The sequence below is a fragment of the Cuculus canorus genome, chromosome 1 (genome assembly GCF_017976375.1).
Source record: "Cuculus canorus isolate bCucCan1 chromosome 1, bCucCan1.pri, whole genome shotgun sequence".
Classification (NCBI taxonomy): domain Eukaryota; kingdom Metazoa; phylum Chordata; class Aves; order Cuculiformes; family Cuculidae; genus Cuculus; species Cuculus canorus.
In genome coordinates, this window is record NC_071401.1 from 25946530 (window position 1) to 26004533 (window position 58004).

Below are 58004 nucleotides of genomic sequence, written 5' to 3' on the forward strand. Positions count from 1 at the left end.
ATCACCAACACAAATTAAAGAGACAGCAGAAAATTACAAAATCTATTTAAACAACAAGCTGTCAGCCTATGGACAAATGAACTTATTAGATTTCAATAACCACATTTGGCATCTCCTCTTAATTGCACCTGGGAAGGCAAAACATGATGCAGCTGCCCCTGGCTGGATGGCAATGACGTACAAACTAGATTGCCAGAAATGCAGCCCAAGGAAGCTAATACTTTGCTTGATTTCTTTTCCATCACAATGTTGGGGTTTTTTTTTGGAGCAAAACAGGCAGAAAAAAACAGCATCAATGTCAGCTTTTTAAAAAGGGCTTCATTTGTTAGCTGCCACTAATTTAATTCCTATTTATGTTTCTATGCCCTCAAGCAAGCAGATTATAAGGATCTGGGGTGAAAAGAATTGGATAATACTTTACATTGCAGTCCGGCAATAAGCTCATTAAATACCAAATCAATTTGCTAATTAATGAATCCCCTCAATATCTTTGTAAGGTTATTGTTCTGGGGGGGGTTATTGTTCTTTTTTTCATCAGATGAGGAAAATGAAAAATAATGATCTGAAGTATGCATCCAGGCGTGCTCTACGATGAGATCCTCATCTGTTACCAGGATTTCTGAGATAGAATCCAACTGATACAAAAAGAGAGAGGGTTTTCAGCAGAATATTTGGTTGGAAACCTTCATTCCGTAAATATTTTTCTCTTTCATTCTCCATCTGCTTCAATCCACTGGTCTGACTGGCCTGTGCCAAACCTAGCTGTCTCAGTGGGGCTTCAGAGAAGTGTTGGGGAAGGACACAAGCAACTCTTCTTCCTAGGATTTATAGGCTATCAGCTTCCCAGTTGTTATTTGCTTTCTAATTAGTTACAGAGTGGATATGTGCAAGGCATGTGGCTGAAGAAAAATGCTATTGTTTTTGATTCATTATTACTTTTGATTTTATTTTAATTAATGTCAGGGACACTTAGAATTTTAAGCAGGCATTCTTTCAATATGCATTTAAAGACAAAGAAATAAACTAAAATTATTTAAATTGAACTACAGTGCCGAAAAAGTCCATCCATTTACTGACAACCTCAGCCTCACAGAGCTCACATCTAAAAATGTAAGAGGCAGCAGAACAACAAAGCTGTATGTAATTCTCACACGTTTCACTACTGGCAGAGATGCAAGGTTGAGTCCTAACAAAAGGGTCTTGTAAGTCATCCCAGCATGGCTGTAGCAGAGATGAAAAGGCACTGAGGCAGCTGTGAGGAGCAGTCTTTACTGTCAACAAAGAAATACCCTGCAGTTCCAGCTTAAGCAGCAGAGCTGGGAGTAATCTCACCAATCTTAAGAGTGACTGGAGGGTCAAAGACAATAAGGACAGAGTTATTCAGTTCACTGTGATTTGACTGGGACTATACCACATCATTAGCTCTTTTGACAAGTGAGGAAGAACTATATTATGGGATGGTCAAGGGTGAAACGGAATGGCTACAAGCATAAGCAGCAGAATCATTTACCTTAATGACCGGAAAAAGGAACTCTGGTAATTGTCAGAGAACAAATAGGGTCAGCACCATTTCTTTAATATAGGATGAAGATGCAATGAGAAAGGCAAGACGACGCAGAGAGCACGGAGGTGAGAAAAATGGAGGGCAAAAAGAGGTGGTCAAGGAGATGGAAGTCTGTGGGACTTCTTTGCAGGAGTGAGGAAAATTCAATGCCTGCAGGAAGTAGAAGGACAACTGAAGGTGGGTCTGATGGTTGCATTTATTCTTCGAATAAAATGTTAAGACCTTTGCAAAAAAAAAAAAAAAAGGATTGGATTGAGTAGTAAAATCTGGCTGAGATTATGGATGCAGCATTTATTTACATTGCAGAGTAAAGACGTATACTTAAGAATAATCTATTCTTAATGGTAAAAATTGGGTGAAGATGATCTTAGTTGCTCAGGTGAACCTTTGAATGGGAAAAAAGTGTCCAGAGAGGTGTGTAGGAGTGAACCAAGGATAGAATGATAGGCAAACAAAGGAAATAAAGGGCAAGGAGCAACAAGTGGGAAGCTACAAGGGTAATGGAGAGATGAAGGTCATAAAAAGGAGAAGTGGGAGAAGAAGCCAAACCGCTCCCTGCTATCCCCACTCTCCAGCTGGCAATGCCTGGAGAATGAGGGCACAAGTAGAGCCCAGGGGCAGCACCCACAGACATCAGTGTCCGGACAGTTTGGGTCTGCACAGCCATCACAAGACCAGAGCAGGCCATGGGGCTAAGCAAGCTGATAGGGCCACACTGCACTGGTGGCTGTGACATGACCACATGGAGGTTCTTTTTACTTGGGAAGACAGGAGGGCTTTATGACAGTGCAGCCAGTGTGGCCTCAAGGCAAAGTCCCAGAGGCCTCCTCAGAGGGCTGGGCTCCCCTCTTAGGAGCGTGGTAAATGGAGCTAAATCTAGCTAGAAGCCAGTCACAAGTGGCATCCCCAGGGCTGTGCTCGGTCCAGTCCTGTTTGGTATCTTTATCAATGACATGGATTAAGGCATTGAATGTACCCTTGGCAGGTTCACAGATGACACTAAGCTAGGAGGAAGTGTCAATCTGCTTGAGGGTAGGGAGACAAAAAATCCCTGCAAAGGGATCTGGACAGGCTGGATCGATGGGCTGAGGCCAGCAGGATGAGGTTTAACAAGGCCAGGTGCAGAGTCCTGCACTTGGGACACAACAATCCCTTGCAGTGCTACAGGCTTGGGGAAGAGTGTCTAGAAGCTGCCTGGAGGAGAAGGACCTGGAGGTGTTGGTTGACAGTGGCTAAAGATGAGCCAGCAGTGTGCCCAAGTGGCCAAGAAGGCCAATCACATCTTGGCTTATATCAGAAACCGCATAGCCAGCAGGACCAGGGCAGTGATTCTGCCCCTATACTTGGCACTGGTGAGACCACACCTTGAATACTGTCTTCAGTTTTGGGCCCTTCACTACAAGAAAGACATTGAGGCTCTGGAGCATGTCCAGAGAAGAACAATGAACCTGGTGAAGGGGCTGGAGAACAAGTGTTACAAGGAACAGCTGAGGGAACTGGGGTTGTTTAGCCTGGAGGAGGCTGAGGAGACCTTATTGCTCTCTACAACTATCTAAAAGGAGGTTGTAGAGAGGAGGGCGTTGGCCTCTTCTCCCAAGTGATAGGTGATAGGACAAGAGGAAATGGCCTCAAACTGTGCCAGTGGAGGTTTAGATTCACCATTAGGAAAAAAATTCTTCACAAAAAGGGTCATGTGGCACAAGCACAGGCTGCCCAGGGAGGTGGTTGAGTCACCATCCGTGGAGGTATTTAAAAGAGGGGTAGATGAGGTGCTCAGGGACATGGTTTAGTAGCAGAGACGATTTCTTGGACTCCACCACCTCACCAGTCTTCTCCAGCCTGATGACCCCACCATTCTATGCCTGTCGCCCCGCCCACTACCGCCAGTCACGTGATCCCGCCTCTCACCCCTCCCGGCCGGCCCCGCCCACCCCCGCCCTACTCCCGACGAGACGGCGCGCGAGCTGCCAAGGCGCGTGCGCGGCGGCGCCGTCGGGCGGGCGCGGCCTGGGGCGCCGCGGGAGGCGGGCACGGCGAGCTCGGTGAGCGGCGCTCTGCGGGCCAGCCCCGCTGCCGCGCCTTCCTCCTCCGCCTCGTCGTCCTCCTCCTCGCCGCCGCAGCTGGCGCTGCTCGTGATGCAGCCGTGCGGCGGCGAGGAGGCGGCGGCGGCTGGCGCGGCGGGGGGCGCGCTGCCGGGCACCGACCCGCCGCTGCCGCCCCCCGGTACTGGCGGCCTCATGGTGTTCTACGAGCTGGGTGGGGGCGGCGACGGCGAGGCCGAGGCAGGGGAGGAGACCGAGGCGGCTGGCGGCGAGAGCACGGCCAGCCCGGAGGAGCTGGAGGAGGAGGAGGCGGTGGCTTCGAGCGGGGAAACGGCGGCGGGCGGCGGCTGCAAGAGCTGCACCTACCAGGGCTGCAACGAGACCACCACGCAGGTGGTGAAGCAGCGCAAGCCCTGGATGTGCAAACGCCACCGCAACAAGATCTACAAGGACAAGTACAAGCGCAAGAAGAGCGACCAGGCCCTGGGAGGCGGTGGGGCGGCGGCCGCCGGGGGCGGCCCGCGAGCCGAGGTGAGGCACGGGGTGGCGGGGGGTCGTAGAGGCATAGAATAGTTTGGGTTGGAAGGGACCTTAAAGATGTGCCAGCCTCCCTGCCATGGACAGGGACACCTCCCACTAGATCAGGCTGCCCAAGGCCCCATCCAGCCTGGCCTTGAACAGCTCCAGGCCTGGGGCATCTAAAACATCCCCGGGCAACCTGTGCCAGTGCCTCACCACTCTCGTCGTGAAGAAATTCTCACTTATGTCTAGTCTAAATCTATTCCTAAAACTGTCTAAATCTGTCCTCTGCAGCCGAGACTTCCCTGGAAAACGCGGTGCTGTCAGCCCTGGAGTCCCCTGCAGCCGGGTCTTCCTGGGAATCGTAGGATCATAGAATAGTTAGGGTTGGAAGGGAGCTTAAAAGATCATCTAATTCCATCCCCCCCCTTCCATGGGCAGGGACACCTCCCACCAAATCAGGCTGCCCAAGGCCCCATCCAACCTGCCCTTGAACACCTTCAGGGATGGGGCAGCCACAACTTCCCTGGGCAACCTGTTCCAGTGTCTCACCACTCTCATAGTGAAGAAATTCTTCCTTATGTCTAGTCTAAATCTACCCCTCAAACTTGTCTAAATCTGTCCCTGGCAACTGGGGCTTTTCGGGAAAACGGGATACTGTCAGGCGGAATGGGACCTTTCTGCCCGGAGGAAGGGGAGGAAGTTTCAGGTACCGGCAGCAAAGGACAGGCCTGGCCTTGGCTCTTCTGGTGCGTTTCTTTTTTCTGCTCCAATATAAACTGTAGCAATCTACAGCTGTAGCAGAAAATTACTGGCAAGAAGAGACTTGCTAAAAGGTGCATCACTGTGCAGCGTGTGTGCATTTCACTGAAGAGAAAATGAAATTATGACTCTTAAGAGAGTTGTCAGCCGTCTTGCCTAGCTGGGGCAAAAATGTGACGTTTTAAAGTAACAAAGGCTGTCATCTGTCAGGTAATATTGTGTATCAGAATCGGTTACGTACTTACCGTGATGATTTTTACATTAGATGGCAGTTAAATATTTAGACTAGTTATAGTTCTTATATACTTTCATAAACGTGTATTGTGTAGATGGGGAGATACTGTCAGTGATAGAACTGATGCTGATGTTCAACTTCTTAGATTAGTTTTTTTTCTGCAGTTTGTGACTCAGCCAAGATAACACTGCTTCTGAGGGTTGTTTCTACTGAGTTAGCATTTAAGACCTTGATTTAGATGAGATAGAAAGAGGGAAATGGTTTTACTTCTGAAGGTGCTGGATAGTTTGTGCTTGAAGGGACAAATACAAAATAGTGGTTGTTGGAAGAAGAAAAATCTTACCTGGCAGACTGACATTCCTCCTAAAAGCAATGCTTTGTCGTCAAAAAAAGCTGGCTCAGGAGTTGTGCAGCTGGGAACTGATCTAATTGAAAACTAACTGCCAAAAAAACTTCCCTTTTCCTATTTTTCTCCCTAGAAATATAGTAGTAACCATACTGTGTTTCGCACCAAGGAATCTGTTTTTGTCTAGCTGTAAGAGCTACCAGGAAGCAGCTACATAAAAAAAGTCTGCTGCTAGGGACTCTTCTCCCAGCTTCTTTCCCTTTCAGCTCAAAGGATTTTCTCACACAAGTGGGGGTTTTCTGGTGTATTTTGTAGCTCTAAGTGGTGTCTGTTCCATGCACTTTTCTGGATTTTTGTTGAACCCCTGTGAACTCGCATCATCCATTACCTTCTGATAGTTTCTTCAGGTATGATGCCAGGTTTGAATGATCTTGGTTTTTAACCTGGTTGCTGTTAACTTAAATCTTCCAGTTAGTGTTTATATTAGAACGTACAGTGCAGGACTAATTTCTGTTCAGTGTATGACACTTGGTAGGCTTGCATCCGAATTGTTTCCTTCCCACAGTGAAAAAGTGTAGCATGCTTGTTTCCAAGTAAAAAGTTATAATCATACAATTCCGAAGTTGGAAAAGACCATTGAGATGGTCAAGTCCAACTGTACCTGTCTGCTACTAAATCATGTCCCTAAGCACTTCATCTGCCTGTCTTTTAAATACCTCCAGGGATGGTGACTCAGTTGTGACCCTGGGCAGCCTGTTCCTGTGCCTGATAACCATTTCAGTGAAGCTTTTCCTAATGTCCAATCTGAACCTCCCCTGGTGCAGCTTTAGACCATTACCTCTTGTCCTATCACCTGGGAGATGAGTGATAGGGCCAGGTGATAGGACACCCATTTACGACAGTCAGTCTAATTCATATCACTATCAATTGAGCATAGAATAAACTTACAAAGAAAAATCCATTCAGATTTTACTCTCCTGCTTTTTTACTGTCTTTAGTTTTGACAAGTTCATAATAGTGTTGTGAAGTATGTCTAGTTTGCTCTTACAAGTATCGAAGTATTATTGTCACTCCTACCCGATCACAAATGTTAAATGTCATTCAGTTCGACAGGCAGGAGATTGAGCTTTTGTAAATAGCTTAACTTTTAAGAAATGCAATCAAATAAATTCAAGACATTAACCAGCCGTAGTTATTTGGTTAGTTTTGCAGTTTATAAGACTAACTCAGCTGCCTTTCTTCACTGTGACTGATGAAATAGTGAAAATAAGGTGGAGAGGAGGGGCCAATTCATGAACAGATATGTTTCTATTCTGGTGCTGCTGTTTTCCTCTGCAGATAAGGAGGCAAATATTCTTTCCTCTTGGGACTTTGCTGTAGTGCCAAGTAAATGTATCATTATGTCAGGGTTTATAGTGTCACTTATCTATTTTTTTTTCTTTAATGTACAGGATAGTGTTGAAGGATCAATTTCTGTCACAAAACAGAGAACAGGATCCATTGGAGATCGCCCAGCAAGACCTACTCTTTTAGAACAAGTATTGAATAAAAAGAGGCTGGTAAGTTTTGTTTTCTTAGAGATTTTGAACTCAAATAAAGGCAGTGTAGCAATGTTCAACTGTCACCCTTGTGAAAGATGAAAATAATTGTGTTGATCATATAGTACATATGCATATCTTCAAATTTAAATGAGCTGCAGAGCAGGTTGTGTCTCAGGCTCACGAATACTAAGATCGCTAAATTAAAGGATTGCTGCCATGTTAATTGAAGTTGAGTATTTTGGTAGGTCTAAATAGACATGGTTATTATAATATAACTATAATCACTCTGGTTTCTATTCAATGTATGTGAGTTCTTCAAAGTAAAGTCCACTTTATCTTTCTTACAGTCCCTCCTCAGAAGTCCAGAAGTAGTGCAATTTCTCCAGAAACAGCAGCAACTCTTAAATCAGCGGGCTTTGGAACAAAGGCAGCAACAGTTTCAAGGAACACCTGGGTAATCTGAGCAGATCAATGACCGGCTGATGAGTCTGGTGCTACAGGATGTGTATTTTATATAAATGCAAAGAATCTCTGTTTCAAGGAAAACTACTTTGCTGCTGTTAAACATGTAACTTGTTTCTTGTTTGCACTTTTGAGGTTTTGAGCTGCTGGGTGTCTGCAAATTTGTGAGTGTATCTGGAGACGTCTATTTTTTGATTCTTTTTAGAACTCATTTTCATGTTTAGTTTTTTAATAAAAATTTGTTTATATTAATGTTTAGCTGTACACCCTTTTCCTACCAAAGTCTTCCACTAAATTAACATTTTTCTATATAAGGATTTACTGTTAAACAAGTCGCTCTTTGATGACAATCATTGAAGGAAGTCAGTTACTTTCTGTGGAAGTTGTGAATTAAAGTTCTGAATTTGAAACAGTCCAGCAGCATAACCTTAACCCATTCCCAGTTGCTCAGGGATGTGACAAACATAGATCCGGTAGAATCTTGCACTAAAGGCAAAGAAAGCATGCCATCAAGAAGTTGATCCAGTGGTTTGGAAAAGTGCAAATCAGGTCATCCTCCTGCTATGTATTTGTTATCTGCAAGTTGAGGAGGTTTGAAATGATTCATTGTCAGTGGAAAGCATAAAAGCTTGTGTTTGAAAGTTCCAAAAGAGATAAATAGCAAAATGCTTTGGAGGAGAATCAGGTGGAACGTATGCAACTGAGAGTTGGACCTTGTTTTATGGAGTTATTTGTAAGGACCAACCTCTTATACATGAAATATAACTTAATTACAGATGAGACTAAATTAATTCTTAAAGCTTTTAACTCATAATAGCAAATGCATTCAAAAACTAAAATGTAATTGTATATTTTTTCCTTTACTTAGTCTTTCTAAAAAAAAAAATATATAGTTAAAAGTCATCTATTAAGACAATTGATATCTATCAGTTCTAGTGCTGGACTTCTCAGGTTTTCAGCCAATTCAGATGAACTTACAATGGATTTGGTTAAGAAGCCAAACATGATATTATGTAAGTTTTGAATCCCACGTTTTGTTTTTAAAACAAAGTTTTGTATTGACCTCTATTTGGACATGTGGTTTATCTAAATGGTGTAGGTGCTTGTTAAAGTTCTACTTTGATATTGCAGTAGTTTGATCTGCTATTGAGTAATATCTCATCAGGAGTATTTATTAGTCATTAATTTTTACAAGCTGTGCTTTGTGTAGATATAGAACTTGTTCAGTAGGGATTTATTGTGTTTAGCATTGTGCAAGTTGTTCTTTAAAAAAAGAAATTAAAACTGTGTATCAACAGTTCTGGACCAACAAGTGTTTGAGTAAAATCTTTGTTTTTCTTTAAGAAACAAGACCAGAGCCTGTTTTTTTTATTCTGTTAAGTTTGTATGCTCTTTTTCTATACCAAAGTGGCTAGCTCCGCCTAGGTGTGTTTTGTGTTCCAAGGTTCTTATTATGGAAAGTGCTGGTAAAAGGGCTGTCCTGTTTGGGCAGAGTGGCAGGTGGGATTCCCAAGCCATGTGTGAACCCAACATTGCCAGCGTGGCTGCAAGACCACTATGTCTTCTACTCCCATGCTTCTGATATTGGAGAACAAGATCTGAGTTTTTGGAAGATTAAAACCTGACTTTTGTAACAGTGCATTTTTACTACCTGTTTTCTCTTGAGCAGTTGGAGACCAGCACAGCTGCAAGTGTGTCTTCTCACTGATGTGAGTCTGGTCCACAAGTAGGGCTTTTGTCATAGGGTGGCATCACAGCTCATGAAGTGCCTGTTGGATCAGGGCTGCCTCCTTCAGAAGTAAGCTGAACTATCCTCTTGAATCTTCTAATCTGCCAGAGGACTGTGAGGGATGCATATACTTTATAAGATGCAGATTTTATGCAGTATTAATTTTCAATCTATTTTATAGTGTCTAGCATCCCATTCTGCTGAAAGTGTTGCTTCTTCCTGTTGCCCAGTGAAATCAGGATTCCTCTTGCCCAAGACTGACCTGGGCAATAAGGAATAAAGGCTTTCTAAATACCATGGTTTCCAAAGTCACCGATGATCAGACTGGAACCTACAGCTTTTCAAGGCCAATCTCTTTCAAAGAGAAGAAAGGCAACACAACAAGGGAAAGAACTCTTAAATGAGAAATATCTTTATTAACAGTAAAACACAAGACGTGAATAATCCCTTTTACAATAGAATAATTCCATCCAAAGTAAATGGAGTGCGTTAAAAAGTGTATTGTTCAAATATCAGACTAAATATGTTGACTTTAGAATGTCTCAAATCAAATGCAGCAGGAGGAATGCTTGTGAAAATGTCCACTTGATTAGCACTTGATGTAACAGGGCATGGGATAGAGTACTTGGGCTGATCGGAGGACTCTGAGCTGCCCTGATGTCCCAGCTTCCTGAAACTAAGCATGTCAGATTTTTTTTTTCATTCTCAAGAGGCAAGAGTCCAAATAGAGTTCTTTATACAGTGATCTACACTGTTGTACAGAATATCACTAACTGAAGAATAACTTCTGGATGGTGCAGACATTTTGCCTTGATTCTCATGGAAAACAGAGGGCAGAATTCTTCATAGACAGAAGTGACACAAATCTATGTATGATTTATGGTTCTTTTATGCATCACTCTGTGACAGCTCATACTTAAGAATCCCACACCTTGCTCAAATCCACCGTTTTGGCCTCTTGAATGCGCAGAACTTAAAAACCTTCTGGCTTCGTTGAACCACACTAAAAGGCCTGTTTCTTTACTTTCTTGTCTTGCTTCTCAGCCCGATTTATATCACAGAGGTGATATTGAAATGAGGGATTAAATTGCTAACACTGAATTATCTGCAGAAAGTATGCCGTGGTATGTTTAACTTGTACTTAGAAAGTAGTATAAATAATTACAAACACCAATTGCGTGAGTAAGCAAAGAAAATTTATCTGAATGCGCTATCTCTTGCTCATCGATGTGTTTGTTCCCTTGCTCTGTTGTTTGTAAAGCATCTCGTAGACATAATTGTGAATTCATAAGATATAATGTATTTTAGCATTAAAAATTGCTTTGAAACATGATGAATGCACTGCTGTGAAAGTGCAAGGAGTCAGACTTTACCAAGTCTTTTCTAGCTTTTCTTTGCTGATGAGGTCTGTATTTAAAATTATGAACTGGTTGATCTATTCCTTCTATGCTTTTCATACGCAATATTATTTGAATACTAACATGAAATATAAAATAGCAGCATCCATGGATAATAAAAACACTATAACTGAAGATTTAAAAAACTGTTCATAAATAGCTGCAAATGTTCTCATTTGCTATAATGGAAGAGTAGCTGACTCTGGAGGATGCAGTGGTTATGTCTACTGTGCATGAGAGACATGGCCTGCAAATTAGATTCATTATCTTTACGGGCACCAAGTTTGCAAGCATGGCCCAGGTGCAAGTGGAGGTGTTGTCTTGATAGGACTCTCACAGGCCTCATCTCCCTGGCAGAAAAGTGCAGCATCAGCATAGCAAGAATGTAAGGCACACCCAGGCAAGCTGCTGGGAAAGCCTAGGGCTGAACAGGTAACAGGATCCCGGCCATTCTGGAGCTTCCTATGAGCAGGCAGTCAGTATGGACCAAAGGCTGTGCTTTGTGCTGGTGCACAACATGCAGTTGTCTATGCTAGAGACAGAAAGTGATTTCTCTCTGCTGTATAGACTCAGTGCCCATCCAGGCATTCTGTAGCTTGCAGAAAGCTACTCCCAAAGGTGCCATTAGGAAGAAGCTCTGTTTCAGTGACTGCAATGAAGCCTCCAGGTTGAGTAGCTTTTTATTCACAGATCTAAAGTCTCTCATAATCTCTCACCCCACTGCAAGATGAGGCCAACTCTATCAGGCTCCTTTTCATGGTGACCTGACCTCTTTGTCACTTTCAGGGAAAGACACTTGTTCATTCCTAGTTCCTGTTATAAATGTGATTTCATAGTCAGGAGTCCCTCTGAAGGTTCCTGCCAATTCCATCTTCTGCACGCTGCAATTTCTTACCTATGCATGAAGTGAGTTGCTTTGTTGTGATCTCCTCACCCACTCTCTGTCTCTCTCTCTCTTTCTCTCTATATATAATCTTTCAGTTGTGCAGTTTCTGTTTAGGCTGCAGTTTTCTTTGAGGAGCACACACTGGATGTGCTTATAGTGTCTTCGAATGGTTGTCCCAAAGCTGAACTCATCAGTCCTGCAGTAAGGCAGAGGGTAGTTTTGCAAGTGCAGTTCCCAAATTCATCTACAGCCTACTCCCTCCATCACAATGGACACCATTAGCCCTAACATATCTAATGGCACACTCAGCCAGGCTGTGTGTGTAGAAAGCACCAGATCAAGCATTGCGGCGCTCCAAGCTGCTCCTAAAACAGGTCTTGATGATTAGTTGATATGTGAGTGTAAAAAGTTCTAGTGAACACCATGGCTGCACAAGCGTGTACTCCCTTCACACCTCCAGTGATGACCATGGAGCACACCTGGTCATACACTCCCTCTTTCCCAGTCCCTTATCTTCTTAGTGCATTCCTGGCTACTGAAGCCAACCATGAACTCTTAAGTCTGCTATAAAAATGTCAGTCCTTTCAGTGGAGTTTCCACTCACACGGAAGGGATTGAGTTAGGATGTTCAAGTAACAGCCTGCTCTCCAGGCTTCTCCAGAGCAAGGAGCCTTTGGATTGGAAAGCGTGTGGGACATGTCATGTTTGATACATTTCTGAGGATATTAAATTTGTATTCTGGGCAGCACTTTCCAACTTTGAAAAACAATATTTAGTTACCCTATGACTCATTAATCTTTCTTTATTGTGTTTGGTTTTACTAAGTTAGGTTATGGGAAGCCAAGGAGAGAGGTGAATAGTACAGTGGATATAATGCTTCTTTCCACTGCTGAGCATCACGTAGTGCTCAAGTATTCTCGAAAGCTATAGCTGCACCAAAGAAGTCTCTAATGAGCCAAGAAAATTGGCCATATACTTGAGACCCCTTCAAAGTTACCCAATTTGATCAAGCTTCTTTATAATTCATTTCCATATAGACTTGTCCCAAGCTGCCTCTGTAAATTCAGCTGTTTGTGCAACTCTTTGGTTGCCTGTGAAACTTTGATTCTTAGATATTATACATGAGGGTGAGTGTTGTAAACCAGGAAGAACAGAGGCAGATTATCTAAAGTTATAGTCACAAATGCCTGATTTTCTCCATTTTAAGAGTTGTGTGGCAGAGATAATGTGTACAGTAAGAGGAGTTTGTAGTGTTGGTTTTATGCTGAGGGAACATTAATACTTCATAGCTTTGTCCTGCACTGAACTCATGCAGAAATAGCTGAGGATAAACATGCTTCATCCTGAAACTATCCCTGCTAACAGAGAGCTCCTGCCTGTGGTGACCGGTCGTCACCAAAATCTCCACACAAACCCACAGAATAATGTAAATTGGAAAGGATGTCTGCAGGGGATCAAGTCTGACATCCTGCTCAAAGCAGGGACCACTCCAAGAAGGCTGCTCAGGGTGGTGAAAGTCTTGAGAAGATACCTGCTGGCCACATGGGAGGAATTTGCGCAAGTCCATTTGATGTGACTTGGGGCCGCAGTTCCCCTTTTTGTTGCTGATACATTATCCTTCAAATTGAGCACGGCAGAACAGGAAATAGGTGGAGTAAAAATGCTCTTGGCATAGCCTCTGATAGGGAGCCAAAGGATGTGCTGCACTTGGGAATGCTACAGCCATTGCTATACAGTACCTGATCAGCTGTTACAGTGCAAGGTTATGTCAGAGCAGCAGTGCCACTGAACGGCTCCTGCAGTCTGTGTGCCAGATTTGCTTCTGTCACCTTTGGATGCAAGTGGCACATTAATACTGGTGCTACTGAAGAACTGGCAGCAATTAAGCAGTCGTCTTCTCTTGGCTACTTAATAGGAAAACAAGTGGTCTACGTACCATGATGAGTGTGCTTTATGACACTGCCTGATCAAACTCCCACCACAGCCTGCTGATGTGTGGTATTTCTCCACAAAGGCTTTCAAGAGGGTTTGAATTGTTGATGGCCAAAAAAACCATTTGAAAAAATTTGCTTTCATCAAAGTAGTCTCACTGTAAGTGGTTTTAAATCTCTCAGGAAGCCCACCTCCAAAGCTTGAGCATTAATGAGTGCATTTAAAAGCTTTAAAGTGAGTACAGGTTGATAGGGTCACAAAGACCTTTCAGCAGAAAACATCTCCTTCCAAAATGGGGAGACATCAGAGTAAGATACAAAGTTACACTGCTGTAAATTATGAGAAACCTGAATTTTTAACTGATCTCAAATCATAGTAGAGAAGCCTGGTAGAAAAACTTTGTTTAAAGAGAAATGGAAATCAATGGTTTTATTTACTTTACTTTTTATCACCGCACATGGACAGGGATCATCTTCCTGTTTACCTATTTGCCTCATCTGTTTCCACTTCTCCCATGTGACATGAGCTCTTCTGCTTCTCTTGGGAAGGAGCAGTCAGCCGCTGTGTGTTTCCGCAGAAACTCATACAGTGGACTAAGCCCCTAGAGGCCATCAAAAAAGGAAATATTAATAGTTCACAGATTAATAATAGCCTTCCCAAAGGCTAACAACTCTGTGATGGCTGTTGACTTTCATTGCCCAGAATTAGGTGCTTCGATCAAACTTTCAGCAAGTAGTTAAATTTTCTGAAATTCATCTCATCCTAATGCAGACATTTTAAACAGGTCAGAAGAATCATGCTCCAGAAATGCCTCTTTACTTACTAGTAAGGGAACGTTAAGGTGAATACCTTTAATGAGATTCATGTGTGAACTGCACTGAAGCCAAATCCTATTTGTATGAGGATTACTATAAAAGTAGACATATAGGAAAGGAAAAACTGTTCTGAATTAAACAACTTCCATTCAAACAACTTAGACACTTACTGAGCAAGGACCGTTACTAGGCTGGGAAAGCCACCACACTTACTTTGGGATCCAATGTAACAGTCTACATTTCAGCTAGTGAACCTTTGTTCCCCTTACTCTCCACGGGAAGATGCAAGTATGCTCAGAGTGCAATGTATTTCACCTACTTGAAATACCAGGCTTATGATGAAAAGAATGATGCCCCAGAAGAACCTGCTTCTCTTCACTGGCCATCCAATTTTCCTCTGCAGCGTTGGGAGGAAACAGGGCTTCGGGGTGGCCCAGGAGCAGATGCATCTCTGAAAATACCCCTTTGCTTTCTGCAAGGAAGATGACAATGCTGGGAATGTCTAAAAGCAACCTCTAGACTTCTCTCTATATTAGGATGTAAGGAGGTTTCAGCCTGAAAGACAAGGAAGAATCTAGGATAAAGGACAGAGCTAGATTCTGGGTAGGAAGGTGATTGTCTCTGTCCTTAGCTGCCACAAAAGCAAAGGGATGAGCAACAACTACTGGGCAATAAACATGCTAAAAGCTGTGTTACCAGTACCTCAATATGGTGACACTGATGACAGAGGAAGCTGAGAAACATGTCCTCTTCCTCAGGCTGATGTCTCTCTGATCTGCTAAACAGTAAGTGGCACACCTGGAATTTCTGTGTAACATTATTACTGGATTTCATTGGTGCAAGAGACAGTAAAGCTTTTCCTGCGCCGCAATGACACTGATGACATCAAATGGTGACAGAATAGGGTTCTTCATATATACAAATTTCCTATACAGCTTGCTATTACTGCTCAGATTTAATGACCATTTATGTCCTTCTGTGCCCTACAAATACAGCTGAAGGTGCACTCAAAGGAAGTAACCCTGCTAGTTTACCAATTCCTCTGCTCGTAATTACCCCCTCATAACAGGTATTACATAGCATCTAAAACACACAGGCCAGTGATCGTTATTTGATTTGCGTATGCAATGTAGCTGAAAATCTCAGACATCCTCTTCTAATTATGCAGTAAAATGTGTGGCAGCAGATATTGTGTGAGAAGAAAAAAACCCCACATTCTGTTAAATGTATTTTTGTTTATCCTCAGGATACTTCTGGTGTGTTCTAAGGAGGAATGAGATTGGAGAAGTTATCACTCTGTCTGACCCTTAAAGCAAAACAATTTTCCATGGACTGTTATGCCTGGAAAGAAATAATCTCTACCTCTTCAGCAAGGTAATGGGACCATCAAAATGTAATGAGAGTTTCACCTGTCTCCTCAGAGAAGGTCATCAAGTGAACAGCACTTTGTAAGGCTGGCTGCATGGATAAGAAAAGAGCAATAGGTTTTCCTGCTTACAGAAGGACCACAGACAAGGAGCTTTTAAAAAGTCTCTGCACATAGATTCACTCTTCACTTATTCATGGCTTATACTGCCTCACCATCCTTTGCACGCAAGGCAAAAGAACTGCAAATTATGAAGCTTGTATCTATGATGAGAAACCATCCATGGGGATGTACAAATTGACTGGCAGGAAAGCCTTCACTGTCAAACATGAGCGTTACAGTCAGATCCTGAGGACTGGCTCAGCACAGTGGATGGGTGGATGGACGTCTCTGACTCCCACCACCTTCTCGTTGCATCCTGTGAGTGTGGGGCTTCCTGTTCCCATTACAGAGACTATAGTAAGATGAATGATAAAGCAATGATTCGGTTCTTCAATGCACACTTCATTTCCCTTTTCTGAATCACAGTTCAAGTCCCTTTTAGACGTACCCTTGATAATAGCACAGTAGTCTAACTACAGACAGTCCTAACTTTAAAACAAACTACATCAATACTGTATAATGGTTAGGATTCAGTTTACATGCCAGGTATATATGCAATTATGTAAGTACTTTGCAAAAAAGCACTGGAAGTTAATCAGTTTCTAAACTTACAGGCATACATTTAAAATTTTCTTTCTTGTTTTCCTTTTTCTGAGGAGCTTGTTGCTTTTCAGTGCAGCAGTACCATTCACTACTGTTTTAACAGTATCAGACTACTCAGACGTGTCCAGAATGCTCTGATAAGGCTTCAGTGCTGAATGCGTGCTGAGGGTTCTCTCCTCCTGCCAAATCCTAGGGGAGACAGGGGTACCTCAGCTTCTCAAAGGATCTGTTGTCCCATCGTGCTTTGCAGCAGGGAGACAGACTGGAATTGCAATTTAGTCCTTCAGTTCACTGGCTAAAAGTCATCTCTATGCACAGTCCTCTGTACCACCTAAGGTCGTATTTTAGACCCGAAAATAGGATGCAAAATGGGTATAAACAGTGCAGAGATCTGACTCTGGTTGCCTGCAGAGGGGTGAATTTCACCTACTAGGAACAGCTACAGCCAGGCTTCTGAATCCACATGAAAGTGCTGAGAATTCGCATGGTTTACTGGCTTGGCTGGGGAATGAAGACGTTCACAGGAAATGTTTGACACTTTTGCAGGAATTTGGCTTGTTTTGTACTAGAGAACAGATACGCTATACCTGAATTTCTAAACTTATTGTACTGGCATCAGAGTAACTAGAAACCACAAAATGTAGCATGAAAAAGAAAAGTAGAGTACACTATAGATATATTTACAACTACATACATCTACATATAGAAGCTTCTGTTCACTAGAAATCTTATAAGCCACTGCCTGCAATAGCATCCACCCTAAGGGAATTCTAGAGATGATTCTTAAGAGACGGAGGAGATGGGGTTATGAGGTGAGCCCATCTGTGTCAGCACCTTATCCAGCCATTGCAATGGTCCATGCAGGTGGATCTCAATCCAGCAGGGCGTGCTTGTAACATCTTGGCGATGATACTCTGCTCCCCAGCCCTATAAAAGCATCAAAGGACCAAAAGGTGAGCTTTTCTAAAAAAACAACCATTAAATGACAGCTTCAGTGCTACAGGTAGTCCATCCCCCAAGTTCCCAAGATTTAAGGCTTTGTCCTAGCGATAATTTTCTCTGGAAACTTAGCTCCTTTTTAAGGTCATTGTTATCATAGTTATCAGGGACTCCATATTGTTAAAGTAAAAATTCTCAGTCATACTTCCAGGTGCTGAGACTATGAGGAGGCCTGTTTCCAAGCTTGGCTGCCTGCACACAACCCATGGGGTATGGTCCCTGCTGTTCGCACCCCTGAGATATGACCAGGAAGGTCTGCTAGACTGCTGTCTGGCTCAGAAGACAAGGCCCTGTCAAAACACTTTAACAGAAACTAGGAATGATCCCGGGCACTTTTTCATTTATTGGTAGAGATATATCCCACAAATCTGAGACTCTAGAATTTCTAGGCATTTATCTGAGCCTCTAGAAACTTCCAGCAAGGTTCCTCATGTCCTCTTTACCTTAAACTTAACCTACGTATAAATAATTTCCATAGTTTTTCTGTTCTTGAACATGTCCTCTTTTTCCATGGGAGTTCCCAACTATCTGCTGTGGGAAGTCCTGCAGTAATTTTTCCACCTCTTTCAGGGAGGTAAGGGATATGGAGCATATGATGGAAGATGAGGAATGCAGTGCTGGCAGGGAGAAAAAAGAACAAGTCCCCACTCTTCAAGCAGGCACAGTGTCTGCTTGTTAAGCAAGCAGCTCGATTTCACAGCACCTCAAGACATCCAAGCCACAGCCTAAAGTCTCAGAGCTCACCAGCTGTCTGCCAGAACTGAACTCAGATTTCCAAAGGGCAACATGCAAAACGTTGTGCCATTGCAGGATGAGGCTCTTCATTTGTAGGCCACTGATCAGAGAAGCTAAGCCTTACCTATCATTATTCTCATCTATCCTGCCAAAGGTACATCGGTTGTAAAGTGCTGAACAACTCAGACAACTGAGGCTGTGGCAACTCACTTCTCTAGATGATCAGCTGCAAAACTAGGAGATATATATATAACTAGATGCCACAATAACTGGCCTGAATATAATCCATTTCTACTTCAAGAAGAAAAGAGAGAAGAAAGCAGAAGAATAAGATATGGACCCATCGAGTCCAAAGAGTACTTTTAATCAGGCAGCATTTTTCTGCCCTGTGGAGCATTTATCAGAAAGGTAGATAGAAAGGGGCTGCATTCACAGGCACCTCAGATTTATGTTCTGGAAATGTTTGTATAAAATACCACTCTTTAAAACAGTGCAGACAGGCTCCTGAGTTTGTGTCTTAAGTACACAGCTGCAGTGAAGATACATGGCCAGAAGGGCAAGCGCCAGAGGAGTTGGTGCACCCTATCTGATCTGGAGGAACAGGAATCACAGGTTGCAAGCGCAATCTGCCTGATAAGGAGGAGTCTGGCAGTGCACACAGGTGGCTGTCCACCCCCCTCTGCCAGCAATACCCAAATGCTCGCTGTGCCCAGGTGCCCACGCTGCTGTCTCCGGCTGCCAGCTGGAACTCTCCACAGGGGAAATGTCAAGAAGACAGCATCCCTTGCCTCTCATAGATCACTCTTGGGGTGCAGACAACCTCCTTCATGGCTAGGGCTGGAATGAACTTGGATGTGGAGATCTCTTGACAAGTGAACACAAGGAGAAGAACTTGCAAAGCAGTGGTGGTGTCTTGTGCAGATTATGGGAAGGGGATACCAATACCACCACAGGGAAACCAGAAATGTGCCTTTTGGCACAGCAGAGCTGAGCCAAGGGGTCCTGCTGCTCTTGTCAGCTCTTCCACCTCCTGTGGTCAACAGCTCTCTCCAGCCCAGGCTCCAGCCATCTCCCAGACTGCTGAGCTGCCTCATGCTGGGAAGTACAGCTAAGTCTGCTGGGTCATTCCCTTAGTCCCAAGTTTCTCCACTTTGTGCTTCAGTTGGCTCACCTATGGATAGGGGACAACAGCCATCTTGCTTTAGTTATGAGCAGCACTCAGAGGATGGAAGTGCTGCTCATAACTGATGATATACTCATATTTGCCTGAGGGTTGAGCTCCTCTCAGCTGCTCTGTGGGCACGTGAAGGATACCAGAGGGGACAGGACCTTCACCACCCTCTGTTCCATGTCCTGCCTCAAGAAAATGATACAGTCCCAGCAACTTTCTCATGTTTTGGTTGCTGCCCACCCTGCCTCCTAGCTGGCAGCTCAGGCATTGGTGGGGTAGTAGGCTGAGTTTCCAGCCCTTTGGCTCTGCTTGACCTGTGGGCTGAAGGTGACCAAGAGCACCTGGTCACAAATCTGGAAGAAGCCACACAACTGCCCCACACCTGGGTGCTCTTGGTGTGTGGCTCTGCCAAACAACAGGCTTCTTTGTGCACACGCAACACTTAGGGTCATTCCTGTCCTCAGACTGAACACACCAGTGCTCATACCTTGGGAGAGAAATAATTTGTCAAGACTGAGTACAGGAAGGAGTTTTTAAAGGCCAGGAAGGAAGAACCTGGATGAGATTTGCACAGTTATTTTCTAAAGGTCATGAGAAAGGGTTCAGAATAACTCCTTGCACTGGTCTTCTGATGCGTGAGGCACTGTAGTGGCTGCTGTTGTATCAACAAAGCAAGGTGATAATATGGCAGCAACATTATTTAGTGCATCAGCCCTACCATTTCTACTGCTAAGCTGGGCATGGAGGCAGATAACACATCAAACAGACTGCCTCCGAGTGGCTGAGATAATGAAAGTATTGCATAACTAGCTACACCGCCTTTACAAACAACATGCCCATTCATGTCTTTTATTAAAGAAAATGATGTTTGTTGTGTTTTTTGCTTTCTTTCACTGCCTGCATGTGAACAAGATGTCAGTTCCTTCCCAAGAACAAAGCAACAGCGTGGTCATGGGCAGGAAGATTTTGGCTTGGACTCTTGGGAAAAGTTACAAGGCACTCTTAGTGTTCTCAGAGTTAAGGAGATGGGTCCCCAAGGATGGCTGGAAAGAGTCAGACCAGAAAGCTGTGTGGGATTCAACTCATCTGCTTTGCAGAACACAAGGGAAATGGGCTAGAGCCTCAAGCAGTTTTGTAGAGTCTTAAATATGAATTCAATCAGCTTGATTTAATCATTCATATAGAACAAAATTTGCAAGACAAAGCAACATTTTCAAGCTACTTCTTATGGTAGCTAGCAGGACCAAATTGCTTCTAACGGAGCAACTTCTCTAGTTTGCAGGCTGAACATTGATGCCCGCTCTCCCCAGCAGCACTACTGGTAGTCAGTCTAGCATATCTGTAAATAGTCTTGAAATACTCAGCATTCTCTGGGGTTTAGATGCTACAATAGGCACCTGGGTAAATCCTAAGTGTTAAAAGGAATCTAGAGATCTCATTCTCGTGAGAAGGCCATGCAGAAGACTTAAGAAGCTCCTACAAAGACTGTTACATCACACAAAGAGCAGTCAGACTGCAAAGTTCAGATATAAAAGACATGGAATCAGTAATGGATTTGGTGGCCTTCTGTCAGGGGGAAGGTCAGATATTCTTTTGGGTTTTGCTTTCTGCTTGCAGGAAGCCCTCCTGGTCGTGTGGCTAGCCAGAGTGAATGTCATCAGAAATTAAGATAATCTCTTGCCAAGGATCAGATAGGTGGCAAACAACAATTCCCAGCAAGGTCAGTGGGGGCTGAAGCAGGACCCAGTGTTTCTTGACTGAGATCAGACATACAAGTCTACAGAAATGGTGAGACCATAAATTAGTCTAGAGTCATAAGGACATTCTTCTCATACCTATGGCTCTGCCAAGCTCTACTGCAAACCAGTAAGGATAGGACAGATCATAACTGCCTAAGACATGCTACAAAATTTAAATGTCACTAAGCCCCTGTAAACTAAGCATTTCAGGCAATCAGTTGGGGAACATGACCATTCAAGCTGCGCTTGTTTTCCACAAAAAAAAGCCTACTAAATACCTACTCTTAAACACCTAATCTTTGGAATCCAATAACTATCTGGTTGACCACAAAAGCTACTGATTTTAAGTACCTAGAAGTTTAAGGCAATACTGGAAAACAAGCAGTTTGAATTGCTATTTACAAGCTGAGTGTCTTAAATCACCACTTGGGAAGGATTTGATATGGTCTTGTTTTGCACCAAAGCGAGAAAGTGATAGGATTTGCCTTTCCAGAATTGCAAAAGAAAACAAAGAATCCTTACTTTAACAAAGCTCATTCTTATAGTACACATCTTGGTCAGCTCATACACCACTTCAAAACCATGATTGACTGACTGGGCAAGCAGCTGGGCGAAGAGCTGGTTGTTGAAGATCTTCAGGCTGCAGCCACTGGGGATCTTGCAGACAGTGGCTGGGTGGAAACCATGCTGATAGTTACAGTTGCGGCTTTGCACAAATATACTGCTGTCACTGACACATTCAGCATAAACTTCCCCACCAACATAGTAAAGATGAACACCTTGAAAAAGGAAAAAAGCCCATGTATTATTTCTCTGTTGTTCACAACACACTTTAAACACGTCATTCTTTTAACTTTTTCACTGGTTTTGGGCATACAAGCCCACAGGGTCCTATTTCATGCATTTCAAACACAGCATGGTGTGAATTTAAAGCAGCTTTTCTATATTTTGCTTTATCTACCACATCAAAACCATATATTTGCATTTACATGAAGCGACTTACTCACCAAATCCTGTTCAAAGCGATTTTTAGCAAGAACATGACTGTTTTCCTTCTGGAATTTTCAATGCCCTGGTGACTTACCAACATCAACTCTCAGATTTTTACTGTGCCTTGGGGAAATGAACATGGAAGCATTTCTATCCATTCAAAGACTTCGGTTCCCCCAGGATGTCTGCTTGCATGAAAATATACCTAAATTGGTGGGAGAATTTATCTTAGCCCAATTCAGCAAGCATAAAGTTAAAGACCTTGTGTAAGCTAATTGTGTATATGCCTTCTCTAGTTGATGGTGAGAGGCACTGTGAGCAGATGATTCACTCCATCTGCTACAGAGTGTAGGCTCACAGCCAGATTAAACTGATAGAAGTCTGTGCAGGTGCTGAAAAGGTGCTCTCGTTCCCTACCCCTGCTGCTTCTTCCCACACCTGCTTTCACGCTGGCAGCAATGAATGGCGACTAGGCAGCCATCCACATTGGGGAACTGAACCAGCTAATAAAACCAAACAGAACAAAAAAAAAGATTTACTTGCAGTGACATCTTCATTAGTGGAAGGGTGGCAATGGGGACCCAGACTGCTTAAACATAACCATGAAACCACACTCTGAAGGAGGCCAAGTCATCCTGTGAAGATGCTTAGACATTCACCCTTCCCATGGCTAGAATAGCTGAGATGAACACTTCCCATGGCCAAAAGAGCTGGAAGAACTCAGTTCTTTGTTCTTATAAAAAACACCACTAAATGAAAATAAAATCCTCTTCTCTATTCCCAGGTATGGTATCCAAGCCTTTACATCAAAATGTACATGTTCACAGAGTCTCGGCGGACTACCTGCAAAGCTAGTGATAACTATGCTTTAATAATTCAGTTGTAATTAGTTTTACTTGTTGTCTTTCATTGCCTTTCATACAAAAGAGGCTGTTCACATATTCCAAGTCTGTTCATCAGTCTGTGGTCATGACAGCAAGGGGCAGCAGCACATCCTTAGGACAAAACCAGCCTCTAAACAGAAGTGAGAAAGGCTCAGGGAAAATTGGTTTAGTGGGAAAGGAATCTGGGAAAAACACGCTTTCCCATAGACTTCCAGAGTGACTCAGACAGGAACCTCGAAGTCTGTCTTCAAGTCATCACTTGACTTTTACTTCTATGCACCGACAAACTTGCAAATGAGATGTGAATGACAGGAGGGTGTGGCCCAGAGTACATGCTCGTATTCCACTGGGAACATCGGTGAGATGACAGCTCCATTAGACCAGTTGTCAGCTCCAGTCCAACTGCACCAGACACTACGGGGTGCTGCACATTGTACTGCTCTTACTTGACCTATTCTTCCTTTCCCTTTTGTGTAAGGTGGATAAAAGGGAAGGACTGAAAACACAAAGGTTCTACCTGAACTTGATGAAGTCCACATAATTTTCTGAAATAAATAGAGTGAGAAGACAGGATAGGGAGAGAAGAACACAGACATAAATATTCACCACATTTCTTATCTCCAGGTGTGGCAACTGATTTAGGGTGACCACATTTCTAGCTGTTAAGCTGCAAATTTTGAAGGCTGGATTTTCAGAGTATATTGAGTAACCTGACTTCTGAAAAAAATTAATGCTTTCCAAGGCATTGCCTAAAATATGTACTTACAATAATAAAAAAACCCAAACAAACACCAAAGTCACTTCTGAAAGCAAAGGTTACAGTTGCTTTTTCCTTGTAGACTTTTTAAAAGCAATAAATACAGCAGCAATAGAACGTCAGTGTGTGTTTCCATTCTTCTGGTATTCATTTGCCAATGACAAGCACCCTCAACAGCACAAAGCAGCTGAGTACATATCTGTAGAAGACCAAATAAACGGCCCATATGTTTTATCAGGATTTCACTGCTCTCTGCAGAAACTGGAAATTCAGCAGCCTCCAAGCATGCACATCTTTTTGACACTCTGACCAGAAGTCCCCTTTTTGTCCTTGAAGTCCAACTGCTGAAACAGGTCCAATCCCTAGTAGATGCTGCATTGTGTTCTGGATTGTTTTAAGCTTTGATGTGGTATTTCCAGGAAACCATTTCATGCTGATACACTAGATGACAATTCAATCACATATCCTTATCCTACTGAGCTAATCTTGTTTACTCACTCTTTTTTCTCCCCGTTAACATGTGACAATTGTATCCATTCCAGTAGCTTTCATCTGTGTAGCATGCCTTTGAACTACAGCCTTTTGGAGCCTTCTGTACTCTACTGCAGGTCTGTACTGGTGCCACTTCTACTTCACCTGAATATGTTTTTTTAAGATTTGCATGAGCAGGAAAGAGAAGCAAAATTAAGGATCCCTAAGTTCCGCTCTGGGCAACCTGCTCCCTTCCCTTGGGCAGATTCCTAGTGTAAGACTTTAAAAGACTTTTAATCAATGAAGATAGATCTTCAGATTTGAATGGATGAACACCATTAGCATTTACCTCATTTTCTTTCTGTTGTGTCTCTTCTTTTTGAGCAGAAAGTCACAGGATGTTAACATCCTCAAATGATAGCTTTGACTGGGATCTTTTGTCATTCTTTTAGAGTCAGGCTTAGTTTTGATCTACACCATTCTGACAGCTTATGCTAATAAAGCAGCTTTGCTTTATCTTCTGAGTAAGTTAGAACTAGATGTAAAACTTATTTCCGCCTCTCACAACAAACTATTGTGATGGACACTTGTAGCATCACACTGGCTTCACACAGTGCCTCTGTGACACAAGTTCTTTCCCTTGCGGAGAAAAGTGCAAAAGCTAAGTACAATATCTTCTGCACTAGCCTTCAGTTTTGATGTTTGTAAAAACTATGTCACATTTGTCTCAGAGCTTCCTTGTATTCAGTCATTCAACACTAGACTATCAAGAGCCAATTAAAATACTGCTTTAGGCCTTGGAAATGAGGTGAGGTTGACAAGATAATAGGAGTGGAACAATTAGAGTTAATTAGCCCAGTGGGAAATCCATTCCCAGGCAGCTAATGGTGAGAGGCCAGGCTGGCAAAACAATGAGTCTAGACTGGATGTACCAGAACAGGCAAAGCTTCGTATGTACAGAGAAGTGGTGGTAAAGGACTTAACTGACTTGCTGCCACAAACAACAGTAAGTTCTGGGAGAATATCAGGCCCTACACAGCCCTAGTGAGCTGGGATGGAATGTGTGCAGCTATACATGCCCAGGTCCAACGTCCTTGTAATTGTCACCAGCAGCATATGATCCTGTGTACACAGGGTATTTATACGATGCAAGTGGAGCATACAAGGAGAACTGGTGGGAGAATCCAAGAGTTAGTTTTACTGTGGAGAAGTGGACAAGGCAGGGAATCAGACTGGTAAGAGGGAAAAAGCTACAAATGCAACTCTGGTAGAGTTCTTCAGCTAAATAACTTAACTGCTAAGTGTTTCATCCATCTCTCTTTGTTATTTGCTGGTAGGAGAACCAGCCCTGAGGCACCAGCAATTATCCTTTTAGTGGCATTTCAACGGCAATGTTCCCAGTTGCCAGAAGCTCTAATAAATAAAATGAAAATACATACTGCTAAATTAGAACACACAACTATAAACAACATTTTTCTCTTCTCCAGCCAAGTAAATAGCTTTTGTAAGGAGCTACTCTGCTGATTGTTATCCAGTCAGAAAAGAATCAGCTGCTTTTCTTTATTTCAGAAGTAATCTCAGAGCTCTGGTTTTAAATCAAGCACATCTAACAAATCAGCTAGGTTTGTTAATGAAATGCCCAGAGCCTTCAAGCTCTGAATATTCCCAAGGAGAAGGGATTTCCTCTTACCTTTTCCTATGTGTCTCCTGGTATTTTCTATAGTGGAGTTGCGGTTCACATTTGAAAGCAGTCCTAGGCAGAACCTGTTTTTGTTATTTGAGGGATCTGTAAATCCATCTATCAGGATACTTCGAGAAGAAGCCTGAAAAGTCTCCCCTACTCGGTTGTTGAGTTCATAGTAGGCAACTGAGCACCAGTGTTGGGGTTCTTCATAGCAAACAGGCCGAAAGTCTGTAGGAAATAAAATTAAACAGCTGTTCAGCTCTCAGTAGTATTTTTTAAACAATCATTCTGTCTCCTTTCCTCCCTCCCACTCTCACCCACTAAGCAGTCATGCAGGTCAGGCTTTATCTCAACAGCAGATTCTGTTTCTTCTTAATTTTATGACTGAAGCCCCAAACTTGCAAAGGGCTGGTACTCCAGCCTAACTCTAAGCCTCTGAGCAGTCCTCTTCTTCTTAAAAGTAATAACTCTACTGCATTAAATTAAGCACATGGTGACATTCCTTGCTGAACTGAGGCCCAATCTCTACACTGAAAATAGTAAGGGATACATCTGTTCTACACACCAGCAGCAGCTAGGGATGACAGATGGGCTCAAAGTAAGTCAAAACCGAGCCAAACCTTCAGCCTAATACCAAACTCTGAAGTTCAGAAATAATCAATCACTCCCCCCAGTTTTTTGCATGCTCTGGGGCTTTCCACTTCCATGTGGGACTGCAAACAGAAATGTCAGCAAGGTCATTTATTTTGGATCCACCTCTGTCCAAGTTTTCTAACTCACAGACAGAGAAAAACTCAAAAAATGTAACAGTATCTCTGAGCCTCATGCCCCACAGGAATTAGTGGAAAATCACAGACATTTGAGACCATGTGGCCCCAGAGCACCTTTGTGCGTAACTTCTATGAACTTCAAACTAATATTCATTAGAGTAATGATCTGGAAAGGCAAATTATGGTAAAGGGATTAAAGTATCTTGACAATTTATCTAAAAGTATTGCTGCATGATAACTAGTTATTATCTCGCCATCCTGTGTACCCATCTGTAATTAGCACTATCACCCTCATTTTCCTTTGCTGCTCCAGTTCCGTCATACATACATGTTCCTCACTGTTTCAGAAGGCTGACATTTTTTTTTAATGTGAATGTATGTGCACAGTGTTTAGTCCTCATGCCATAAAAGACATTTTATTAGGACTACAGTTTACTGGACTAAAAGAACAATGGTGATTTTTCCTTTGCAGTAGCAGAAAGCCAAAGGAAAATCTAGCAGAGGAACTCCATTTCCCCTTGCTGCTCTGCAGCAATGGGCTTTGAATGGTGGAGGCAATACCTGCCACTACTAGTCGGGAGGTAGCAGAGACCATGCTGGAGAGGTCATTAAGTTGCTTTCAGGGAAGTGAGGAAGATCCCAGACCCTTTTCCAATCACCCATGCCTTCTCCCATTCTTCTATGAAGACAAGGAGTTTGGCCTTCTGTAAAAATCTCTTTGTACTTCACTAGAACATATCCTTTTCTTTCTAGCCAGCCAGTAACATTAATAGAAAGATGGCAGGTCTCAAACAGAAGAATATAAAGTACCTGAAACCCAGAAGTGAACGTGATAAAGAAATCAGTTCTGATATCAATAGTGCTTTGTGTTATATTGCCTTACTATCTTTGATCTGATATCTTCATATTTACAATGCAGATAACAGTGTTTTCATTAACAGCTTTCTAACTGTAATAGTCCATGGATGCAAATAAGATCTAAACTGTAACCTCGCACATAATTCACTGAGTCCTTAAATCAACCTGTTCTGCTAGCTCACGGATGGGTCTAGTACACAGCCTTACTGCAAAAACCTCAGAAACCTACAATTACAGATCACCAAACCTTCTTGTTCAAATAACAGGTTTATTGTTTAACTGGTTTTTTTGAAGAATAATACAAACGGTTATTTACTTTCAGCTTCTCCATCAGCAGATTTACTTCCGTTGGGCAAAGACAGCACCAGTTGACTTTCAGCTATTGCATCCATTGACCGCCCATTGTGGATTCCTGGAGGTTCTCTTGCATGGTAAGGCGGGGGTGGAGTTTCCACTGGAAGGAAGGAAGGAAGGAAGGAAGGAAGGAAGGAAGGAAGGAAGGAAGGAAGGAAGGAAGGAAGGAAGGAAGGAGAAAAAGAAAGAAAAGACACCTAAATCAATATGTTGGTAAATGCCCTCTGGTGTTTCCTGGTGAATACTGAACACTTCTTCAGCATTGTTTAGATAGAGAAGGGCTGTAAACAGAACACAAATCTGAACCCAGCCCTCTTTCAGTCTTCAGATCAAGACAGTTACATGTCCAGGGAGGATAGGGAGGCAGGACTGTCACGCTGGACATGCTGCATGTGAAGGAGAGAGGGACAGTCAAAACAGTGCCTCAGGCCTAGGACTGCTGTTCAGTCAAGCTCTCTGTTAACATAAGTTGTTACCCTAAGAAACTAACACAGTTTGATTCTTCAGTTCCTGACCTCTCTCACAAATCGAAAACTTGAAGAGAATTATTTAAAAGCACAAGCTAAGTTTATTGATCCTCTGGGACAAATCTCTTTCTTCACAGACTATAAAAAAGCCTGTGGAAAGCCTTTACACTCTAAATTCAGACCTGGCAAAACTCTCTCTGGATTTGTCCTTTTTACCTCTGTCCTGTAAGTGAAGGCTCTCTCTCTTCTGTTTTGTTCGGTCTCCCATCAAAGAGCAATGGATGTGAAGAAAAAGCATGGACAAGAAGTATCAACCCACAACCTGCCCGACTCCAGATTTGGTTTTATGGTACTGTAAGCTAGAAAACGTAAAGTAATTCTGTAGTGGGGATTCTCAAGACAGGAGGCTTTAGAAAGCCAAAAAAAAGGGACTTAATTTTCGTGTTAGAAAATGCTGATATTCACTGCATTGGTACTAAATGCATGCAGTTTTATTCACTTGAATGGAAACTCAGTGGGCTTACTAGTAAATTATAGCCACATACAAGCTTACAGCACTAATAGTCTCTTTAAGAAGAATAAGGTTTAACTTCATTTCAGGCTGAAATTTCCTCTCGTATTTGGGGTCTGTTGACTGGCCCTCAAAACAAAGCAACTCCATTCAGAGTGGATAAACACGGACTATATCACAGGACAGCTACTGAACCTTCCAAGTAAGTGCTGCACAGGAATGTTATTCTACTTAAGATTGTTCAAGATTTAGGAATTTCATACATTATATGATATTTTCATCACATAGAAAACCCTCCCATAGAAAATGCAACAAGCTGGAATAGTAAAACAAAATCAAGAAAGAGTGGAAGAGAATACAAGTCACAAAAAGGAATATAATTGTTTATACAGGTATTTTTGACGTCTACACCTAAGACAGTCACTATAAGCTCTCTTTATACCCACCAAAGAAAAACAGCTGCAGACACAGTGCATCTCAGCTACTTTAGACATACACCTTAAGATGCAATGAATCTTGTTTTAGGAGTGCCTGTTTTTCTCCATTGATTGCAGAATACAGACATGAGATGTCAAGTTGAGCCATTTCCATTTTTAAGCAGCTCTGCAAAGTCCCAAGTTCAGTTAAATGCACGAGTCAGAGTCTTTAGATAGTTGGAATAGGCCTAATTTACTTGTCAGGACCAGCTCTACTGAATCCAGTACGTTATGCAGAAGCAAAAGAAAAAGATCAGAAGACAAACAAGTCCTACTACTTGCTGAAATGTTTTGATGTTGCTAAATCTGATTTTATCTGAAGTGTAGATCTAGAGAAGTGAATGAAGGTCCATTCAATGAATGACGAAGGAAGAAAGAACATGGCACTGTGCTGAAAGCGTCCAGCTTGAAAGGAAGTTCAAATACTATAAATACCTTGTAAAAATAAACAACTTTCTTGCACTGAAAATCAAAATAGGTATATCATTAAAGACATACATTTAAATGCTTTGTAGTTGAAACATTAAAGCATTAAGCTTCAAGATTCTGACCTGAATTCATCTTTGTGAAAATGTTGAGGTCATTGAAACTATTCGAGAGATACTACAAAGTGTAGAAGTGAATCTGAATCATGTTTTGATATTAAATCTAGCTCTCAGTTGTGTTGCACAGCATCCTCTCGGTATATTTAACAGTAAAATTGTGGTTAAATTCTCAGATATTTAGAACAGTACTAAGTATGGGGTTCACAATACAAACAATCTCAGTGACATGACCCTGTCGACCTCAGAAGCGTGGAGCTCACAAAAGACATTCCCAAATCAGGAATTTGCCAGGTGGTTTCACCAGACTGTTAACCACCTTAATTTCCTGAATTTTATACGGACAATGAGTTCACCATATATTAAAAAATATATAGTGGGTTGCATACCAATTTCCCCATTTTATCCTGTCTCTCTTGATGGAGTTTCTAAAGGTCCCTACTCTTAACGTCCCTATTAGAATTGCCTAACTTAGGTCTTGCAAGTGTTTTTTACTGTGGACTGTACCAGAAGCTTGAACTGGCATCTTTAGGCAGGAGGTGGCCTGGGACACCTGCTCACCTCCTCAACTTTCCCCTTACAACAATCACAAAATCTCATGCAGGCACTTCTAGGAGTGGGATGACTTCTTCTTAGCCCCTTGAGCATCCAGCAAAAGGACTGGGAGACAATACTAAGAGATAGGCACAAGAAATCACATTGCAAATCCATCCTGTCCAATGTTTCAGTCTGTAGGGACAGCCTGGCAAGAGCACACAGAATTGACACCTGATCCCAGGTCTTGGCAAGAACCTCACCTGCCTCAGTCAGGATGTCTGAAAGCTCATTCTTACCCGTGATCTGATAGGGACTTCCTGGTCCAGAAGAGCTTCCTGGCGAGTTGGGGTAGCTGATGCTGTTAGGCGACTGGGAGAACATGTGGCTGGGTGATGATGGAAAAGGGGTGCACTGAGGATGCTGGAAAGAGTCAGGGTACGTGGCATTGTGCGGCATCAGTGGTTCGCTGTGCAGAGAAGTGTTTCGAAACTTGGCGAGGAGGCTGAGGTGAGGGTTAAACTCGCTGTGTCTTGGAACGAGTACAGGAGGTAGGACTGATAATAGAAACAAGAACAGAAAAAAATCTGGTTAAAACTGCACTCTTGGAAGTATCTCTCTTTATAAGTTGAAAAGAGGCATATTCCATGCTTCTCAAATATTGCTGTCTATATACAAGTCATTGAAGGATAACAAATCTGTCAAAAACCAAGAATCAAACACCAATTCTTGGACCTCTGTTCTTCCAGCCTTTCAGCCAGCTGCAGCAGTTCCATGTGCAAAATATGAATTCATTCCTGATTTGAGCAAGGTACCATAAAATTCACATGTATGGCATGTGCACATGGCCTTCTAAAAGAAACGCAAGTGACACATTTCTCCCTCTCAAAATTACCCATTCCTTCCTTTGAAAGACTGAACATGTTAGGAGATTGCTAAATATTATCACCAGGATTTGCCAAAGACAGAACCAAGTTTTATGAAAATGAATAATGCTCAGCAATACACTGCATTATTTCACTACCCGCATTTTACAGATAGGCAAAAGGACACACAGACCAGAAGCGAGAGATCAGATTTAAAAGGTTTTCAGGTACCTGAAAATGCTGCCAGCGAGACAGTGGGATCTTTAAAAGGAAATGTAAATGGCAATTCAAATATTGCAGCAATATTAATTTAGTTCTTGCAATGCAGTTAGAAAATATCTAGCATGAGGAAGCAAATGTCAATGGTTGGTAGTTAAGACATGAAAAACACATGTCAGAAAACTGAAATCCAAATTAATCCATGTAAAAATTGGTGTAATAGAAGACATTGCCTCTCCTCACAAAGTCTCTTCCTTTCAGCTCGTACTGTCAGTGCAGTAAGAGCACTGATGCATTGAGAAACCTAACATTGACCCAAATGATTTTGGACTCTGACATATCAGAAGTGAGAGCAGAACTGGAGTCAAAACACTTTAGAAAACCCAACTAAGTGAGTTACCTGTAAAGACACAGCCTCTGCGCTGGAATACAAAGAGGCTTGCTAAGTAGTACTGCATATGTGAGTTCAACTTTAGGCTTGGGAAGAAAACAGCACCTACAATGGGAGATTCAGGTACCCCAAGACTTCCTATTAGTTACTAGCTTACATAGTATTTAACTGTCTTAGTTAAAGCCTTAAACACAGGCAAGGAGAATGAATCCTCAGTTGCTAGTTGCAGATCTAAAAGCTACCAGAGAAGATAAGGAGGCGATTTGAATTACTGCAACAAGGATTAATTGTCCCAGCACCGGGAAAAATTCAGTAGGCTTGTATTGATTGACTTAGGGTCCAGAGTTCCTTTGGTCTAAAACCCATCAGGCACGTAATCTTTCAGTCTGTCCTTACTAGCTTATGGAAACAAATAGCAGTGTGTGCTGTTGGTTATATACACTGACAGAAATCTACGGTTTGAATGCATTTCAACATACTTGGGCCCAAAAGCTCTGCCTAGGTAAGGCCAATTCTATTTAGGTAGGTTAGCTAACACCTTTTAATTACAGTGAACTCTCATTTATCCAGCATAATGAAAGACTGGAATAATTGCTATAAAGCAAATAATACGTAGATAATGCAAAAACACAGGCCTGAGAAGAGGCTGTAGGAACACCCTCCTTGGAGTGCACCTTCACCACACATCGATTGCTCAGAAAGCTGGAGCAGTTTAAGTAGGAAGAGGAGAACCATTGCCTGGTATGACAGATTTACAGCTTCTTGCCTGATGCAGCACTATGCTGCAGCTGGGGCAGGGTTAAACCAGGCTCCTGCCCATCCACTGGCATCTACCACTTGGGAATTTGCCAGTCACCCATAAACTAAAGAACTGCGCCTTAAAAACATACAAAAGATTGGACTGAGGACTAGGGGTTCACTGCAGAAGTTATCTTCTTACCTGCCTGAAAACACAGGCACCAGGATACCTGCTAAGAGACTACATGTAGACCCTTCTCTGGCCCAGTGCATTTCTAATTAAACTTCTGGTCAGCACACAGACGGTGCTCTGGAGACTTTCTTTCCTTCTGCCTCTGATATGCCTTTACCTGTGGAATGAATATTTTGTGACACCCTCTTAAGTCCTTTGGTAGAGAAATGTGTATCTGCTTCTTTAGCACTTCTTTAGCTTTTGGGATTTCCTAGAGTCCTAGATTCATAGAGACAACACAAGTATTCAGATCTGAGATGCATTGCCCAGCCTCCCATGGATCCCTCCATTGCCAGCGGAGTGAAACAGGCTCTTCTGGTGCTCAGTTCATTTGCTCTGTATCGGGACAAAACCGGTACCACCACCGCACAGGTGTGGGTTTGGTGAGCTGGATTCCCACTGTCCCATGCTCCTATGTACAGCTCCAGGCTGTGAGCTGCTGCTTCTGCAGTTTTCCTTTGCTGCTCCATGAAACTGGTATGATGCTAGGCAGCCTGAGGACACGGCAGAGGCAATTAAACCCCTGCATCTCAGACCAGAACTCAAAGCTGCTCTCTAATACTAGAGGTCTAGGGATCTGCCAGGCCATTAAAGAAAGGGTGAGGCCCTCCCATTTTTGACACAACTCCTTTATAGAAGTTAATGGATCTGCTCACAGAGTGGTTGACTCAGCAAGACTGCAGTGATGGAAAGTGAGCCCCAAAAGGACAGACATTTTAATGAAGATAATACTGGCTTGTGGGTTATAAAGAAATACACTGCTGACTAATTTAATGGGTGGATTCTTTAGAAGAATAAGACTCAGAGGATCTCACATAACCCTAAGTTCGCCAACAACCAAGACACAAAAGTTTTTCTGTAGTTAAAAGAGCAATGTTGTTTAAACAGACTGGCACCTAGATCAATCACTCCCAGCCTTTTCCGTGATGATCTCACTGCTACCACTTTCTCCTCAAGCTCATTTCTTCTCTTGCCTCCTCGCAGCACTGCTTTCTAGTTGCCTCTGGCCTGGACCTACACTGCTGCCATTTGCAGTGGTGCAAGTTACCACTCCTGCCACTGCTCCAGCACAACCAAGTAGGTTGTATTCCTTGCTGCACCACATCTTTAGCAAGGAGGTTACTTATGAGCGTCAGGTTCTAAGCTGGCCCCGTAAGAAGAGCGGTAATGGTGCATACAACAGCCCAAGAACAATTCTCACGTCCTGTGGAGAACTGCCACAGCACAGCTTGCATCCTTGTGTCTCCGCTCTTTTTCACCTCCAAAACAAAGTGTTCACATCCAAAATGCCCAAAGTCCCTCTTGCAGGTTAACCCTTGCACCACGAGAACTGCTAATCTATGCGAGTCCATGTGGGTCAGAGCTGTGCCTGGAACCACGCTACCAATTCCGTAATGCTCAGACCTGCACCTCGGCCCTGTCTCATTTCCTAGTAGAGATGTAGCCAGTCTGCCACAGAGATGATCAACAGAGACATGTTCACAGATGAAATCCTCTGAGTTTCAGGGTTGGAACAACAAGCTCTGGCAGCCATTTAGCAGCTGCTGGATTATTCCAGAACCAGCCTTTGTTAGCTGACACTGAACAGATTAGAAGACATGGGTAAAAAACAGCCCTGTGCAGTGCTGTCAGCTACTGCACTGTGCAGACACCATTAACTAGACTGTTCCACCAGAAGAAACGAAAAGACACTAAAGACTGCAGCCTTCAAAGGGAAAGATACACAAAACAAGATGTTTTATGAGCAACTTTTCTTAGATTCTTGAACAGTTTATTTTAGCAAGGCAGGAGATCCGCTCTTTCCACTGAAAACTGTTGACAACAAACACCACTCACTGCAGCTGTAAAATTTTAGTTGTGGCAATGTTTACAGCAGTTCAGAGACAACTTCAAAATGACAGCTCTTCTACAGTGGAAGGACTATCAGAAAGGGGAGCGGCCTCTGTCTTTCCCTTATTTCATCTGTGTGAAAAGAAACATCCCACAGTTCACTTATCTGATCCTAATGTCACCTCAGAGCAAAGTTCATGCCAGACAAAGAGTAATCGCAGAATAATAGGTATACACTTACCAACCGTATCCATTACTAAATTAAATTACTGTGATTTTTGGCAGCAAGGGAGAGTTAGTTTAGACATTAGAAATCATTTTGAACTGTAAGGATAGTAAAGCAATAGATTCATTTGCCTGGGGAGAGTTATGAAGCCTCCATCACATGGGATTTTTAGAGGTCATTAGAAAATCATCTACCAGAAATGTACCTGGTAATTTGGTTTGGTTTGGGAATAGGAGCAGAGGAGGACAGGATGACTGCTCAAGATCTCTGTCAGCCCTGCTTTCTAAGATCCCTATAGAAGTCAACATTGGACATTGTCATTTTGCAACAGCTGTTTCACTGACACGAGGCCCAGTTAAATGACCCTTCAGTGAGATCATAAGTTTTCAGTGCTGACCAAGTCCAGACTAAAGAGGATCATCGGTAGAAAAAATTAAAGTTTTATGGGAACTTGGAGGATTTAGTTCACATGAATTACCCTTCAGGTAAGTAAATCCCATTGAAGGCAGGCCACGACGCACTTTAGAAAAAATCAACTGAGCTTGTTTCATATCTACACCAAAATAAGCCATTTTAATATGCAATTCTAATCTTTAAAGAAAGACTTAGTGACAATTTTTTCCTGTGAACTAATGAGCTGATTGTCGGTTTTCAGACAATGAGACATAAATCTAGCCAGAGTGGTAGTCTAGGATGGTGCCCAGACTTCATTCAGATGGACTCCAGTTGGCAGAAGGAGGGTTCAGAGGGCAGCCAGCACCCACTGCCACAGAGAGGAAGCTCACTTCCAGCACCCTGCACAAGATCCGAGTGCCCCCAGAGGTCGGATGAGATGTAGACCCCCTCGGGCAAGGTGCTTCTTACTCCCTCCTTACTCCAGGCTGCCAGAGCTGGGATGCCATCAGACAGGGAATGGGTCCTTCCGTCAAACGGAGCCTGCCTTTTCAGATTTCAGAGCACAACTCACCAGGATGCACCAAGACTAGACTTGCCAGTGCACAAACTAATAGAGAGATCTGAATTATTTGCAGATGTATAATTACCTGGGGTTTCCACCCGCCGGTAATGGTAGGGGTTAATGCACACTTCTTTCTGTTTTGAACCAAATGGGAACTCACAGCATTCCAGTGGTTTCAACTCATGGTGAGATTGTAAATCAGGCCAGCGCCACACTCTGCAGTAAATGACGTGGGGAAGCCCCTTGCGGTGAGACACCTGCAACCGCCCATCCAAGGAACGTGGGATGGTGACACATTTACTGGGCTGACCTGGGCAGCTCAGAGCCCTTTCCAATTCTTCCATGGCGCCTTTTTTCTTCTTTAACTTCTTCACCAAGGAATCAACAGCTTTTTCTGCCCACTTTTCCTCTTCATCTCCTTGTTTCCAGCCCAGCAGCCTTTTTACTGCAGGGCTGGTGAAGGAGAACAAGGAACTGATAGGGGTGCTGGAGTGCATAAGAAGCAGAGATTACACACGAGTGTCAGCTGAAGCACAAATCACTCTCCTGCCTTGCAAGGCTTGCACGGGATTTCCACAATATTGAGATGGATGCTTCCTTCAAGGAAAAACTCTTCCACACAGACCTCTTTGTAGTCTTAGGCGCTGGTTACAAGTAGTCCAACAGGGTGGGTCTCAGAACTTTCCCAAACATCAAGAAACTGCTGATGAAGCCTGGAATAACAACACAATACATTGTTAGGCTTCACACACTCCGTTCATTGTTCCTTCAACAAAATATTTTGAAAGAGAAATTATCCAGAATGTGCTTTTAATTTTCAATGGTTTTCTGTTTGTTTTTTTGCTGTTTATTTTGGGTTCAAGCCTCTCCTCTCCACTATCCTCCACACTTATTTTAGAGTTGGACGCTGGAAAGCATCAAGTGTCCAATCACTACATTTTGAAACTTTAGTGCAGTAGGCTAATTGTTGCAGGGTTGGGGTTATATTTAATACAAAAGAAACTGTACCCTTTTTTTATGCTGGTAGCTGTAGGTTCATCTCAAGCATCTCCTACGAAACTAAATCTATAATATCAAATTTTATGGAACTCATAAGTAGAACATTTTTCTGATTTCAACATCCGCTCTTCTCCTCCAGTCTCACTGATCTGTCAAGAGCTGTAAAATATTAACTGCAAAATTAATTTAAAATTCAACTACTCACAGATTTCATGTAGTGCCTATGAAAGTTCTATCACTATTCTCTAAGATTATTTACATTGTCTCATATGCAAGAGGAAACCTTGTTTGCCTAGCCAGTCTGTTTCGCTCTCTCCAACAATTCAAAGTTTTTTGGATGCAAATCGTAGACTTTTGGACACAGTTTGTGCTGGATGTATCCCGAGTTATTTCTGTTAGGAGCTGCTACATGTGACAAAGTCCAACAGAAAGCATTTAGTTCTTGTAGGATTTTTTCTTTTTTTTTTTTTTCTCTCTTAAACATAGCTGGAGCCAGTCTAATTTTAGCAGAAAATTACACATTTCCACTGACTGGAACTCTGAGGAAAAACGTCCTTGCATGTCAAGCTACTTACTGCTTTAAATAGGCTTCATGGACCCCCTGTGCATTCCAAGTCCAAAGGCCTGAAGTATACTGAGGACACTTAAAGCAGGAGGTGAAAGCAGCTTCTAAATAGGTTCATCCAGAGAAGCAGCTCCATGACTGCCCTACTTCACCCTCATGGGAGGACTTGGGGCCTTCTTGTACCCAACTAGCAAGTCTGGACATAGTCCTCAGCACTGGTTACATGCAGCCACTGAAGTTATTGCTCAGGGTTGGGAGAAGCAGCTCTTCACAAACTATATTATTCTCCCTTTTCCTTAAATGCACAGCTCTTGTAAGAGTTCAAAGGGCACTTGGGGACATCGAGCGCAGGCACAGGTGCAACGTATTGAAACAGGAGGCCAATCCCAAAGACTGGTTCCTCAGAATAGTCTGATATGCTCAGCACTACACAGCTCTGGAGTGTGCTACAGGGTAAGCACATGCGGACACGGGCATCAGAGCCTCTTAGAGCACCGATGTTTGCTGAGGACCAGTGATCACCTACAACTGGTTTCCCTTTTGTTTTGTTCTCAGCCCATTCCTCTGCCCCATCCTGTTACCCTTTAAGATGCTCAGCACCCTGAGAAATGCAGATACACGTAAACATAAGGAGCATTTTCCCTTATTCTACAAAAGCAGTAACGATGAGGGGAGGGGCTCAAATTCCCCAGAGCCTTCCACAGTACTACGGAGACGGAAGCACTAGACCCCACAGAAGAGAAAGCATAAAAGTGATGCTTCAGAATGTCACAAGCCCCAGCAGCAGCTGCTGTTGTGCCAGGAGATTCATATTTTGAGCACCAGCAGACAGGAGGCTGCACGAAAATATGAACAGAGGGACTACAAAACTGGAAAGAAGAGCAGGCACACCTTGCTTCAGGCACCCAGCACAGCACTGAGCTCCAGCTTATGCCATTTCTACATTATGAATCCATGGATAGGTCCAGTTGTCCTCTACTGTCAAGACAGGCTCTTGACAGGAGTGCCATTCAGCAATCACTGACCGATTCCATGGAACTGCCCAAACTTGTCCTACCACGCAAAGAGAAACTTCGGATTCTAGATGTTTTCCCCTCTCTGTATTAGTAAAAATCCAACGACCTGGAGCACTTAACTGGATAGTTACTAAAGCCTCTTAGTCAATACTGAAGTCTATTCCAAACACTTAGAGGGTACATGTAAAAATTAAATAAGTTCAGAATGATTTATCACAGGAAAAAAACCCTCAAGCTGCTTGTAAAACATAACGTGGATAAAATTTAGGCAGGCTGTCTCCAGCCTTCGGGGGAGAAGGCTCAGCCTGCAGAGCCCAGTGCCAGCTTCATCTAGGCATCGCATGTAGTGGATGTGTCTGTCTCTTGCTGCCTCGATGAGAACCTCAGGAGGATCCACCACTGCGCCGCTGTCATTGAGTGGTGGCACCAACCCCATCCTCGCATGAGAAAATGAAACAGTGCCTCAAGCTCTGCGGATCAGCCCTGAAAGTAGCAACAGGAAGTGAGGAGAGCTTGGGATGAAAGCCCAGAGGACCAGGAGTGGTGTAGAAGTCTCTGCTTCAGGCTGAGAGAGAAAATAGCTCACACTTCTTATCTGAGGGGGTCTCCCAAGCGTTAGTGTGTGTAAACAACTGCCCCTGATACGTTAATGCAACATTACAATCACCAGATATGAAAATACACATGTTCACATAAAAGTATTGTCCCAAGATTTTCTTTTCCATTTTGACCAAGGTTTTAAATAAACATATTAATCTCTTTCAGTCAAATTAAATAACTCAACAATGACATCAGTATGAGTCTGAGCACTATTGTTGCTAGTGGGAGAGTCGCCAAGGCTATGTGTATAAAAGCAAGAGCCGTGCTTTGCAGACCATGTGATGTAGTCTCAGATAAGTACATTGCACAATTTCCTACCACGCTCCTCCCAGTTTCTTCTAAAATATTTTTTCCCCGAATTCAACTGACATACATAATATAAATGGCATTAAATAAAATACACAGCTTTCAAATAATATTATTGTCAGAACATCCTAGTTTAATATTATTACATTATGTAATACTGCGTACTATTCAGCTGCCTAAGCCATGTGTTGCCAGTCTTAGATACACCATTATGAAATACCTAGGCAGCCGCTCTGCTCCAGGGCTGTAATGACAGAGATGTCAATTTACAATTTAATTTTTCAGGACAGCAGTTGCTTAAGCTGTATATCTTTTGTAACAGGCAATTTGCCTACCCAACTGGAAACTTCCAGCATTCAAATGTTTCAAAACCATGCCTGATGTTTTTTCTCTGCTGATGATCCATTGTGTTTCTCGATGCTCATCACTTGAGAATGGCAAGGGGGTGGGAAGTTTTGATCCATATTCCCACCACACATGTCAAGACCTCTGTCTCCCACAGTGACAGTACAATGTGCGTATGAGTATGTGAGTATGAGTGAGTATGAGTCAGGCATCATTCGAGGTACATCCCTAACATGATTCCCTCCTCTGGGACTACAAGGATGGCTTTGTCTATCTGTCAGGTAAGTGAATAGTCAACACCAACCACGGTCAATCCTCCATGCTGTAAATCTTTATTCCATCACCAAGTTTAGCCTAAGGTCTGAAGCTTGATTTAGGGAAGAGGCAGAAGACATATGCCATGTAAGCACAGACACACCCTTTTGCTTCTGTGGTCTGCAGAAAAAGATGAGACTGGAAATGCTTCAGCCCAGTTCTCTTGCTCTATTCTCCCTAAATACAGCATGCCTGCCTCAGCTAAGGCTACAGTAGTGCTGGGGAACATTTCTGGGCACGGGAATTTGAATACCTATAGCATAAATTGCTACCACAGTATCTGGAATGGCTTTGGTCTGTGTCAGCAGCACTTTCCCAAATAACCCCTGAGCACAGTTCAGGAGTTAGCAGGTACCAAATTTTCCTAATGTAAAATCTGTACAGAACCACCCTGTTTTGGAGGGTGAGATGGCCACTGCATGGAAGCAAGTTTCTCCATCCCAGCTGGCCTCGAGGCCAAGAACAGTACCAAGCATGTTTAATTTATTAGCATCAAAACAGTCTTTTGATAGAATTTACTCGGTCACATAAAAATGTCCAGACTGTTGACGCTCCTATCTGACCTAGTCACTGTCGAGTCCCTAAATATGTACTTGATAAAACTGTACATGTACATGGCATGAACCATTTCACCTAAAAGTAAATGCTTAGAAAAAGATCAACAAAACCAGGCACAGCATACAGCAAATGCTGAGTGAGATGAGTCTCACCTCAAGTCTGAATGATTGCCAGGCTAAGACCCAGCAACATGGACACGGAGTCAAGGGGACTAAGATACTTTCTCCTACTCCTAGGCCAAGTGTTTACCTTCCAGTGTAGAATCCGCCTGTAGGTCCTCATGTCAGGAGAAATGTGTTACTTCAGGAACTCCACTACATTAACTTCCACTGTTCTACTAAAGAGCCTGACACACCAAGAACAGAGAAAACAGATGAAACACCATCATCATAGGTTTGCTGGTTCCTGACCTGAGCCAGGTCCCGCTGAAGTCAATAAGAGGGGTTCCAGAGCTCATGGAAATTAAACATGCGGTCCTCTGTCTCATGAGGCAGCATGCTGGTTTCTCCACTATGGAAAGATTTTGGGAAATGCAGATTTGTCTTGATGTAAAAAGGATCCACTGCACTAGGGAAGACTCACAACCACCCCTCAGCAGAATGTCTGTGCGAGCCAACGTGCTGATGGAGTTCCCCTCTAATTCAGTTCCCATGGGTGTAGCAGGGGAATTGTACCGGTTCTCATTATATTTCACTCTAAGATTTATGCAGATGTCAAAAAGGAAAACTGCATGGACACTAAGGAGAACAAGCTTAAAGCACAACTGTGTAAAAGCAGTGTCCAGCCTCAGTCAGAAGTATACCTGTGCAATGGTGTGTAAGTGCAGGTGTGTGCAGATTTGTGCATGCATCTGGTCTTGGAATAAAGCTCCAAGACTCTGCCTCCCCTCAGAGCGACTGCTTCAGCTAAGTGAGCCGTGAGAGGCACGGCTATCAGTCTTGAAAATGGCTGACATCATCAGTCTCGGTGTCATTGCGAGAGCTAAGTAAGGCCACAGAGGGAGATTTCTCAGAGGGTCGTCTAGACATAAGCTGTGCACTTCTTGGAGATGCACATGGCTGGAAAATGGAGTAGTGAGACAATTATAGCTGGAAGTCTGCTGCTTGGTGACTAAATCACAACAGAATTGGAAGGGAGGAAATTATTTCAGTCAAACAACGTAAAGAGGAATGTTGTGACTAGGCGCTTGGTTAGGTTTTTTTACCTAGCACTGATTCAGTTACTTCTACCTACTATGAAAGAGAGAAGCATGCAAGATTTCTCCGTGTAATCAAACCTTGATTTGGTTTCCAACATGCCCCGCTGGCAGCAGCCAGCGTGCACCAAGGGCTGGCAAAGAATTTCTGAGGTCACATCATCACAGCCTTTCGCTATGAGGATCTTTCACACTTCAGCAGGGGAAAGGGTTTTAAAATAAACACGCAAACCAAAGTATATTTACAAACAATTAAGACTCAAATGAGGAAGGAACCTCACCAACCTTGCCTCGGGTCTGCTCCCATACCTGAGCCTGAAGCAGCAATCCTGGCACCAGAGTTTTGCAGGCACAGAAGATCAGTGCTGGACAGGAGCAGTTTTCACCAGTGCATTCACTCCTGAAGAGCAGCATGGAAGTGCACACCTGTGTTGCACAGCCACCAGTGTTGCTGCTCCAGTAACCACGCTCACAGTTTGGGAACAGTGGCCACATGGTACTCCTGATGTATGTAAATCACTTGAAAAGACACATATTCCACTTGTGGCACCTACAACACTGTTTGGGATCCCCCGAGGCTTCTTGTTGTGATGGTGACTCACCAGACAAGGAGTTGTTATTAACCTATCTGAAACCGCTGTCTTTGCACCCAACAAAATACAGTGAATGAATTATTCATTACAATGTAACCGAGTTCTTCCACAGCCATAGAACCCGACACCCAGGGTTTTAATTAAATGGGACATAAAGATGGTTGTTCTTTTTTTTTTTTTAATTAAGAAACTAAATTTCTTCCTGGCTTGACCCTGGACTGCTGCAATTGAAAACAGCTGCAATGATATGAGGTAAAATACTTGAGACTCAAATTTATCCATGTTTCACACAGCCCTGGCAACATCTCATTGTTTATTCCTATGAACTTATTAAATGAATAACACAAACTTCTGAAACTAATTTTCTCTTTTTTTTCTTCAAGTTTTTTCTGAAGGCCCTTCTATATTGAACATTATGTGAAGCTATCAAAAAGCAAATAGCAAATCTCACAGCGTTTCATGCCTCTCCAGCCATTCATTCACTCTGTGGAGTCTTCACCGAACTCAACTGCCTCTCAGATAAAATAAGAACAAAATTTGATGCCAGTGCCTAAACAGCTGTGACTTCCAAAGGATTACACCATGCTTGCGGAATCAATCAAGTGTTATCTCATCTACTCAGCATCATCCAGCTTCTCTTGATAGGAGTAACACATTCTCATTTGATACAAAGGACAAGTTTGAATATATAAGCTGCAGACTTTAGGACAGGTACACAAATCTCCATAGGTCAAACATCTGTGGATGCACTTAAAAAGCATAAATTCAGTCACAAATGAAAATTAAGTACCCAGCTCACTTTTAGTGTGTCCATGATACCTGACTAGGAAGGGACTTAGCAATTCTTGCACTGAGACTGCTCTGGGTGGGGAAAACAGAGGGGCGTGCACATGGTAGCAGTATGCCAATGTGCAAAAGGCTATTGCAAGCAGGGTAAGGGCAATCTGTCTTCCATGTCCACTTGAAGAAAGAGACAACATATGAACAGTATAGCTACACATTGGGATAGTTACCGCTGCTGAAGGTCTGTAAGTGCAGATCAAACAGCTTTCTTCAAGAATAACTGCACTGGCCTTGGGGAGGAAGAAGGGACTGGAAAACTCCTTGAGATATGCACTTCTGATCCTATGTCTCCTCCTATGACTGCTCTCTCTTCAGGTGCAGCACTAGGCTAACGTGGCTACACTGGCTCTGACCCCTGGCTCGAGGTAAACCCAAAGCAGAAGGCTTGACCTTCACTGATCTTTGCCTTTGAAAATCTCCCACAATATTTGAAGACACCCTGCAAAATTACCACAACCAAAGTCCGTGCAAAAATATGAAACTGGACCAATTTATCACTACAATCTCTCTTTGCCTGCCTTTCCTTCCTCAGTATTAATTTTTAAAGGAAACCAGTGACTGTGATGTTTATATGGAATGAACTGCACTGTGTTCCCTGGCTGGGCCACACTGAAGTTTCTGAGATGTAGTCCCACAGGGACACATCCTCTTCTCTATCCCACGCCCAGCTCCCCACAGGCAGGAGGAAGCCCTGTTCACCTAGTCCCTGCCTTACCCCTTCCTGTGGCTGCCTTGCTCAGGCTCAGACTAGCAGGTGTGAGGAAAAGCCCCTCTCTCAGCTGCCTTCCTCCCGCACAGCCAGAGGCTATGGAGCACATCTGGCATGGGGAGCTCCAAGCATGTATTTGTGGAAGAAAGCAGGAGGCAGTGTAATATGATGTGGAGGTGTATCAACCTGCCCTGGGGAACCAGAATGTCTTCTCATGGCTCTGGTTATCCCCATTTTATAGACAGTCGGCCAGCATTCCTCACATACCCACCATTCCCAGAGAAACTGTAGCAAAGCCCATCGGTGTTTCTAAAAATGGAACAGTTGGAAATACGCAAAAAATAGAGTTCCTGCTTTTAAAATAAACGCTGACTCGTCTCCAATACAAAGCATGCAGCCAAGTGCCTCCAGAACAAACATTTCACAAAGGAAGAAGGGGACTAGAAAAGAATTTCAGCCTCATTGCTTGACTAACATTTATATCCACACTAATCAGATCCTTAATCCTCGTTATCAATCACTGGCATTCTTGGAGCCATTCCCAAATACCCATTTTAGGAAAAGGATTTGCTTAGAGTTAAGACACTAAAAATGTTGTGAATGAGGATACATCTAAAGTACAATGACTTCACCAAGGATGTGACGCTCAAGTCTGATGGGAGCCTATCCTGAAAGTTTAGTGTCTTAAGTTGTTAGAAAGGAATGCCCTTTTGGAGCTCTAGTTGTACATTTACAGTGCACACAGGGGAAATGGATAAAGAAAATGTTCTCCTCATGATGTACAGTAGCACCTCCCATCTACCTATGAGCAGATTGGAGGGAGAGCTGGGTGAGGTTCAGCACAGTGCCAGACACCTTCATTTCCTGGGAGAATACACAGAACTGACAGGAGGCTAGCTCCTGCCGGCACAACTGTGAGGTCTCATCCCGGCAATGGAAACTTCCCATGGTGCCTGGTTCTTCCCATGCAAGGTCTGCATCTCATGTTCTTGAGATCTGCTGCCTGGTTGTGCCAGGTATCTAACGCCACAAAGCCAGAGATAACCTAGGACACTGGGAATTAGCTGGGCAGTCTGTTGCCTCTCAGCACTCCACACTGACAGAGCACGCCCATCCACACTCCTAGCTGTAGCCTGGCACAGAGGCTCTCTGCCTCACACCTAAGATCCCAGAGAGAGACACATCTGGAAAAGCTCTCTGAAGAGTTACTTACTCAACTACGGTGTTAACACAGCAGACATCTTCTGTGGAATACGTAGCTTCACACAGCTTTACAAATGAAATATAGGTCAATAGATCATACAGATCACCAATAAAATACTCAAAAGGAAGAACTTCCAGAAGTGCTTCCTCTCTGACTGACAGCAGACCTGGAAAGGGAGCATCAGTACTGTCCGTCACCTCTTCTTCCTCCCAGGTAGGAAAGCCTGGCCAAGTGCATGTGTTTCACGCACAAAAGGTTTTCCATGTACATCATGTTAGCAGTTTTCCATGGAATCACACTAGCATTTCATTGAGTTCAAATCATACCATATTCAATCTGTTTTTCCTAAAAGGCTTTCATTGCGCATCACTGTGGAAAACTGCTGATGCAATAAGATTGACATACAGGTTCTCCTGCATGAACATTTGTGGTAATCTGTGCTAATTGTGCCCCCAGTGGTTTTGCAACCCTGTAGAGGGGAGAAAGGATGAGCATCCACAGGGCCTGCATCTTGGAGACCTGCAAAACACAAGAGTGTGAGGGGTTGCCTTGGACAAGGGGTCAGAGCCCCCAAGCAAGAGCAACAAGGCATTTTCCGTGAAAAAAAATCTGGGTATGTTTGAGCTCTCTATGGAAGTTATCTCAGAACAACAGGACTAAGAACAAAAGGAGCAAGAACTTGTCTATCTAGCTCCCACCTGTGGGGGAAAGGAGGAGACAGCTGGCCAGTTCCCAGTGACTTCAACTCAAGATGTGGGTGCTCAGCTGCTCTGCAAACCAGAACACTTTCTTATGACATTGAACAGGCTTCATATGCCTACATCTGAGCCTGCAAGTATAAAACAAGGACCAAATTCTCTTTAGCATATAAGATGACATGCCATGCCCACAATCAGCTTCAGAAGACACAGAATACTGAGCAAAAGGTGGAAATACAGCCCCGAGTCTTTAAAAGGAAACATGTCTCTCCTCTGCAGACCCACTCCAAGAGTCCGAGGAATAACCCATCCCCTCAGGGCTGCTTCTCCCTTTCCTCTCTCTTCCTAGCACTCAGCTCTGCTCCACACAGCCCCTCCAACCCAAAAGTCCCAAGCGGCTTATGACCAAGAAGCCTTGTTCCCAGGAGCAGTCCTGTAGGACATGCAGCAGGAGCTGCAGGCTGCTGCCTCCCACTAGAATGGATTTTGGTTTCTCCACTTTAGATGTCCCTGTGGAGGCCTCATGCCATGTATGAAGTAATGCAAGATTTGCCGATGAGAGATAAATTAGCTACCTCATATGTGCTGCAGCGTAAGAAATTGCTGGGCCAAAGTAATTTGACAGAGACCAGTGGGTTTGGATAGGACAAGGCAGCCATCAGCCATAAGGGAGTCTTGAAAAGTTCTGCTTGTGCCTCTGGTCGGTTCTGCACCTGCTGGGCACCATGCGGGATTGCATCCTGCCATGGGTCTCCGGGTAAATGTTTTTTTCCTCAGGTGCCTTACTTTCTGCATCTGTCATACAGGTGCCCTGACAGGGACCACTTCGTTAAAAGCCCTGTGAGCTCTCCTGATGAGGAATGCTGTGCAGGAATGCTCTAAGAAGAAAGATGGATATTTTTGTTATGGAAAGGAACAGCAAGAAAACACACACAAAAAATATTAAGTACTGCTGAAAGGTATTAAACTGTAGTAGGTTTCTTTGCATAATAAAGTATTCTTCATTACATGGAGCTCTGCTATTAGCAGACATTGCTTTCTGGAAAGGTTACCACCACCACGAGCTCCCTGCCTGCTGCTCTTCACAGCACAGCTGTGTGACCAAGCACACCACCAGATCAAATAAACACAGAATAACGGTTAATAAGAAATGGCCAATCTGGCTCCTGTTGTAGCCAAATAATGCGGGTGAAAGGAAGCCTGAAGCAGAACCAACTATAATGATCTAAAGCTCTGTTAATTTTCTTTCCTCCTCATTTATCTCTTCCAGTGGACGCAGAGTTTGAGGACAATAGTTCTGGGGAAGTCTGGATGCGAGGAACATTTTCAAAGCCTGAACAAAGATGAGGCGTACAGAGAGACTCCAGAACAGGAGTCTGCATGGAGATGTTTCAGAAGGAAAAGCAAAAGGTACAGGATTTTGGCAGGGGCCATGCTGACTGGAAGGCAGACTGTAGGTGGGTGAAAAGAGCTTGTTGGGAAACAGGAGGTTGCAGTATCAAACTGGAAGGTTGCCACAGTGTGGACTAATGCTTTGGCAGCTGCAAACAAAAGGCAGGAGAAATATAAGAAGTAACACAAAGAAAAAGTGTCAAGAGACATCTGGGAGTACCAAGAACAGAACTGTGAGGAAACTGAAGAGGCAAAGATGATGCTAAGTTTGGCAGAAGGGAGGATGCTGATGCTACTGACAAGGAAAAAAACTGGGAAGGAAACAAGTTCTGAAGAGAAGGATATGGGAAAGATAAGGCATTTCTCCTCTCAGTCAGAAACCTTGATCCTAATCACAGTTTGATCTTAATGCTGTGTGAAAAAAACTAGAGATCAATTACCAGATTTTTGTTTTCTTTTTTTTTTAGTTTCATATTTTTATGTAAAGGCAGCGATGTGGGAAGCTGGGAAATCGAATCCATTCCATGTCCAACTCCACTGTGCCCTTGCTGTGTCCTTGTCCAGAGGAGCTGAACCTCAAAGCAAACTGCTCAACTTTACATCTGTATAAGATGCTGCAATAATTCTTGCAGAAACCTGCAAGTGGTCCTGTAGAGTTATCGGTCTTAAAATCACAGGTGCCTGCACAAAACTTGGGCAGATAATGTTTCACCTGCTTCGATTTGAACGCATACGTCTGTTAGTCAGGATCTCAGTCTGGGCTCTGATCCCACAGTCTGTTAGATCCACTCATCTGCAAAAGCACAGCACAGTTTTCAGCTGCTATAAAATAAATATACAGGGCCTTCGACTCTTTAATTCACCTCTCCATCTGTAACATTCCCACAATATTATGTATTATTCGAACGTTAAAGACAAAGTATAAGATAGGAAATAATTTGGGATATTTTTGAAAAATTAATTTTACGGTACTGTTTTCAGAGTCTAATGCTTCCTTACAACAAATGTTCTCAAAGACAGTAATAGGATAGCAATGATTCTCTCAAATTGTCATTGTAATTACTATCTTTTGCTGTTAATGTACAATAACACTAATGATTTTTTATACCTGCCTGCAGCAGGAAACAGTCCACCATAAGAACCTTTCCTATATATGCTTTTGCTGTGCTGTTTTCAGTTAAAATATTTATGATGGTTTTCTTTTTTCTTTCTCCCCTATCATCATAATAATTATTTCCAAGGAGTACATTGCACAGCAAACAGAATCTCTGTACACTTCACTATATTCCTTGCAGAATTACCCAGAGCACATGTATTTTTTTTTCTCTTCTGGCTCCTCTTAATCTGTTAAGTTTCTTTAAAACAGGGTGCCTAGTACTGCTGATGCTGGGATTACTGTTAGCTGGTATCAGCACCGGTGATAAACTCTAGCTAGTGTTTTGGTTAGAGGTCACTTGTAATTAGTAGTCATTGTCTTTTAAATTTAACAATGGAAAAATAAAACTTTATCGAGACAGATTAGCCTGGCCATCAAAATTACAGCACTTTAGCATTCAGGAGAGAGGATTACAGGACATGTTATCTCCCAGGCTGATAACAGCAGATAGCTAAGGATTCAAATGAGAGATGCAGAAAGTCTGTAAAAGAATAAAAGGAGAGAAAGGCGGATTTACTGTCCAAATAGTATGTGATACATTACACGGACACTTCTGTATTCCTGTTTTAGTGACTTAGACCTGGTCTTGTACCCACTGAAAACAACATGGGGCACTACTACCAGTTTCCATGAAAGCAGCTTCCAAACCAGCAGGGCTACCCAGTTCCTCTACACACATCCCCACTTTCTGCGGATACTTGGTACGTGTGTGCGTGCCTCTTAGCCTTGGCCAAGAGTGTAAATAAAATATGAATACTCAACTTCTTCACGAAGTTGTACAGTTGTCAGCTTTGTGTGTATCCATTTCAATTGTTGCACATAAATAAAAGCTTCTATCTCCAAACCCCTATCAATTTACAAATCCTGATTATCATAAGAATTTGTGATAAAATACACTTGACTCTTATTCCAGTCATTTTCATGGAATTACTGTTTACCAGCTTATGTGCGAGTTAACAAAGTGAAGAAGTAAACGTTTTTAACTCCATTATAAAGGAGAGAGGAGAATGGAAAGGACTGCCAAATCCAGTAAATAAAATAGGAAGTATCCTTCTTGATACAACTCACTTTAAATATATTTTTAGGAATCTTTATTTTAGCCACTATGTTGAATCAACTGAATATTAAAAGAAAAACAACAAACAAACCACAAACATCCCCAGCCTCTGCTTTAAAATCTAACAGGAAACAAACATGAACCAGCCAGACGCTGGTACTTATCAAATCTGGAAGAAGGGAGTTGTCTGGCTGGATTAAAACGGATGAGGTTTGTTTGAGTGATGACATTTATCCTACTATTGCTCAGGGGAAGAATTTTGCAGTGCTTTCTTCAGCTTATACTCCTGAGGATGAGACGATCACTATGACCGCACAAATACATGCACATATAATGATGGACATTTCCACCCATCGGAGATCCAGAATATTGAAACTTGCATTCTCTGCAGTGTCCCTCCCGAACCGTCACAAATGCAAACGCATTCCTGAGATGTGCACATCATTTTCCACTTCTGCCAAAAGAGAGCTCGGTCACTGAAAAGTTGACCATTTCAGGCTGAAATTATTTTCCCTGATTCATAGAATGTAAGTAATTAACAGTGTGTGTGTGTGTGTGTGTGTGTGTGTACGCGCGCGCACATGTGGGTGTTATTTATTTTTATTCCTCTATTTTTATTTTACACCTCTTTTAAAGTGGCCCTGGCTAGCATCAAATAAATTTGCCCATAAAATTAAAGTAGGAAAACACAAAGTTACCGCACAGCGTGAGAACTGTTATAAATGAAGCCAACTTTGAAATCCCTCCACTTAGAGCCGCCCGGGCACGGAGATAAAATTCCAATAATTCATAATTTGCCATATCGAGGGCTATTGCTTTTGGAAACGTTGGTTACTTGGTAACACCGAACGTTTTAACTCCAGAGCCAAGAAAAAACAGAGAGCCCCCGTTTGTAGCTGGAACACGAACCCAACCCCAGCAGCTCAACTCCGTTTTGCCTGGGAGCGCATCCAGGAGCGGGATTTCTCGAACAGAAAATAACCTCGGAAAGGAAAAGTATTTCCAAGCGCGTCATGCGCGGGGTTTGTTGGTTTGGGGGTTGGTTTTGCGTTGTTTTTTTTCTTTTTTTTTTTGATGCCACTCGAAGAAGGAGAGAGAAACCCGAGCAGCGGGAAGACTTGTCAGCGTTCAGAGCTCCCCGACAGCGCTCTCCCCGCTCCTCCTCTCGCTCCAGCCCTGGCGTCGCAGTGTCTCCCCGAGCCCCGGCGGCACCGGGGAGGATGCGGAGCATCCCCGGCGAGTTTCGGGCCGGCGGGACAGTCCCTGCCCTGCGTTCTCCCTCCCTGCCCTTCCCCGGGACGCGGCTCTTACCTGGGGTGTCGCCGCGCCGGGAGCGGGGCTGCAGCTGCGCGGCGGGGCCAGGGCGCAGCGGCAGCAGCAGCCCCGGCGGCGTCAGCCAGGCGGGAGCCGGCAGCTTGTGTTAGAGCGCCGGGCTGGCCCCCGGCCAGCAGCGCGGCTGGACCGCCCCTGCGCGCACACACACACACACATACACACACACCCCGCCCCGGCACCCACTCCGCCACGCACCGGCGCTGAGAACCCCTTTCCCGAGGATGCGGAGCCCACCCCGGTGCGCAGACGCGGGATCGCATCGCCCCCAGTGCGGCGCCAGTGGGGAGGAGGGCGAGCGGCATCGCCCCCGCGCTGCAGCCCCGAGGGGCCGCGGGGCTCGGCCCCCGCCAGAGACTGGTGGGCAGCCGAGGGCAGTGGTCGGCGGGGGCGCGGGGTGACTGCGGCTCAGACCTACAGCACACGGGGTGATGAGCATCCAAGGGTGTTCGCAGTGGTCCAGTGTGGTGTGGGGTAGATTCCGCTCAGACCTACAACACACGGGATGATGAGCATCCAAGCGTGGTCGCAGTGTGGTGTGGGGTAAATTCCGCTAAGACCTACAGCACATGGGATGATGAGCATCCAAGGGTGGTCGCAGTGGTCAAGTGGGGCACAGAGGAGCTTTGGCTCAGACCTACAGCATGCAGGGTGATGAGCATCCAAGGCTGGTCACAGCAGTCCAGTGCCGTGCAGGGTAACTTTTGGTCAGACCTGCAACATGCAGGGTGATGCTGACCCAGCTTTTGGACATGGGGAACGTAGAGACTGGGAGGGTGACCATCTGGGGCAGACAGACAACAGCAGAGAGGTCGGGAGACCTGCAGGGAGGCTGTTGGCTCTTCCTCTCCGGCTTCTCGGCCTGAACACATCGGTGTTCTCACCGTGTGAGGTGTCCTACAGAAAACCCCTCCATTTGGTATTCACACCTGTGTTTGGAGCCATGGCAGCCAGCTCTTGGGAGGCAGCTTCTTGAATTCATTGTCCTGAAAACCTGCCTGGTGGTTTTGTGAGCTGGGCTCATAGGATCTCTATCTAGCTTTTAACGGCAATGCCAAAAAAAGAAAAAAAAAGTGTTTTGTAAATAGGATTAGTAGTACCTGCACACAAGTTTTGAATGATCCCATCGATTCACGGTTCTGATCAGAGAAAGGCAGACTGCAGCCTTTATTGGTGAACAGATGTCTTTTCTGCACTAGATATTACCTGTTAAACCATGGGATTACCTATGAGTAACCATTTCTAACTACGTAGCGCATTGTATTAGCTGTGACAAGGAGAGGCTGAAAAAGAAGTATCAGGGAATTCAAGTGGCTTCAAGGGCAGTAGAAATAAAAGGTGCTCATGAAACGGGGGCTCTAGTCAGCACTAGGAATAGGTACTGGCTGAACCTGACCCTGGTCACATTGAGGGATTCCAGTTAAATTGCACTGAGCCTTTTGAGGTCAATCAATAAATGTGATTAAAGATACCATCCTGCTGACATTTTTGCCAAAAAAATTTTACATTGTAAAACATGATAGAAAAGCTAATGTTGTTTGAGTAGACATCAGAAAGCCACAATGGAATTACAGCTCCACAGAGCAAATTTATCGAGGCATGTGTGCATGGGTCTTGCAGGGTAACAGGGAGATACAATGCAACACGCCAAATACCTCTGTTTCCCACTGTGGCCTGAAATGTCTTAAAATACCCATGGCTTTGCCACTGCTGTCTCACTTCTCCTACAAGGAGACTTCTCCACAGGCAGAAGAGGTGCTGTTATTTATAAATCATGCTAAACGTTTATAAAGTGCCAATCACACATCCTTTCTCAGCATGACTTGAGATTTTATACCCATAATGCTGTTTATTTTTAACTTACGCGCTGAAGACATCACACTGCAAATGCTACACATGTGGACAGTTAGGGTGTCTCAATTGAGATGTGGTGTAACTTACACATGTTTACACATGTTAAAGAGCACGGCTCTTTAACATGAATCTGAGGGCTATCATACCCAAGTTCTGCTGGCTCTGACTGCATCTCTTTCAGGCGTTGAAACCTCTGGTTTCTCATGCCACTGCTCGCAGTTGCTGGTGCCAACAAAGAAGTGGTGGGACAAGGTGAGTCTATATCAGTCAGTTCCTAAATCTTTACTTTGATGGTACCTTCACTTTAAATAGGCATAAAATATTTGCAAAATGACTGAATTGGATTCATATTTGTGTGGTGACAATTTCAACTGCACCGTTTTGAAAATGTCTAGCTATAAGAGATCACCAGGGTTTGATTGCGTGGTCGTATATATTACTAGACTATGATATACTACAGTTTATACAGCAGGGAAGGCTTGTTTTGCTACTGTTGTGTTTCAGATCATGTGGCATGTGTGTGTAGTTACTTTATTACAACAGGTGAACATATGCTGGTGTTAGCTGTGTTCCACTAAGTCTATTGAACTACATATCTTCTCAGGAGTGGGGCTCTTATATCCCATCTCTCCTTTTTCCTCTCTCCACATACACTTTCATGAGTCCAAATCCTCATCCGCGTGGCTTTCAAAGCCTGTGTCCTGTTCCTAAGGCTCCACTCTCCCCTCCTCCTGCAGGCGTGACTCATCACCTGTCACTCCTCCGCACTGCCAGGGTTCTGCTAATTCCATTTCTCATTTGCAATCATCCGTCTCCAGAGCCTCATTTCCCATCCTGCCCCTTGTAGTGCAAACACCCTCCTTTATCCTGTGTATGGTGTAAATTTCCTTCTCAAATCTCATCCCATAAAACACAGACCAACCTTCTTTACTGATAAACCAAAACCTGATGTGAGAATATTCTCCTTTTTTTTTCTCTGTATTTTGTGTTTTTATGCTGGATTGCTCTGTAAAGAAAAGAATGAGTAAAAGGATATGTAGAAAATAGTAAAAGCTGGATGTAGCTGTAAAAGGGAAGGAAGGTTTCTAATTTATTTTAGCACTGAAACTGTGTAAAACACATAGAAAAACATGAATTTTCCACTTGGAGGGAACTGCAAGTTCCTAAGAGCTGTAAATATATCGACTTTGTATATACTGCTCCGGGGCTCCAGTGAAGTACTGGCACTGTCCACCACTGAGCAAGAAATAGCTGTTTCAACAGCAATGTTGTAGGCTGCGTGATGGGGATACCTCAAACAGCTCCAAGTGTGCTGGTGTGAGCACTAGAGGACTTCTGGCCACAGTATCATGAATTTACTGTGTGAGTTACATTTTCCTCATGGGCTTTCTGTAGTCAAAGTCACAGCAGGCACTTGCCTCTGGCAGCAGATTCTTGGGAACAGCAACACAGCTGTGTTTCTGCTGCCCGCTTTGCCTGTGCCAGAGCCCTGGAAAATGGGAGCTGATCCTGTGTGGTGGGGTGGAGTCAGACGTGCAGAGCAGCATGGCTGAGGAAAAGAAGCTGACTGTTCAAGCAGCAGCAAGCACCATCCCCTCACTCTCTCGGTGGGTGTATGAACAATGAGCCCAAACCCTGCCAGGATGCCTAGCTCCACACCTTTTACTCCCCTTCTCGGGGTAGAACTGGACAAGCTCCTTGCTCAACCATCGGCTAAGTTTGATGTTGCTTGTTCTGCCTAGAAGCTTGAAGCTTGCTCAGTTTACCCTGATTCTTTTGTCACAGGCAGTTTGTGTATCTCAGTATCCTAAGGCGTGAACATCTGTATCAGATTTAAAAATAAACACCTGAACTGAAGGCTCCTTTCTGTCACACGTCTTTTCCAGCACAAGCAAGATAAAACATTCGCTCTGTACAAACACGTTTCATGCTACTCACATCAATTTTCTGCATCTTTGTGTCTTGAGATGCCAATTCTCAGAAGAAAAACAGGTGGAAAAGCAGCTGCAATCTTGTGCAACATAGAATCATAGAATCACTAGGTTGGAAAGGACCCACTGGATCATCGAGTCCAATCATTCCTAACAATCCCTAAACCATGCCCCTTGGCACCTCATCCACCCGTCCTTTAAACACCTCCAGGGATGGTAACACAACAGCCTCCCTGGGCAGCCTGTTCCAGTGCCCAATGACCCTTTCCGTGAAAATTTTTTTCCTGATGTCCAGCCTGAACCTCCCCTGGCACAGCTTGAAGCCATTCCCCCTTGTCCTGTCCCCTGTCACTTGGAGAAGAAGTTCACGCTGGTGAATGTGCCACCACAGAGACTGTGTAGGGAAGCTGAGTTGTCTGTTCCCTCACAGCAAAGGCATTAAAATTGCTATCTCACTACTCCTTCCGCCAGACTCCAAAAGGGGAGCTATAAATTCAGAGAGACAGAAGGAAGAGGTAGCAGGCTGGTTTGGAGATCCATGCCTAAAGCGAGAGAAGGAAAAAAGGGAATCATCAGCGAAGTGGATGTGTAACAAGGAGCACCTGAGAAGACTGTAAAGCAATAGATCAGAAATAATGAGAGACACAAAGGTGAGCAGACTGAGTGACTTCCTGTACTGACGCTAGAAAGTGGATTTTGTCCCTTTTGTGTGAGCCAACCAGTAAGATCAAAAATTTATCATTTATCTTCATGGCACTTTTCATCCCAAGTCAAAAGAGATGTCAAGAAGTAAAGGAGCACACTGTGATATGGACAAATGAACTTAAAACATTTTTGGTAACTTTCAGTTACCAACTAAAAAGGACTCAGGAAAACATCTGAACTTGCCAGATTATTACAGCTTTTAGAGTTAGAAAGGATGATTTTCTACCCAGCACTATAATTGAGATAAAGATATTTGTTACTATGTGTATGTAAGTAACTGCTGAAGAAGCTGCACAAGAATGAAGTCACATTATTTGCAATTAAAGATTTTGGGGGCAAATTCTGTTCTGAGCTAAAAGAACACAAATTTTAAGTAATTCCAGTGAAATTTGTCATCATCTTATTATATCAAAACTCCATAGATTCCCCTGGTTTTATTCCTTTTGTTTGATCCACATACAAAGCCCTGATTTTATCCACTGAAGTTTTTAATGCATTGAGATCCAGCTACCTGTCTTGTTACTTGCACTTAGTTTGTTTTCATCTGAAGAGAATAAGACTCTGAGATGCTCAGAACAATTTGATTCTTAGGATGTCTTTTTATTCCAAGAGTTGTGAACTTACTCCAGATTAGCTGAGATGATTAGTTTGAAGCAGACAGTCTTCCTGTTGACAGTCTATTGCTTTCTCCTTAAAACTATGAGACCATGTGGAAGGAGAGGACAGAGACAACTTTTACTTTTGCCTTTGCTATTCTGTTGTGTATCAATGTTGATGGTTGAGTAAACTTTAGAAGATAAGCTCTAGAAGGATTCTGTTTCCATTCTCTGTAGCCAGCACGGGCTGAAATCAGTAATAAGGAATCACTTTCTTGCTGTTTGCTTGACCTGGCTGAAATGTATGTCTCAGTCTCAGCTGGCATTGATTCAAGAACCACTGTAATCCTCTGCCTTCTTCTGAACTTCACACCTCACGCTGGGAGGAATCAGATGGCCTGTCAGCCATCCCATCTGAGTCTTTATCTCCACTCTTTATCACAGAATCACAGAATCACTAGGTTAGAAGGGACCCACTGGGTCATCGAGTCCAACCATTCCTAACACTCCCTAAATCATGCCCCTCAGCACCTTGTCCACCCAGCCCTTAAACACCGCCAGGGAAGGTGACTCAACCACCTCCCTGGGCAGCCTGTTCCAGTGCCCAATGACCCTTTCCGTGAAAAATTTTTTGCTGATGTCCAGCCTGAACCTCCCCTGGTGGAGCTTGAAGCCATTCCTCCTTGCCCCTCTCTCTCTCACAGCCACCAAATGAGACTGGACCTGAAGCTCTGTGAGCAAAGGCAACGTGGAAGAAGGTGCAGCAGGCTGTGGAAAGAGGTACTCTTTATCTTACTAGCCTGAACAGTTTTCTTGTTGTGGAGGATTTGGTTGGATGAAAATTAACAGTATGATAAAGAAACAGTATGTAAAGATGCTTAAAGAGTAAGAATGGACCATTATCCTCTGACTTCACGTGTACTCAGAGGTCTGAGGATTTCCCTGAACTTCGGCAGCAAAACCAATAGCTATGGTTGAGCTAGAGCAAATCTTCTGGAAAAACATAGATTTTAAACTCTTCAGTGATGGAAAATCCATTACAAGCCTTGCTAAGTTGTTCTGTGGTTAGGCTTATCCTTGCTGTAAAGAAAAATAGCTTTCTCTGTTCTGAATTTTTCTAGCTTCAGCTTCCAGCAATTTGATCTTGCATCTTTACACATGAGGCTAAAAGCTCATTATTACTATGTGTCTGTTACTTTACAGCCTGGGCTTATGGTACCTTTTCCTTCATGCGCTGGAGAATGGCCCTCAAGTATCAGATGATTAAACAACCTTAACAGTTGCTGGGCTCTCCTTTGAGCCCTTTCCAAATTTTCAACATCTTTTTGAATCGTGAACATCAACAACCCAAGGTCCTCCAACTCTACCAGACATCAGGGGACATACGAGGAACTCAGCCAACTTTGTTAGCGTTGTTTATGATGTCTGCATGTCAAGCTGTGGAGGTCACAGAATCATAGAATGGCTTGGGTTGGAAGGGACCTTAAAGATCATCCAGTTCCAACACTCCTGCCATGGGCAGGGATATAGTTTTTTAATAATTTTAGGTCTTGTTGAGATGATGGCCGAGAGCTCTTTAGGTTGCAGGTTTGAATCCCCAGCTTCTCATACCTCTGCCTGCAAGTAGTCTTCATTCCTGCACGTCATTTGTTTTTAAACATGAAGAAAGATGCACTGTTTTCTTGCATCAGGCAGTACAAGCAAGTACTGGAATAACTTCCCTATGGATGGAGGGGAATTTCTCCCCGTTGAAGAGCAGATTAGGCAAAAATCTATCAGAACAGTAGGTCCTTCCTTGGAAATTAGGAGGGATGGAGCGACCTTGAGGTTCTCACCTGCCCTATTGACTACTTGTTGTTTTTTTTCTCTCCCCTTTTTACCAATACCATAATTTGCCTCATTGGCAAAGTTCTCAGTAACAACTCCGCAGTTTAGTCTGTGCCACTGTTAAAAACAGTGAAGTACTGCAAGGTCAATAAATGATCTCTTTGCTCCCTCATTAAAAAGCCATTAAGTTGATAAAATTTTCCCAATTTATGGTGACATTTTCAGACCTAGGAATGAGTCCATTTTTAATCAATTTAGAATAATACAAATTCAATACAGTTTACATTAATTTCATAATTAAAATGTCAGGTAGCATGGAGCTGAATACCTCTGAAAAGTTTGTAATATAGAACCTATTTCCTTTACCGGATAATATTTTAATTCAGTTTTAATTTCACTAGTTATTTTTGTTACTGATGTTACTTACCTTGCTTTCCCTTAATTCTTTAGCAATTATGACCCGTGTAAACTGTTCCACTGGTTTACCTTAAACTGCTTTTAGCTC

At 43.4% G+C, this 58004-nt stretch overlaps 2 protein-coding genes across 2 annotated transcripts; one reads left to right on the forward strand and one right to left on the reverse strand.

Annotated features, from left to right (window-relative positions):
* Nucleotides 1-3459: 3459 nt before the first annotated feature.
* On the forward strand, nt 3460-8843 carry RFXAP (regulatory factor X associated protein; the record flags this gene model as incomplete). The annotated part of the gene is made up of 3 exons (XM_054056017.1): nt 3460-4137; nt 6920-7027; nt 7357-8843. Coding segments are annotated over 3 exons (897 nt in total), but the record flags the coding sequence as incomplete, so codon positions are not given.
* A 1895-nt stretch (nt 8844-10738) lies between these two features.
* Nucleotides 10739-50694, reverse strand: SMAD9 (SMAD family member 9). The gene is made up of 7 exons (XM_054071235.1): nt 50566-50694; nt 35789-36416; nt 30543-30800; nt 27676-27813; nt 25738-25959; nt 21468-21724; nt 10739-17228 (listed from the first exon to the last, which is right to left on the reverse strand). The coding sequence occupies exons 2-7, from the start codon at nt 36198-36200 to the stop codon at nt 17085-17087; spliced, it is 1431 nt and encodes a 476-aa protein (XP_053927210.1). The 5' UTR covers nt 36201-36416; nt 50566-50694; the 3' UTR covers nt 10739-17084.
* Between the last annotated feature and the right edge of the window lie 7310 nt (nt 50695-58004).

Bases quoted from the DNA above. Each gene is read 5' to 3' on its own strand.
- SMAD9 (XM_054071235.1), bottom strand. From the start codon at position 36,200: ATGCACTCCAGCACCCCTATCAGTTCCTTGTTCTCCTTCACCAGCCCT. The intron at 27,814-30,542 runs GTAAGAATGAGC...CCTTCCTTCCAG, and splicing joins AAGTCCCTATCAGATCACGG to TGGAAACTCCACCCCCGCCT. The intron at 21,725-25,737 runs GTAAGAGGAAAT...TCCTTTTTCAAG, and splicing joins CAGGAGACACATAGGAAAAG to GTGTTCATCTTTACTATGTT.